The 72,089-nt window shown below is 41.9% G+C and overlaps 1 protein-coding gene and 2 long non-coding RNA genes across 4 annotated transcripts; all 3 read left to right on the plus strand.

The window, feature by feature from the left end:
* The first annotated feature begins 5,300 nt into the window (after positions 1-5,300).
* LOC115416578 (uncharacterized) lies at positions 5,301-6,397 on the plus strand. Its single transcript, XR_003935004.1, has 2 exons — positions 5,301-5,400; positions 5,602-6,397. It is a non-coding gene; the product is annotated as an uncharacterized LOC115416578 (long non-coding RNA).
* A 3,214-nt stretch (positions 6,398-9,611) lies between these two features.
* LOC115416577 (oocyte zinc finger protein XlCOF6-like) lies at positions 9,612-12,852 on the plus strand. Of its 2 annotated transcripts, XM_030130390.1 has the most exons (2): positions 9,612-9,788; positions 10,378-12,852. In XM_030130390.1, the coding sequence occupies exons 1-2, from the start codon at positions 9,688-9,690 to the stop codon at positions 11,834-11,836; spliced, it is 1,560 nt and encodes a 519-aa protein (XP_029986250.1). In that variant the 5' UTR covers positions 9,612-9,687; the 3' UTR covers positions 11,837-12,852. The 2 variants fall into 2 exon arrangements, with proteins under 2 accessions (XP_029986250.1, XP_029986249.1); XM_030130389.1 differs by having other exon boundaries at positions 9,663-12,852.
* A 19,041-nt stretch (positions 12,853-31,893) lies between these two features.
* Positions 31,894-40,768, plus strand: LOC115416576 (uncharacterized). Its single transcript, XR_003935003.1, has 3 exons — positions 31,894-31,912; positions 32,259-32,379; positions 40,414-40,768. It is a non-coding gene; the product is annotated as an uncharacterized LOC115416576 (long non-coding RNA).
* Positions 40,769-72,089: the final 31,321 nt, after the last annotated feature.

The raw sequence follows: 72,089 nt of genomic DNA on the forward strand, positions 1-72,089 counted from the left end.
AATGACAACTGACCATTTATGTCTGTGTTTTAGCGCAAAAGAACCCCATTACATTATGAAAATACTTACTTTTATAAACATTCCAAACAAAAAAGATGTGAATAACCTGAAAAAAACTCAAATTTCTTAAGAAAAATCAGTGCAATTTTAACAATATTTTTAAAAAAATAGTTAACTCTGACTTTTCTACTGATTGAACACTTGTTAAATACTGGCACCAGCATCTGTAGACTTGTTATTGAAGACAGGGTGTGAGCGTGTGTGTTATTTTTATATTTATAACCCTTTTTATTATTATTATTATTATTATTATTATTATTATTATTATTTTAATGTTTATTATACTCTATGGACTGTAACTATCTACATGTCTGATACAAATAAATAAATGAAAAATGAAATGAATCTTCTTCCTCCACTTCTCATTAGTCCATGTGCATTCTGGATCAGATCTCCAAAGACACTAAACACTGAGGAACAGGAAGAAAAGAGTTCAAACTGGACTGAATTTAATACAGACATTTCAGGTTGGACACATTTGTTCAGGTTAGTCACAGTTTATTGGTACAGGAGAGTTTGGAAATGGAAAGAGTTTCGGAATTTAATGGGGTTTTTTGCACTAAAACAAAGACAAATATTTGAAGTTGTCATTATTTATATGCATAATGTATTTTTTTTCCCATCAAACCCAGCGGTAAATCTGCAGTGGTTCTTCTGTTTGGGTTCTTCTGCTGTTCTTATTGGACTGTAGATCAGATTGGTCTGGATGTGGAACCCACACTAACATGAGTTCTACAGCCTGGACTGTGGAATTTAGACACTGGAAATTCATTCCAGGGGTCGGATTGGAACTTTTGGTGGGACGCATTTGGGCCCCGGACCTCATGTTTGACAGCCCTGATCTAATGGAACAAGAAAGAGTGGAGTCAGAACCGTAGACACAATAAACTGGAATGGACCAATCAGAGGGCTGTATACTGACGAGACTAGCCAATCAGAATGCAGCTTGTTGTCATTGTAGCCGGAAGTGCCAGCTCCGTTTGTTCCTCTGTTGCTGCCAGAGTGGGTTCCTCCTCCTTCCTTCTGTTCGTCTGTGGTTTGGACTCCCTTTCTCATCTTTGATCCTTCTGAACAGCTGCAGCTCAAATCTGCTCCAGTCTGTTTCCTCCAGGACAGGCCGGTGCTCTCCGCTACTGTTAGCCGCTACTGTTAGCCGCTACTGTTAGCCGCTACCGGAGCCGCTAAGTGTCTCGTGCGGTGAAGCGGAGACGGTCACGTGAGTTTGGCTGGCTTTTCTTTTCTGTCCTCGTGCTGCTTGAACACGCCCCTGTTGTTTTGGGAAAGTTCAAAGTTCATCCTGGTTTTGGTTCCATGTCACCTGTGAACCCTTTCCTGCACAGACTCAGAACCTGAGTCCAGGTGTGTTTATGACTGTTTTTACTCCTCTACAAACAGGAAAAAACAGTGGGATTGAACATTAGTATTCAACCTAGTTTTTATGAAGGTACATTTGTTTCTTTATCGCTCCAACCATAAAAAAATATTCAATCCAAAAAAAAAAAAAAAATTGCAATTAAAAAAACCTTTTCAATCAAAGAAAAAAAGTGCTGAATGCAAAAAAAAAAAATTAAGATTTTAAAAAATGCATTTGAACACTTTTTTCTTTAAAAAAAAATTTTTTTTTAAAATGCAAAATATTTGTTTTTGGTTTGTACTTGTAGCATAGTAAATGTACTGTGATTCATTCCACTACTAGAAAACAGTCAAAGAGAGTTTGGGTGATGTAACTGTTAAATATTCAACCAAATAATCAGAAATAGAATTAAAAGCAACAAAATAAGACCAATGCAAAAAATATTCAAGATCCAAAAAAAAAATTGCATTAGAACACTTTTTTTCTTTGAGTAAGTTTTTTTTTTTTTTTCTTTTTTTTTTTTTTTGTAAGGTTTGGATTGGATGGTTTTCACACAGTAGATCACTTTCTGATATTTGCATTCTTTGAGTCAAAAATTAAACACACAGTGTCCAGTGGAATGGACATTTTTGGAACTGCATGAAAAATTATGAAGGGAGATTTGTTTCTTTATTGCTTTAACAAAAAAAAAAAAAATACTGCTGGAACTTCTTTCCAGTTTTGTTCAATGCTGCATGATTCCAATCTGCTGTGTTTGTGTGAGGAAATGAAAGATCCAGACCCTGTGGACACATGAGTGGAAATGAGTGGAGACACAAAAAGACACAACCAGACTGTGTGTATGTGTGTTTGTGTGTGTGTGTGTGTGTGTGTGTCATCGTCATCGTTCAAACTCCAACACACTTAGGCCATAAGGTGAACGCTGTATCGTTTCATCCCATTCCGACATATGGGACACTACAATCTTTTTACTCAGTTACACAGATATATTTTTCCTGAGCTAAATGTCAAAAGTTCTCCATTTGCAATCCTGCAGTTTTTTTAAATCAGTGTTTGAAGTCGGTACTACTTAACTTCATTCACACAATGCTATTGTTATCATGCGTGCTGCGGTTTCAGTCACGTGTAACCTGCTGGTCCAATCAGAAAGCACAAAACATCCAAGATGGCTGCAACCAGGAAGTGAGCTTCCTGTAGTTCTGAGGAGGAAAACACAACGAAAAGTTTTAAAAACCCAGCAAAAATATGGAATATGCACCTCATATCTGTAAAAAAAGAAAAAATACAGGATTTTTCGGCCAAACGATGGGAAACGTTAAGAAACTGTGTTGAACGATGGCTTTATTTTAGTGGTGAGAGCAGGAGTATAACTGAAACTGATAAACACTAGCACTACTGACTCTGACAATGTTCCAGAAGATGCTGGGTTTCATGAAACATGCTTCAGATGATTCATTGATTTAAAAAAAAAAAAAAAAGCGACTGGATTCCGCGGAGAAACATACAAGAGAGAATCCAGATGTCAGTGAATCACAGGGAGGTGAGTCTGTGCAGCAGCACCGCAGGATCAACAAGTGAAACTGAGGAATAAATGACGGTCCAGGATGGGTCTGCCTACTGTTTCATCTGGTCCTGTTCTGTCCAGGATGGGTCTGCCTACTGTTTCATCTGGTCCTGTTCTGTCCAGGATGGGTCTACCTACTGTTTCATCTGGTCCTGTTCTGTCCAGGATGGGTCTGCCTACTGTTTCATCTGGTCCTGTTCTGTCCAGGATGGGTCTGCCTACTGTTTCATCTGGTCCTGTTCTGTCCAGGATGGGGTCTGCCTACTGTTTCATCTGGTCCTGTTCTGTCCAGGATGGGTCTACCTACTGTTTCATCTGGTCCTGTTCTGTCCAGGATGGGTCTACCTACTGTTTCATCTGGTCCTGTTCGGTCCAGGATGGGTCTACCTACTGTTTCATCTGGTCCTGTTCTGTCCAGGATGGGTCTGCCTACTGTTTCATCTGGTCCTGTTCTGTCCAGGATGGGTCTGCCTACTGTTTCATCTGGTCCTGTTCTGTCCAGGATGGGTCTGCCTACTGTTTCATCTGGTCCTGTTCTGTCCAGGATGGGTCTGCCTACTGTTTCATCTGGTCCTGTTCTGTCCAGGATGGGTCTACCTACTGTTTCATCTGGTCCTGTTCTGTCCAGGATGGGTCTGCCTACTGTTTCATCTGGTCCTGTTCTGTCCAGGATGGGTCTGCCTACTGTTTCATCTGGTCCTGTTCTGTCCAGGATGGGTCTGCCTACTGTTTCATCTGGTCCTGTTCTGTCCAGGATGGGTCTGCCTACTGTTTCATCTGGTCCTGTTCTGTCCAGGATGGGTCTACCTACTGTTTCATCTGGTCCTGTTCTGTCCAGGATGGGTCTACCTACTGTTTCATCTGGTCCTGTTCTGTCCAGGATGGGTCTACCTACTGTTTCATCTGGTCCTGTTCTGTCCAGGATGGGTCTGCCTACTGTTTCATCTGGTCCTGTTCTGTCCAGGATGGGTCTGCCTACTGTTTCATCTGGTCCTGTTCTGTCCAGGATGGGTCTGCCTACTGTTTCATCTGGTCCTGTTCTGTCCAGGATGGGTCTGCCTACTGTTCATCTGTCCTGTTCTGTCCAGGATGGGTCTGCCTACTGTTTCATCTGGTCCTGTTCTGTCCAGGATGGGTCTGCCTACTGTTTCATCTGGTCCTGTTCTGTCCAGGATGGGTCTGCCTACTGTTTCATCTGGTCCTGTTCTGTCCAGGATGGGTCTGCCTACTGTTTCATCTGGTCCTGTTCTGTCCAGGATGGGTCTGCCTACTGTTTCATCTGGTCCTGTTCTGTCCAGGATGGGTCTGCCTACTGTTTCATCTGGTCCTGTTCTGTCCAGGATGGGTCTGCCTACTGTTTCATCTGGTCCTGTTCTGTCCAGGATGGGTCTACCTACTGTTTCATCTGGTCCTGTTCTGTCCAGGATGGGTCTACCTACTGTTTCATCTGGTCCTGTTCTGTCCAGGATGGGTCTACCTACTGTTTCATCTGGTCCTGTTCTGTCCAGGATGGGTCTACCTACTGTTTCATCTGGTCCTGTTCTGTCCAGGATGGGTCTGCCTACTGTTTCATCTGGTCCTGTTCTGTCCAGGATGGGTCTGCCTACTGTTTCATCTGGTCCTGTTCTGTCCAGGATGGGTCTGCCTACTGTTTCATCTGGTCCTGTTCTGTCCAGGATGGGTCTGCCTACTGTTTCATCTGGTCCTGTTCTGTCCAGGATGGGTCTGCCTACTGTTTCATCTGGTCCTGTTCTGTCCAGGATGGGTCTACTACTGTTTCATCTGGTCCTGTTCTGTCCAGGATGGGTCTGCCTACTGTTTCATCTGGTCCTGTTCTGTCCAGGATGGGTCTGCCTACTGTTTCATCTGGTCCTGTTCTGTCCAGGATGGATCTGCCTACTGTTTCATCTGGTCCTGTTCTGTCCAGGATGGGTCTGCCTACTGTTTCATCTGGTCCTGTTCTGTCCAGGATGGGTCTGCCTACTGTTTCATCTGGTCCTGTTCTGTCCAGGATGGATCTGCCTACTGTTTCATCTGGTCCTGTTCTGTCCAGGATGGGTCTGCCTACTGTTTCATCTGGTCCTGTTCTGTCCAGGATGGGTCTGCCTACTGTTTCATCTGGTCCTGTTCTGTCCAGGATGGGTCTACCTACTGTTTCATCTGGTCCTGTTCTGTCCAGGATGGGTCTGCCTACTGTTTCATCTGGTCCTGTTCTGTCCAGGATGGGTCTGCCTACTGTTTCATCTGGTCCTGTTCTGTCCAGGATGGGTCTACCTACTGTTTCATCTGGTCCTGCTCAGCCTGCCTTATGCATAATATGTTAAAAAAAAAAAAAAAAAAAAAAAAAAAAGTGGATAAATACATCACGTGTCTGGCAAATGCACAAAGGATCATCTTTCACTGGCACAGACGTTATCAGCAGGTGTGTAAAAAAAATATATATATATCTGTCTCTCACACTCACACACAAACACTGTATAAGTAAGTGTGTAAGTTTATTCTATTCTCTACTACTGCTATTACATCTATTACTACTACTATTACTATTACTGATCATAACTCATTCTCTCTCACACACAGTGCTGCTTGACGTTTTGTGAAACTAGGTGTGTGTGTGTTTCAGAAATGAGCCGCCTTCAATGTCAGCTACCAGATCTTCTGTTCTGTGAGCAGATCATCAGGCAAAGAATTATTATTACTGTGAACCACCACCACCAAACATTCATACACCAGAGTGAGTGGCACTGGGTGAAGTGTCTTGCCCAAGAACACAATGGACTGACAAGGACAGAGCGGGATTCGAACCGCCGACCCTTCGGTTATTGGACGACCTGCTCTACCATCTGAGCCATGGCCACCCAGTCTTACTGACAGTGTGTCAGTATTGCTCCTTGGTAGTTTGTCCTGTCCATGCCTCCAACATGTGATGCTCTACACCAACACTGCAAAAGGACAAACTACCAAACAGCAATAATGACACACTGTCTGAAAGGTATGATGTGTGCACCCTCACCCACTGGTAGTGGATGGCACACTGAGGATGGGGAGTTAACAGTGACCTGGAGGACTAAAAATCCTGTTCCTCAAAGTGTTTTGCAGTTCGTCCACTGCACTTGGAAACAAGGCAAATGTGACACAGACAGGTGTTCTGTATGTCAGCAAGACTGTCTTTCACTGATGTGTGTAGGTGTCAGCACTGTGTGAATGTTCAGAAGGAAACAGAAGATAGAGCTACATGGGATGATGTTTCTGACAGTGATGGGGATGATTAGACATGTTATAGAACCAGGAAATATCCTCTAAAAGAGCATCCATTGAACAAAAATAAAAGTTTACAGTGTACTGTGTAAAAAACCAGACCCAGATCTATTAAAAACATGTATTGTTACGTGACAAACGCATCATTGTTAGAAGAAGAACAGAAACCCTGCCACTGTAAACACTGTAAAAGTCAAACAATGCTGTTACACTGATGTGTGTTTGTGTGTGGCTAAATTCACCATGTGTAATATGTGAAATCAGTAGAAGCTTTTTCCCACAAATTTCCAAGATTTCATGGTCTACATTCACATTGCATGGTAATAATTCATCAAGACTTGTCTAAAATGTTAATATGTATAAATATCAATTTATGAGAGATTTTGGGTTGCTAAAATGAATGTTGATAAATAAAACAAGTGAATCTAGCATCACAGAATTTTCATTTTTTAATTTTATATTCATATAGATTTATGGTTTGTGACAAAAAACTGCAGGAAATATTGTGGAGAACTTTTAACCCAAAGTCCATGAGGGTACAGTCTAAACAAAAATGCATTTAAAAAGTAGTGCCCAGACACGGGAACCAAAATCATTTTCTAGTCACTTTTCATGTTTCACCTTATGGCCTAACTGTGGAAGGACTTCAGCTCATTTATGATCCATCAGGTTTTCACACACTTTGTCAGATCAGGACAAATGGATGATTTAGTTTATATAGATACCCCAAAAAGGTAAAAAAAACAAAAAACAAAACATGTCTATGTTTGAGATACTTCTCTTACTTGCTAAATTTTTCCTTCATAAATGTCAGCTCTGGAACACAAAACCAAATATTCTGTATTTTTCTGAAAAATGTTGAACTGCATTTCAAGCTTTTATAGATAAATGTGGAAACAAAAAGGCTGTAACGTTGATAAATTACTTTAGCCCCTCCCCTCTCAAATGAAGCCCAGATCTCAGTAAAAGCAGGATTTCTGCCTTAAAGGCTTTGGATCCAAAACAGTGGTTCTGATGGTAGAAATAGTGCGTTTTATGCACACTGGGCAGACAGATGCTAGTCTGGTCATTTTCTTTTGTTTACAATGTGCACATTTGAGTTGGTGGACAGAATTTTAAAGATCATGTAAAAATGAACAACTTTTGAATTCTAACCTTATTTAAATTGTGAAAAATAATATGAAGTTTTCTAAAACAAAGTGAAAAGTGTGCATAAAAAGCACACCTGGATACCAGAGGGTTAAAGGCCAAATCCAAAGGACTGAAAAACAGACAAAATAGACTCAGACCACTAAGGGTTAATATTGGAATGTTTCTACAACAGAAAGGACATTGTGCCAATTATTTTATTTCTTTATTTTTTTAAAATTACAACTTGGTTCAATTCTTTCAGTGTGTGTATCAGTACTTTTTGAACATTTTGAGCACAATTTCAACAATACGGCGATAATAATAATGATAACGGTGATCATTTCGGTCACAGTAACAGTGATCTGAAATGTTCATGTGGTTCCGTCTCTAGTCACTGGTTTGTGCGTCGTCTTTCCCACAGACCTCATGTTTGTCGTCCTCGTGTGGGAGCGCTGCTTGTGTCTGGTTGTTTTGTGTGTCCTTTGGAGCCCAGACCTGCAGCCCGCCACCTCCTCTGAATCTGCCCTAGGACTGGGGCTGTGTCTGTGGGCACCAGCACAGGCCACACAGCCCCATCAGCTGTTCACACCTGGAAACAACGGCCTGTCTGCAGGCCTCCTTCTGTTCCAAAGAGTCCGAGAAGGAACGGGAGAACCCACGAAAAGGAACAAACTCAGTCCAGCCATGTTTCACAACAAAACAGGATAAAAAAAAAACTCAAAAAGGAAATTAAAAACTGATTAAAAAAAGAAAAAACACACAAACATGACAAGAGCTGCTGGTACTAGCCAGCCTCCTGGCAAGGCACCATCTGGAAGAAATCAGGATAGTGTGTGATATGTGTGTGATATGTGTGTGATATGTGATAGTGTGTGATATGTGTGTGATATGTGTGTGATATGTGATAGTGTGTGATATGTGTGTGATATGTGATAGTGTGTGATATGTGTGTGATATGTGATAGTGTGTGATACGTGTGTGATATGTGTGTGATATGTGTGTGATATGTGTGTGATATGTGATAGTGTGTGATATGTGTGTGATATGTGTGTGATATGTGTGTGATATGTGATAGTGTGTGATATGTGTGTGATATGTGATAGTGTGTGATATGTGTGTGATATGTGATAGTGTGTGATACGTGATAGTGTGTGATATGTGTGTGATATGTGATAGTGTGTGATATGTGTGTGATATGTAGGGCTGGGTAAAAAAATTGATTTAATTGATCTTAGATCGATTTCATGTTAATTTTGTGTAATTGATTAATAGCGGATGAGATGGATTTGTCAGAGCAGGACTGGGAATACGCGGAAGCACGACCGACTCCGTCTTGTGAACCCCTGGGGTCTCGCTCGTGACGGCTCTGTTGCGGAAAAGACGCAAAGGAAGGGTGGGGAAAACCCAGCGGAGGTCCTCCCGGCCTCAGACTCAGAACCCGCAGTGTGAAGGAACTGGACGCCTGGAGGTTCTCTGAGGTGAGTCGCTGAAGCCGGTCGTTCTTGGAATGAAAACTTGGATCCAAACTGTCAGGAAGAGGAAAGTGACAATGTCCGACCGCTCCGCTGCTCCTCGCTCTGACAAACAATCTCACGGAGCGCAACCCCACCCCCGCTCCAATCACGGAACCGCCCCCCAAGTGAGTCGCAGCCTCCAGCCATAAAACACAATTAAGATGACGGAGAAATCCGTTCTGAGCCGCTGTAGAAACATGGGAATGTTTGTGTCCTGTTCATTATTTCAGAGCAGATTCAGCTCCTTCTGCTCAAATGTCAGATTTATTTCCTTTCTAATATCAACATTGATCCCAGTACTGATGTGTTGCATGACTGCGGTAGTCAAAATAATCAGGTTACAACTCAAAATTGTACTTTGGTATCACTAAATTAATCTGAATCAGTCAATTAATACTGAATCGAATCGATATTGGATTGAATCGAATCATGATTAATTGATTCAGAACCTTATGAATCAAAATTGAATCGATTATGGAAATTGGCCACGATACCCAGGACTAGTGATATGTGTGTGATTGTGTGTGATGTGTGATAGTGTGTGATATGTGTGTGATCATGTGTGATAGTGTGGTAGTGTGTGATAGTGTGTGATGTGTGGTAGTGTGTGATAGTTTGTGATAGTGTGTGATAGGTGTGATAGTGTGTGTATGTGTATTATTGTAATGTGATGCCCTGCTAGTGTGGTTGATTACCAGGCTTTTCTGTTTCTGTGTTTTCATGTAGAAAGAAGCCAAAGGTGGATTTGAACTGAAACCTAAAAGTTCGATCTGGAGGAAGACCAAGATCCCCTGATTCCAGCGAACATGGATGGAAGACCCACCTGTGACCAGTGTGGAAAGACTTTCAGCACAATGAGTGGGCTGAAGAAGCACCAACGCATCCACACTGGAGAAAAACCATATAAGTGTGACCAGTGTGGGAAGGGTCTGGCCTCAAAGAACAGGCTGGAAGAACACCTCCGCATCCACACTGGAGAAAAACCATTTAAGTGTGACCAGTGTGGGATGGCTTTCATCGCAGCACAAGGCTTAAAAAGGCACGAGTGCCCCTACAGCACAGAAAGACCATACATCTGTGACCAGTGTGGGAATAATTTTATTAGTGCACGCGCATTAAAAAGGCACCAACGCATGCACCCTGGAGGAAATCCATATGAGTGTGACCAGTGTGGGAAGGGTTTGGCCTCAAAGATCGGGACTGGAGGAACACCTCCGCATCCACACCGGAGAAAAACCATTTAAGTGTGACCAGTGTGGGAGGGCTTTCACCATAGCACAAGGCTTGAAAAGGCACGAGTGCATCTACAACACAGAAAGACCGTACATCTGTGACCAGTGTGGGAAGGCTTTCCCTTTGGAAGTGAAATTAAAAAGGCATCAACGCATCCACACTGGAGAAAGACCGTACGACTGCAACCAGTGTGGGAAGAAGTATCCTACATCGCGTGATTTACAACTGCACCAACGCATCCACACCGGACAAAAACCATTCAGCTGTGTCCAGTGTGGGAAGGCTTTCACCCAAAGGACTGGGCTTACGTTACATCTACGCCGCCACACTGGAGAAAAACCATATGATTGTCACCTGTGTGGGAGGGGTTTCGCCAGAAGTGATGGGCTTCAAATCCATCTACGCACCCACACTGGAGAAAAACCATATAACTGCATCCAGTGCAGCAAGAGTTTCACCAGTAAGAGTGCGCTTAGAGTCCACCAACGCATCCACACCGGAAAAAGACCCTATAACTGTGACCAGTGCGTGAAGGCTTTTTCCACTCTCACTAGGCTTAAATACCACCAACGCAACCACACTGGAGAAAAACCATATGACTGTGACCAGTGCGGGAAGACTTTCACCAGTACAAGTGGGCTTAAACACCACCAACGTATCCACACTGGAGAAAAACCATATGACTGCATCCAGTGCGGGAAGAGTTTCATCTGTAAGAGTGGGCTTAGAGTCCACCAACGCAGCCACACTGGAGAAAGACCGTACAAGTGCGACCAGTGCACGAAGGCTTTTTCCACTCTGACTAGGCTTAAATACCACCAACGCATCCACGCCATAAAAAGACTGTATAACTGTGACCAGTGCGCGAAGGGATTTTCCACTCTGATTAGGCTTAAATACCACCAACACAACCACACTGGAGAAAAACCATATGTCTGCATCTGGTGTGGGAAGAGTTTCAACTGTAGAAATGGGCTTAAATACCACCAACACATCCACACTGGAGAAAAACCACATGACTGCATCCAGTGTGGGAAGAGTTTCATCTGTAAGAGTGGGCTTAGAGTCCACCAACGCAGCCACACTGGAGAAAGACCATATAGCTATGACGAGTGTGGAAAAACTTTTATCAGAGAAGAGGGCTTAAAAAATCACCAACACACCCACAGTGGGGAAAGACTGCATATCTGTGGCCAGTGTGGGAAGGCTTTCACCAGAATGAATGTGCTTAAACAACACCAACGCACCCACAGTAAAAAAAAAACATACACCTGTGACCAGTGTGGGAAGACTTTCAGATTGTGGAACAGTTTACGTTCTCACCATGCCGTCCACCAGAAGAAGGTGATGTTCCCCTGTGATAGGTGTGGGAAGATATTCTGGTCATCTTCCTCTTACAAGTGTCACCGACAGACCCGAAGGTGTCGAACATTTGCACAAAAGAAAATAACTGAGCAGTTGTCTGATAGACAAACTGTAGATAGTCAGAGTCAGAACACACCAGAACAGCTGGATAGTTTTCAGGGTCCAAACAGATCCCGGTCACCCTCTGCTCTGTCCAGTCATCAGCACAGCTGTGAACCGTCACCGTCTGGACCAAACAGAACCTCAGCATCAGATGAGAAGAAGAACCACAGTGTGTCTGAACCAGTGGCACCGACTTCTGAGCAGAACATCAGACTTCAGAACCTCCAGATCAGGCTTCACAGGATCCAGATGTGAAGACCAACCCCAGACTGACAGCTGTGTTCTGTGTTCTTCAGAGTACAGAAGTGTGTTCTAATGCACCACCTGCACACAACAGTGACATCACAGAAGCTCTGCTCACCATCAGGTGAACACTTTAACTAGTGGAGGTCAACCAGGACCTGGTTTCTATGGTGATACTACTTCTGATTGACTCTGTGGACTTTAATCAGTAACTGGTTGTTGTGATTGTGTTGCCAGTCGGGGTTCCCACAGTTGGATTTCCATCAGTTAGAAACAACATGATGAACAGAATAGAACTGAGACACAGTTGTAGGACAGATCATGTTAAATGGAAGATGAATGTGTCACTTCGAATCTTGCTTTAAAATGTCAGGTGAACATCATACATCATGAACCAAAATGGAAAAGAAGAAATGAAATATTATAAGTTGTTTTGAAAATCTAAGTTGTTATATTCTAATTTTTATTTTATGTGTATTGAGCAGTGAAAGGTCAGGGTTGTTACCGGTTCGTTTGTGCTGAACTTGGAGAAAAGGTCAGATTCTAAGAAAAAGATCTTATCCTGCAGCTTTGTGGTAGAAGCGAGCTGAGTTAATCTTGAATATGAACTTAGGGACTTTCTGTGGTCAAGAATTGCGCAAATGTTAGAACTAGACGTACTTACGGAAACTCTTTGTGGTTGAACTATGCAGTGTAAGCTAAACTGTTGGTGTAAATGTCAAACCAAGGTGTGATTAACTCAGGTGAACTTTCAATGTCTTTTTTCTTACAATTAGCTTACGTGGAGTTATTGACGTAAGCTGTGGCATGTTTTAACCCAGCAACAGCTGTCAAACCAATCATATGTGAATGTTGACTTTACGTAACCAAATATGGGGATAACTAAAAGATGGGAAGTCTTCCAAGTGACTGAAAAATATAAAATGTAGTGAAGAAGATTTTCATGGGTCAGAGACGAATACGGGAGGTCCTCGGGTTACGCGGTACTCGACCTACGCTATTTCGACTTTACGACGCCTGAGTCTCGTCCGCCATTTTGTCTCCAGCCCCATAGTGTGGAGTGTCTGTGTTTGTGCTCCGTAATTTTCTCGGTATCCTCGCCTTTTTCACCCTCCTTTTTCACATCCTGGCCCCAAAAAAGAAAGCAGGATCTTCTAGCGATGCTGGTCCAGCCAAGAGGAGAGCCATTGCGATGGAAACGAAGCTGGATATCATCAAAAGGTCGGAGAAAGGTGAGACGCCGACGAACATCGGTAAAGGCTTAGACTTCATTCGGTCGACCGTGGGGACCATTATTAAGGACAAGGGGTATTAAAGGGTTAATTCTGACTTACGCAGAAATTCGGGTTATGTCGCCAGCATAGGAACGGAACTCGTTCGTAACCCAAGGACCTCCTGTAGTGTGTTTGATGCTAGGCTAACTGATAACTGACTTCTTTCTTTTGTGAAAATGAAAATGAAAATGGTGAGGAGGTCAAGGTGGTCAGCAACTCAGGTGTTGACAACTTGACAGACCTGCATAGTGACCAGGAAGAGGCGGACACCAGATTGGTATTCCATGCGATACATGCAGCAGAGTCTCATTCTGAGGTCATCATCAGATGTGATGATACAGACATGCTGGTTTTCCTTGTGTATTATTCCAGCCAAGGAATGTTTGGATCTTCAACGGTGTTCATGCACTCTGGACACGGTCCAAGGGAGAGGTTTGTCCCAGTCTGTGCAATTGCAAAGAAGCTTGGTGCAGCATTTTGTGCGTGTCTACCTGCATGCCACGCCCTCACAGGTTGTGATACCACAAGCAGCTTGTCCAGAATTGGGAAGGTTACTGCTTTTAACAGACTGAAGACTCATCTGAGTGACTTAAAAGAGATGGAAAATTTTGGACTTTCTGAAAGCCTGGAAGAGGCTATTCCTGTGGCGAGAAAGTATGCCCTCCTCCTGTACGGCCGAAAGAAAAGGGAGGATGGCCGTCCTTGCACCACCTTGGATGAGCTGAGCTACACACTAGCATCTACGACAGATTCATCAGCTGCAAATCTACCCCCAACAGAAGATGCCTTCAGCAGCATGTATCAAGAGCCTTGTACCAGACGGCAGTGTGGCGTCACAGCCATGTGGCAAAGCCTCATCTGTAGAACCCAGCTGGTAGAGGGTGGAGGCTCAGAGAAGATGGGTCTATTGAACCGGTGATGTCTGTCAAAGCACCTGCACCTAAAGAAGTCAGAGACATCACCCACCTGTACTGGAAAGACGGAAAGTGCAATGAAAGCAGCAGATGCCAGTGTCTGTCAGCAGGCTGGACCTGCACAGTTCTGCTCCTGCCCTTTCCCTGACTGCCCAAATATGAGCCATGTTGTTTTGGACGATAATGTGGACGAGTGATACAGAGATGTTTATGTTTCCCACAGACCTACCGCCCCTCATGACCCTAGACACCTTATAGACAGACAAGACATACACACAAAGCATCTGCACACAACACACTGTACCACACACATTAGCTTTAGTGAGGTTTAGATATAGGAACATTTAATTGGAATAAAACAGTTTGTTAATTAAAGAACGATGTTTCCTTGTCTCTGTGTCTCTGGCATTTTCTTCTTTTTGGGACACCTCATACCTTTTGTGAGCTAACTCCATGAGTATACAAGCTACCAATACACAGTTGGTATTGTTGGATTCAGTAGAACCACAGCTTTCAAACAAGCCCTCATATGTGTTGTTCTGGCTTTTATTACAGTCACTAAAAAGGAAAGAGAATGTTCTACACAGATTTCCATTCTCGCCTATTGTAGGTATGTGTTAAAATGACTATATCTCCTGTTTGAATTCACATATTTACATTCTGTTTGTTCTAGAATGTGTCGGATATCCTGGCTTCCACTATGCCAAGTTATAGACCTGCTGGTGCTTCCATAGTGAATCTACATGGGTTTATATAGTTTATATAGTTTATATAGTTTATATGGTTTATAAGGTTTATATAATTTATATGGTTTATATAGTTTATATAGTTTATATGGTTTATATAGTTTATATAGTTTATATAGTTTATATGGTTTATTGGTTTATATAGTTTATATAGTTATATGGTTTATATAGTTTATATGGTTTATATAGTTTATATGGTTTATATGGTTTATATAGTTTATATGGTTTATATGGTTTATATAGTTTATATAGTTTATATGGTTTATATAGTTTATATGGTTTATATGGTTTATATAGTTTATATGGTTTATATAGTTTATATGGTTTATATAGTTTATATAGTTTATATGGTTTATATAGTTTATATAGTTTATATGGTTTATATAGTTTATATAGTTTATATGGTTATATAGTTTATATGGTTTATATGCTTCAATCACCAGACGAACAGACTTCATTTTTTGTCTGCGGGTGTACAACAATATAGATCAATTTGACCACTTTTGCATTAAAATATTTTTATACAAGAATCCATTTCATGTATGGGGGGCCTTAGAGATGAGGAAAAACTATGTTGTGTTTGGTTCTACCTCCGGGAGGGGTATCTCATGTTCCTGGGGCCGAGGTCACAGGCCTAATTTTAATGAGTATTGGAGTAAGGTGGAGGAACACCGGCAGTCGTGTGTTTCGCATGGGCACGCAGTTTAAGTCAGGGCAAAGCCAAAAGAGTACCCAGTGTATAAATGATCAAGATTTCTGACGTGGTAATCCATTAACTGAAATTAATTGTGTTTTTTGTGATTTACTGTTTCTAGCGTGCTCAGTAGAATGACTGATGAGCCGGTAGTGGTTTAGTCCCAAACTGAGGACAACAACATGAAGGAGATCACATTCCATCTGAGGAGGAAGTCTGTTTAGCACAAAGTTCAGCACCACCAAAGGAGACGGCCAATGAGCCAGTGCTCCATCTAGTGGTCCAGTCTGGGACTGGTCTGGTCCAGTGTTTCCTTTAACATCCAACTGGATTCATCATGTTTCTGCTGGTCGAACCCTGACCTGCAGACAGGTTTGACTGGACTGAAAATGTGTTGAACTGTTGATGACTGTGGTGAAGAAGAACCACTGGATCAACCAGAAAGTTCAGGACATCAGTGGAACCAACATTTAGTCTTGTTCCGTTGTTCAGTGTTCCACTTCATCACCTTGTTTTATTCTAATTCTAAAGTGGGCCTGAAACAGGAGACAAAAGTATTTACCATAATCATCCTTTAACGACATCCAGTTACTTCTGAATGTTTGACTTTTTCCACTTATTGAATTGAATTGAATGAACTGTTTATTTTGGTTTGTACATTAATCTACGGTGGTCCAGAGGTGCAACAGCCCAAAAAAATTATCCACTACAAGAAAAAAGAGAACAGCCAAAGAAATTATCCACTATAAGAAAAAAAGAGAACAGCCCAAAAAATTATCCACTATAAGAAAAAAGAACAGCCCCAAAAAATCCACTATAAGAAAAAAAGAGAACAGCCCAAAAAATTATCCACTATAAGAAAAAAAAGAACAGCCCAAAAAATTATCCACTATAAGAAAAAAAGAGAACAGCCCAAAAAATTATCCACTATAAGAAAAAAAGAGAACAGCCCAAAAAAAAAATCCACTACAAGAAAAAAAGAGAACAGCCCAAAAAATTATATCCAGTGTTTAGCCTGATCCACAGATACTCCACACGTATCCAGAGTTTAGCCTGATCCGCAGATACTCCACATGTATCCAGAGTTTAGCCTGATCTGCGGATACTCCACATATATCCAGAGTTTAGCCTGATCCGCAGATACTCCACATATATCCAGAGTTTAGCCTGATCCGCAGATACTCCACATATATCCAGAGTTTAGCCTGATCCACGGATACTCCACATATATCCAGAGTTTAGCCTGATCCACAGATACTCCACATATATCCAGAGTTTAGCCTGATCCGCAGATACTCCACATATATCCAGAGTTTAGCCTGATCCGCAGATGTGCATGTGTTCAGTAACTGAACACTTTGTTCATTGATCAGGTTTGTCTCCCTGATATAGACACCCCCCATGCGTCCACTTTCCTTCCAGGACATCAGAGCATATCCGTGCCGGCCTTCTCTGCTGAGCCCTGACCCAGACCCAGACCCTGACCCAGACCCTGACCCTGACCCAGACCCTGACCCAGACCCAGACCCTGACCCTGGGCCCCAGAGGTGTTTGAATGTGGTCCTGTGCAGGACTAGAGCTGGGCTCCAGGATGGAAGGGCGTCACACTGAACTGACATGAATTCCTTTTCACATGAATCCACTGACACTCATCACAGTGGAAGACGCTCAGTTCACATGTGCTTGTTCTTCTTTATTGTCAACAGTAAAAATACAACAGTTCAAATCTAGAACATTGTTCCAACAGTAACAGCTGTTACCAGGAACAAATCTACTGTATGTAGTAGATGTGAGTGTTTTAAAGAATGAATACTTAATAAATCACATAAAAACCAGTTAAAGGAAGGGTTTGGTTTTTCCACTTACTAGTATGAATATAAATATTTACCCAAATAATAATTAAGTTAATAATATCTGTGACATTAACTTCTAATGAATCCCATAAAATAAATCATATCACAGAAAGAAAAGGATGGAATATTTTCCATTTTTAAGGACAATAGAACCATGAATATCAGCCCAAAAGGAAATGCTGTGTGAACTATTAAAAAACAGAACAAATGATCACTGGTTTCAGCTTCAGATGAACAGAAAACACAGGGATCCACATCCAAATTAAATCTGTTCTAAAAACAACTCATTTAACAGGTTCAAACCACAACTCACACTGATGCATTGTGGGATACATGGGTCACTACTGTACAGCAGAGCCCGGGAAACGGACAAAATGGACGTCTGCGCCGTTAGTATGGCCGCTAATGCTAACGCCTAATGCTAACGCTAATGTATTGTTTCATTTAGTAGCTCGGGAAACTGAAAAAACGGACGTTAGCGCGGTTAGCTTAGCCACTAATGCTAATCTATTGTCTCATTTGGGAGCCCGGGAAATTAAAAAAATGTACAGATGCATTGTGGGATTTGTGTCTGTCTAATCACCGACGGAGACAAACAGACGGATTCACAACAGTGGAGAGAGACAGATTTGATTTTTTTTATTTCTATGGTATTTTCCTGTCCACACGTTCCAAGTATTTTTCTGAGGACAAGGTCAGTGATATTTGACTGTTCACCGCTAGTTCCGTTAGCTTATCCGCTAATGCTAATGTGTAGTTAGCTGCCGTCTGGGTAACATTTGGAGCTTTGGATCGTTCAATCAGTTGAAGCCTTTGTGTTTTTTCACAGCTTTCTCCAATGAAACGGACAGAAAAGCCAACACAGTGGAGCTGTCATTCATTGGGTCTGTTTTCTTGGAGGGGGGAGTCGGCTGACAGAGCCAGCTGAGGAGGCAGAGGGGCCGGTGGACCCGGACCTGGAGCGGAGCCGACCAGTGAAGGTAAGGTGTCCTCTAGTCTGTGTCCAGTCCACTCAGGCCCATTTCCAGATGGACTGTGTGAAGGCTAACCGCTGCAGGCTGTTGACAGAAAAGCCACCTGGAGCTGCAGTGTGAGCTGCTTTAAAGCTGTGTGTATACAGCACTGTTGAGCCCAAATGTGGAAACAGGCCAATGGACGGAGGACTGGACTGTGTGTCAGCCTCAGCTGCACACACACAAACCCAGAGAAAGGACACAGGGAAGAGCTGACTGGTATGTGTGGAACTGTTCATCTAGACTACAGCAGGATCAGCTGGAATGGTTCATACAATAGGATCGAGAAGCTCTGGAATCCAATTACTATGTTTTAATGGAAAGGACAATTATTGTTATTGTAACCATCAACTTCAAATGAATTATTATTATTTTTAACGTAATGGAATGGAATAGTTTCCACCAACAGTTCATAGGTAAATCCACCAAACTGACTGTTCATAGAATCACCTCAGTCCAACATATAGTTATGGCTGAATTTAACCCTTTCACTACAGTGGACAGTTATTCTCCAGCTGTTGTCTTTTATATTCATGGGTTTGTTGTTTTAGTTCCATATCAGCCAACACAATGGATGCTCTGCATCGTCCCATACACTGCAGTTCATACCATTACTGTAACTTTCCTGTTCTTAATAAACCTGATCTGCAGTAACGTATTTGAGTGTACATCAATTGCTATTGTTAGTAAACTGTAATTAACAGTTTTTTTTGTTTGTTAACAAAAAGTTGTTTTTTTTGTTGCATATTATCTGAGTGAGTAGTAAAAGTATTATAGTATGTTAAAATGTGAGAAAACATCAAGATTAGGCAGCATTAAAAATATTTTTATTTCATAGTTTTTACACAGTATGTCAGTATATGCATGTTTCTTTGCTTCAAAAATAAAATTCTTAATCTGTTCTGTCTTTGTATATACAACCTGTTCTGCTACTCATTCTGTTTGTGTGCTGCCTCTTGGCCAGGTTGTTATTGTAAATGAGAATCAGTTCTCAACTAACTTACCTGGTTAAATACAGGTCAAATAAATAAATGAAACGCATGGTGTCCAGCTGAGTGGACATTTTTAACTCCATGAAAAGTAGGTTCATAAAAAAATTCAATCACATTGTTTTTTTTTGTCATACATAAAGAAGATTAAAAACAGGGGAAAAAAAATCTTGATTACAGTTCTCATAATTCATGCATGAAAGGGTTAACCAATGAGTCCATGTCATAATGGACTTGACTTTCCAAACATTGCATTGATTCTTAATCCAGTTGGTTATTTGATGCCGTAGATCAGATTCTACAGTAAATTTCACTCCGTTTGGGTTCAGGAGACAGTTGGCCCACCACTTGAAGTTGAGTTGGTGTTTAACGGTGGGTTCTACTCCACCCACTGGTTTAACTTGGACTTCAGATTGAGGTCAGTTTAAGCCTGGACTGAGTTTACAACTCAACTGTTCTAAATGTTTGGGATTTTCAGCTCATATAGAATATGTTTGTGTGAGTTGGTACATTAATATCTGCTAACAGTATGGATTATTGATCAGACTCTGCGTTAAACGTCACTCCTTGGTTTCCCCTCCGTTATCTGGAGCTGCTGCGGTCTGTTGTAGTCTGGGTGTTTGTTAAGGTTAAAGGTGAACTCACTTTATTGTTCCTGTAGTTCTCCCCTAGCATTAGCATTAGCATTTAGCACAGTAGGAGCAGTGTTGTTGTGTTGTAAAGTCCATGATATCAGCCAGCTCATATTTCTACTTCATATTCAGCTTCATTCATCACTTCCATGGCGTGTATTTGTGCTGTTTCAGTATTTTCCAGTTCAACAGGGCAGACAATCTAAACTGAACCCCATAAACATGTCCATGAATGTTAGGAGGTCCAGATGTTGATGTAGATCCACATGACAGACGCAGAAACATGTGATGTGGATTGTGTGTTGTGGACATGTTGTTGAGTTGTGTGTGTTGAACGTCTGCTGAATGAGGTGTTTGTGTTTGTACAGGACCCATGGATGGACAGACAACTACCACTGGACCACTGGGGACCCTGAAGAACACTAGACCACCACTGGGACCCTGAAGAACACTGGACCACCACTGGACCACCGGGACCCTGAAGAACACTGGACCACCACTGGACCACCGGGACCCTGAAGAACACTAGACCACCACTGGGACCCTGAAGAACACTGGACCACCCTGGGGACCCTGAAGAACACTGGACCACCACTGGACCACCGGGACCCCTGAAGATCACTGGACCTGGACCATTGTCAGGCAGGTTCTTCTATCTGGGACTTTCCACTGATTTGTGTCCGTTTAATGGTGATGACCATCAGACACACTGATCCCTTCAGTCCGAGTCAATCCCACTGAATCCAAACATGGCTTTAGTTCAGGACTGGATGGATTTGTCAGGGACCAAACACAAGAACATGAATGTGACAGGAGAACAGATATTCATTTCCATGTGCAGTGGCTGAGCAGGTGGACACAACAGGAAAAGTCCGATCCAGTTTCAGTCTAGACATGCACAGGGAACACTTTACAATAAGGGTCCCTTAATTAACCTCAGTTAGCGCATTATTAAGCATTAATTAATGCTTTAATCATACATTAACAATCCACTGATTCTTGAGATTTTGGAAAAAACATGTCCCACTCACAAAAGTGCTAATTCCATTGAAAATGAATAATATTTTACTATTAAAATTGTTAGAGTTGATTTTTTTTAAGGGTCTTTTGCACAAATGTAGCTGTTTTTTCATAATTAGTTTTTAATTTAATGACTTTTATAATAATATGTTAGCCCATGACCCACAAAATGATTTGTCCACAGACAAGAGATAATCATTTCAATTTGATAACAAACAGTCAAAACTCTTTTTAAATGAATAAAATACCTATCAAATGAAAAAAAACAGAATGAAGGTAAAGATGAAGTTGCATGATGCTGTTGCACAATTAAGGAGAACGAGAGAACTAGTAAAAAAATGAACAAACTGAATATTCAACATTTAACAGCATATATGTGTACATATGGTGTCAGACCCAATTATTTAAAGGTTGAAAATTCATACTTGACTAAATAAATAGGAATAATTAGCTTTTTGTTGTGTCTGACGGTGTTGACAAAAACAAAGTAATGATAGGAAAAACACCTATTTTATGAACAAATTACAAAACGGGAGGTGGCATCACTGTAACACTTGGTAGCCAAGAAATGGTTCTATGACCATAAGACCAAAGATTTTTTAAAAATTAAAACTTTTTTTTTTTTTTTTTCTCACAAAACAAATCCTGTTTATCCAAAATCTCAAGAATCAGTGAATCATTATTATGCATTACTTAGCATTAGGTAACATATTACTGAATATGTTAATAAGTAGTTAATTAATGTTTACTGCCGAAAGTTGGTTATTAAATTATTTAGCGTTAATAAAAGTTTAATAATATAATTAGTTAACATTGTGTACATACTGTTCAGCATAAATTAACACATTGTTTATATATTAGTTAGTCACTGATAATGTCTGTAGTAGTCATTAACTAATGGGGTTTATTTGGAGTGAATAATCATTAAGTAACAGCGAACTAAAGCATGAATCATTCACTATATGGTGTCCATGGAACCTGGATGGACAGAAACACTTTATAAATGCTGAACTGCCTCATTAGCATTACTGAACCATAGGGAACCATTAGGAAATGGGATTTGGAGCCTTAGTGTAAAGTGGAAACATATCCCATATGAAATGCATAAGAGTGGAAAATAAGCATTATTGAACCGTTATTAGTGTAAATGTAGTTGAAACAATCACATCCAACACAGTTGACATATTTTATTTACAACACATTAAAACATATTTAAAGAACATTTAAACGAGCACAGAGGAAATTTAAAGCAAACATGAACATCTGATCTGTTATTGAGTAAAAAAACACGGAACAAAACAACAATACACTGGAAGAGCAGGAACATATTTAAAAGTACCATATGTAGTACATGTGAGTATTTAAAAGTACCATATGTAGTAGATGTTAGTATTTTACAGTACCATCTGTACCATATGGGTTAGTGTTAGTGTCTCCAACACTGGTCCAACAAACAGCACAACATTTCCAACCAGGCTCCAGCTCCACTAATCCAACACACATTTAGCTCCAACCCACTGGATTTCCACTCAAACCACAGTTACTGAGACCACAACAGTACTGTGGCAACAACCACAACTCACACTGATGCATTGTGGGATACATGGGGTCACTACTGTACAGCGGAGCCTGGAAACTGAACAAATGGACGTTAGCGCCGTTAGCTTAGCAGCTAATGCAAACGCTAATCTCTTGTCTCATTTAGGAGCCCGGGTAACTGACAACATGGATGTTAGCGCTGTTAGCTTTGCAGCTAATGCTAATCTGTTGTCTCATTGGGAGCCTGGGAAATTCTAAAAAATGTACAGATGCATTGTGGATTTGTACCTTTCTGAATCACTGACGGAGACAAAAGACAGATTCACAACAGTGGAGAGAGGACAGATTTGATTTTATTTCTATTGTATTTTTACTGTCCACACACAACACAAACTACACACACACACACACACACACACAACACAACTACACACACACACAGCACAACTTCACACACACACACACACACACACAACTACACACACACACAACTACACACACAACACAACTACACACACACACAACTACACACACAACACAACTACACACACAACTACACACACAACACAACTACACAACACACAACACAACTACTCACAACACAACTACACACACAACACAACTACACAAACACACAACACAACTACGCACAACACAATTACACACACACAACACAACTACACACACAACACAACTACACAAACACACAACACAACTACACGAACACAAAACACAACTACACACACACAACACCACTATACAAACACACAACAGAACTACACACACACAACATAACTACACAAACACACAACACAACTACACACACAACACAACTACACAATCACACACACAACTACACACACACGACACAAGTACACAAACACACAACAGAACTACACAAATGCACACACAACTACACACACACGACACAAGTACACAAACACACAACAGAACTACACAAATGCACAACACAACTACACACACAACACAACTACACAAACACACAGCACAACTACACAACACACACAACTACACACCACGCAGACACACTGTGGATCCTATGTCGTTCAGTATAAATCCTCCAAACAGTGGTTCAGTGAATGTGGTTTTGAAGGTGTGCAGGTGGATCAGTTTGTCAGAGCAGACTGTGTAGAAGGACACAGATCCAGCAGGACTAGTCCACATACACTGAGACTGTACCAGAGTAGGAGGAGGAGGAGGAGGAGGAGGAGGACCGAGGGAGGGCTGTTCTTCTAGCTTTATGCCAGAAATTGTATTCACCTTTTCTACACTGCAGACTCCAGGACTGTTTATTCCATCCAAACTGAGACTCCATAGCGCCTCCTTTCCTTCTGATTCCATTGTAAGTCACTGATATTTCAACCTCTCCCCTCCACTGGACCTCCCAGTAACAGCGACCAGTCAGACCAGTTGAACACATCACCTGGTCCCTGCTCTCAAATCTGTCCTGATGATCAGGATATGACTGAACCTCCAACACTAGTTCCACCTTCTTGTTGTTTTCAGACAGTTTCAGTTTTTTGTTCGCTGTGTTTGGATCCAGGGTGAGTTCACAGAAATCTGATGGACAGAAGAAAACACAAAACAGTTGCAGTTATTGATCAGTGATCAGCTGATTGACTGACAGTCTGATCACATCACTGGGTTCAGTTCAACTGTTATTGATGGATGGATCATGTGTGAGTCTGACTCTGATCAATACTGATCAATAACAGATCAATCCAGTGTTTTCTAGACGGATCTGTTGTTTCTGAGCACATTTTCACCGACGGAGAATACAAGTGTGAAACAGATCAACTCTGACTCTGTGACTCAGATCTAATCAGTAGAACCAGTTCACCTTTAGGATCATATATTGATCCTTAACATTCAACATTCAAAGTCTGTTTCATTTTGGATCCAAACTGATTTAAGTCTAAAAACACAATCCAATTCCCATCAGTCATTTCTCAGTTCTTCTAGGCTCTTAGGGCCTGATTTGCTAAAGGTTTGCACGTTGTAAAACGTGCGCAAACTTGACTGCTCACGCAAAACAGGTTGAAGCTTAATCTACTACAGGGCGCACCAAGGTTTGCCTCTCAAAATGTTTGCCCTGATAAATATGCAATATGGCCGTTTCTGCCAGAAAAATTATTGGGAGGAGTAAATGTAAATATTTATTTAGCGAGTGCAATGTGATTTACCAAACCTGAAACTGATTGCGGTGGCTGACTTTGCGTCTATATTTAGCGCGTCTGAAAGGCAGGTTTTTAACTTCGCGCAAAAATGGCTGCAGTAGTTGTGGTGAGGAGGCGCATAGGCACAACACAGAACCAATCTGATCTGATCACATCAACATTTTTGAATGACGGAAGAAAAATAATTATAATTTGAGACATATGACCCCCACTTTATGGGCCTGCCCCCACGCCCGGTTTCCACCAGTGGTACATCACGTTAGGTCAGGACCGACTACTGAGAGACTACTCTTTCTCTCTCTCTCTCTTTTTTCTCTCTCTCTCTTGCTCGCGCTGCACAACACACACAGAAATAAATGTGCATTTAAGATGATGTTTAGTCATTTTGTGTTTTATCCTGAGTTAACAGTCAGTTAACCTCTCCATAGGATGGCAACGTACGCACATCTACACGTCTCCTCTTGTCAGTAAATGACACGAGGGATTTACATGCAGTTCTATCAGGCTGCCCTCAAATCCAACGCAGAAGGGGTACCCCCTGCGTCAAATAGTGGCGCTATGGGGCTCTGACCATGCGTCGATTTCTGACTTGGGATGAGACCATGTTGTGCGCACACACACACAAGCACGCACACACGCACACACACACGCACACACACACACACACACACACACACAGCGCTGTCCACGGGTGCTGTGACTGGGCTCTTGAACTGCCTGTATAGGCACTGATGTGGAGGGTTTTCTCTCATGCCCACAGACATACAAGTTTTCATTCATCATACATTCTCCATGCAGAGTGACATAAAGACAGAAGGTATTTATTTCACTAATCACACACTTCACCACTGATAAACAACAGCAGACAAATACCTATTCACCCCTCTGTGTGGAAAAAGAACAACTTCATATTTATGAGTGCTGGCATATCCCAGAGCAGTTTTACAGTGTACTGTCTCCATGATGACAACCAGTAGCGCAGGCAAAATCCTCCTTTAATTAGGGCAGTCTCCAAGACTTGTTCCGCCTGTTGTCATTTGCGCAGGCAATCTTAGTTGATCACCCCTGACACGCAAATCAATAGCACGCGCATATTTTAGTGGGAGCACTTTTGCGCCCGTTATTGCAATCTTAGTAAATCAGGCCCTATGTGTTTTTGCTGTTTGTTCAGGTTGATGTTTCGTGGTGCTAATGAATCTAATGTTGGATTGTAGAGTCCAGTCTTCTCCACAGTGACTTTGACTGTTTACTAATTGGATCTAAACTGGGTATCATGGCCAGTTTCCATAATCAATTCGACTTCGATTCATAAGGTTCTGAATCAATTAATCATGATTCGATTTGATTCAGTATCAATTCGATTCAGTATTAATTGATTGATCAGAGTAATTTAGAGATACAAAGTACAATTTTTGAGTTGTAACCAGAATATCTGAGTACTGCAGTCATGCAACACATCAACACTGGATCAGTATTGATATTAGAAAGGAAATATGACATTTCTGCAGTAAATTTGCTGAATGTGCTCTTAAATAATGAACAGGACAGAAATATGTCCATGTTTTTACAGTGGGGTCATTCCATGTCAAATCACCCAAAAAATGACATTTTAAACCCCACCTCCTCCAAATTCAATGAAAATTGGTTTTTAGGTAAATCCTAGCCAGAAAGCCAAATTTTCAAATTTTAGCAAAATCGGACCAACGGTTTGTGAGATATCGCCATTTCTTTTTTCACTTTTTCGCGAAAAAGGGCGTGGCCGCCAAATTTCAAAGTGCTGTATCTCAGCAACCAGTGGTCCCATTTTCAAAAATAAAGTATATTTGTGAAGGGGAGATCATAAGGAATCTAAGTACATCATTACTTTTATCTTTTAAGTGATATATCTCATCATGACCTTTTGACCTATATTTTGACCTTGAAATTGACAATTTGGGACAAATGACCCTGCGACGACTTTTCCTGAAAATTGTAGCCCAACATGTTGCCTACAACATATAAAGAAACTGGAGAGGTTGTAGTTTGCATTTTGAAGCAGTATCAATTAGAATGAGGCATACTTGCCACTAAAATGATCATCCCTGTATTCTGTGTACATAAACCATGTATTATCCATGTACATCACATATTCACAAAGTCAAGAGAAGATATATGCCAATTATCGGTCTTAATATGGAAAATCCAGTGTCTTTAGTCTTTTTAATGTAATGACATGTCTATTCAGTGTCAAGAATCCATTTGTTGCATTCACTTGAATCCTGAAAAGGTCATCTGAAGAGAGGCAATAGTTTCTAGTAGAGGAGGAGGTTAGGTACGGAGCAGTTATCACACATAGAATATCCGACTCTGGAATCCAACATTGGTCATCCCTTGATGGCCAATGGAAGGTTTTAGCAGGTCCAGATGGATGCATAAATTTGATGTGGTAGTCACCGAATTCCTCAGAAATTTCGTGTCATGATATCTGATGAAAAATTATACTTACATTTTGGAATGTCGAGGAAATGGAGAAAAGCATAAAAACGTATATCATGAAAATTCTTTGTCATGGCTAGGATGTGCACAGTATGAACTGCAACTTAGCAATGCTGTGAACTGTCTGTGCACAAGGTCTATCTTTGTCAAAAAAGCTGTTGCCAAGTAAACTCCTATTATGTAACATCCTGCTGAGGAATAAACAAATATGTGATACAGGAATTTTATTTGAGTGTAGTATAAACAAAGATTAATTGGATCATGAATTACTAAGGAAATGATGCAGCTTAACAACTTCCTGCATCAAAGAAATACAGACATGAAAGACAGTGTACAAGATTCACATTCTTGTGTATGATGTAATTTAGGCCAGACTGAGGTCTGCAGTTAACAGACATCAAAGGCTGAGGGAAATTTTAGTGGCAGACATATGGTCTGCAGTTTAAGTGGTTAGGTCATGTGACCCCTGACTTGTATTCTAGATATTTTTGAATAAAGTTTCAGTTGAGAATAGCATGCACTACTGCAAGCAAGTGGTTTTGAGTTGTCTTGTTAGTAGTGTAGAGACAGAGAACATGTTCACCATGTGGTAAGCATATAATGTGGTGAATGTGTTGAATGTGTGTACGGATGTAATAGAATGTACAGGAGTAGGACTTTTAGCTGTGGTAATGCACATTTCAACTGATGCTGCTTCAAATGAAAAATATTACCTCTCCAGTTTCTTCATATGTTGTAGGGCAACATGTTGGGCTACAATTTTCAGGAAAAGTTGTCGCGGGGTCATTTGTCCCAAATTGTCAATTTCAAGGTCAAAATATAGGTCAAAAGGTCCATGATGAGATATATCACTTAAAAGATAAAACTAATGATGTATTTAGATTCCTTATGATCTCCCCTTCACAAATATACTTTATTTTTGAAAATCGGACCATGGTTGCCGAGATACAGCACTTTAAAATTTGGCGGCCACGCCCTTTTTCGCGAAAGTGAAACAAAGAAATGGCGATATCTCAAAAACCGTTGGTCCGATTTTGCTAAAATTTGAAAATTGGCTTTTCTGGCTAGGATTTACCTAAAAACCAATTTTCATTGAATTTGGAGGAGGTAGGGTTTAACTCACTGGGTGATCTGACATGGAATGACCCAGTGGTTAAGAACGGACTTCGTCATCTTTATCTGTTTTATGGCTGGAGGCTTCTACTCATTGGGTTGGGGTGGGGGGTGCGCTCCATGATTGTTGGTCGGAGTGGAGCAGGGCTGGGGGGTGCACGCTCACTGTGAATGTTGGTCGGGGGGTAGCGTAGCAGTCGGACATTGTCGCTTTACTCTTCTTCTAACTCCATACTCAGCCATAGGTGATAGTATGGATCCAAGTTATTATTCCAAGAACGACCGGCTTCCGCGACTCGCCGGGCGGCCACTTCCTTCACACTGCGGGTTCAAGTTTGAGGCCGGAGGACCTCCAGCGGAGGGGGTTTCCCCACCTCGTCTTTTCTACGTCTTCCGTGAGCAAGACCAAGTCTTCCTCAGGGGTTTGCAAGACGGAGCCGCACCCGGTTCTGCGTACTCCTGGTCCTGCTCTGAAAAATGGATCTCATCCACTATTAATCAATTATGCAAAATGAATATGAGATCGATCTAAGATCGATTAAATCGATTTTTTTTACCCAGCCCTAATCTAAACTCAGTTCTTTTGCTCATTGAATGCGAATCTTTATCTGATGGATAATAATAGTTTGTAGAAGTGTTTTGGTGGTTTCATCTGAGTTTGTTCCTCAGACAAACTTCTCATCCTGATGAACTCTATTGTGTTTTGGATCTTCTTGGTTGTATTTGTATTGTTTGTCCCACAGTGACAGTACAGACTGTAAATGTGCATAAGGACACTAGAGCTCTGATATGCACTCAATAGTCTGGGACTGGACCTGAGGACTCACTGCTCAGGGTATGTGGGTCTATCTGGTACCAGTCCTGACCAGTCAGCTATCAGCTCATCCTTCCACTAAACTGACTGTCTTCATGAACACTTTAGATGTTTAGAATGTGGAACCAGGAACCAGGTCCCAGTTTGGTTCAGGTTGGTTTGAATCAATCTAATCAAATCACACTTACGTCTGCATGGACCTGGTGTCAACCATCGGACTCCAGCAGGATCCAACCTGAAAGGAGGAGGAGGGTCAGAGGTCAGCTGGAAACATGGACCTTCCATTACTGTGATCCACTGAAGCTTTTCTGTTCACATCCACTAAATGGTTCCTTCTGAATCACTGAGTGTGTTTGTCTGTGAACATGGGCTGGACCTTCATACAGGATGGATCCCAGCTCTGACAGATGGTTCCTGTCAGCTCTACCTGTTCTATCTGCCATTATCTGTGGATGCATCGGCTCAGTCCATACCTGACAGTGTCCAGTCTCCAGTGTGGATCCTCCACTAGAGCACACAGCTCCTGTCCTGAGGCTCCTGGATGGTTGTAGCTCAGGTCTAGCAGTCTGAGATGGGACGGATTGGACTGTAGGGCTGAGACCAGAGAAGAACATCCTTCGTCTGTGATCAGACATTGTGACAATCTGCAACACAAAACATCACATCCATCAACTTAGGATGGAGATGAGTGGAGTTGGAGTCATTGAACAGAGTCTGTGAATGCATGGGACTTCACCAACAGGACTTCAATGTGTAAAGTCCATGAGTTCCAGACTCTGAACACAGTTGAAGATCAGTAGAACTGGTCTGGAGTTCCACACAAACAACCACTGACAAGTTCAACCCATCCAACAACTGCAGACAAACATTGAAATGATGTGTTGTGTTCTTTGTTGAACCCTGACCTGAGTGTGTCCAGTCTGCATCCTGGACTCTTCAGTCCATCTGACAGGATCTTCACTCCTGAATCCTTCAGGTGATTGTTGCTTAGATCCAGATGTATCAGACTACAGGACTGGGATCTGAGAACTGAGGACAGAGCTTCACAGCTTCTGTCTGACAGGTTACAGCCACTGAGTCTGGAGAAGACAGATGAGATTAGTGTTGAAATGAATGAAGATGAGTTTGGATTATAGTACAGTCACAGTGAGCACACATCTGATTGTTTACAACAGACACAGCCAAGTATTACTGTCAAATGTTTCATCTACAAACTAATCCAGTTATTTATTTATTTCAAACATGCAAAGAAACAAAATAAAACAAAACAAGCCAAATAAGAAAAAAAAAGACAATTCAAATGAGCTGAATCTTTCTTCAAGTTCGTGTCTGATTTTTGCATATGGTCCAAAGAGAGTAGGAAGAAGTATAAACTTATTTAATCCAACCCCTCAGTGCTTTTCCACCTTTATCACTAACTTAATCCGTGAATCAAACAATACATTTGTCTTAATTTGAACATTTAACCCACAGCTAATCCATACTGCAGTCACTGAATTGTGTCCCACAGAATGATCCTAGCTCTTCTGGGGGCCCCCCAGAAGAGCTGGAGGAGGTGTCTGGGGAGAGGGAAGTCTGGGCGTCCCTGCTTAGACTGTTACCCCCGTGACCCGCCCCGGATAAAGCGATGGATAATGAAATGAAATGAGAATGATCCTAGTAGTGCAGTCACACAAACACACATCAACAGTTCAACAGTTTTCTCAATAATTCCAGCAGATTTATCACTTCAACATTATCCAGAAACAAACAGCCCTCATTGTCTTTATAAATACTGGACCTGACAACAATCAATTCTTATGTTTTGAAACTGAATTGTGTTAGATCTTTGTTTCTCTGCACACACACTTTTCCTCCACAGATGGTCACAGACACTTTTGAACCTAGTGTGCACTTTATGAATCTGGATATTGAACTTTCCCCTTAAACTATCACCTCCCTCTCTTTCACTGAACATTTCTGGAATATTGTCTGGCAGTCAGTTATTCTTTGCTTTATACATGATTTGAATAGTTTTGAACTCCACAAGGTCAATGAGTTTGACAGTTTTAGATTGTAAAAATAGTGGATTGGTGTGTTCACCAAAACCAACAGGATGAACAATTCTGAAAGCATTAGACCATCATCTAATGGAAGGTTTATGTCACAGCCGCCCTAAATTAACAGCATTAGTAATTAGCTCAGTATCACTGATGTGTCTGGAGTGGTTTATACACCAGGATGGAGAAGCTCTGGAACTGAAATTATATATTTAATGTGAAACAAAATAATTCATATTGTTTCTCATGATTTTTTCAAATGGACTGTTTTACACAAAAATGGATCAAATATAAAGTCCATTATTTGTGGATGAATTGTAAAACTACAGTTTTCCTTTTCTTCCTGAACACAAACATGAGTTGTAGTGGTTGAATGTGATGTTTGTTGAATTTGTTGTTGTCACAGAAGCCCAGTGAGGGACTGAAATGTGGGAATAAAAAGGGGAATTCACTGTGAAATTCTTTCTTCCTTGTTACATGTCAGACAGCAGAGGGCGGTGTTTCTTCCTGTTTTCCCTTCTCCCTTTTTTCTGCAGGTCATTTTCACATTGGTTTCCACCTGGGCAGGCCGAGCCACCTGTGATTGGATCCTGCCGACTCCAGCCAGCCAATCAGCTGTCAGAAGACAGGTGAAAAGCTTCCCCCTGAAGACACCCCCCCCCTTCTCTTCTTCTTCTCCCTGACTGCTGTTTGATGAGGCCCTGCTGCCATGCCAGTCTTTTGGAGCCTTTTTCTGTTTGTTCGAAGGCCGTTTGGTGGCAGGTTCAGGACAGAGGTGAGTTTGGGGCTTCCTGTACATTTTTGCGTTCACGCAGCTTTCATCTGTCGTTTAACACACTGGGTTTATTGGTTTGTGCCACTTGTGTATGTTTTTGTGACAGCAGTTTGGAGATAAGTTAGGTATTCATTTAGTTTTTGTTTCTTTCATCTAGATGCTCAGTTAGGCCCTGTTTTGTTCTATTAATTTCATTAATTTGACACAACCTATACTGTCCCGGCCTCCGCCACATTTTTCTGGCTTTGTGTTTTTGTTCGCGGCCCGCATTTGAATTATTAAGGGAATAAATGAAACTAATTGTATGTGACTTTTGTTGACTGATTCTTTGTTGTTGTTCTTTCAGGTTACTGTCCAGCATTCTGATGTAACATTCCTGTTGAAAAGGATCAAACATGGAGATAAGACTGAAAATGAAAGAGTGTCATTCAAACACTTGCTGATGTTGGATGGACTCTGACACAGAGGTAAAGGTGGACCAATACATTTGGTATCAGCTAGAACTGGAATAAAAGAATGAGGATTTAGGAAAACTGGAACTGTTTTAACAAACACACAAAACACAAAGTATTTGAGCATAAAAAGAAACGTGGAAGTGTATTAAAAGAATGAAAACATATAAATCCACTGTGTTTGACCTGAGAGTGTCCAGTCTGCATCCTGGACTCTTCAGTCCATCTGACAGGATCTTCACTCCTGAATGCTTCAGGTCATTTTTGCTCAGATCCACATGTGTCAGACTACAGGACTGGGATCTGAGAACTGAGGACAGAGCTTCACAGCTTCTGTCTGACAGGTTACAGCCACTGAGTCTGGACAAAACAAAAGGCATGAGTATAAAGTTATTGATCTGGTTGAAATGATAGATCCATATTTGAGATGTTTGATCCAACTGTTTGTTCTCACAGAGCTTTGTTGGAGGCTTTGACCACTGGCAGCAGCCTCAGAAGAACCTCCTCTGAACCAGAGTATTCCTTCAGGTCAAACACATCCAGGTCTTTTCTGATGACAGTAAGATGAAGGCCAGAGCTGACCACTGAGCAGGAGACAGTTGTTCTGTGGACAGACGTCCTGATCTCAAGTACTGTTGGATCTGATCCACCAGAGATCCATCCTCCAGTTCATTCAGACAGTGGAACAGGTGATGCTTCTCTCTGCAGACACATTCTTACTGATCTTCTTCTTGATGTACTCTACAGTTTTCTGGTTGGTCTTTGAGCTGCTTCCTGTTTGTTTCATCAGACCATGTAGGAGACTCTGATTGGTCTGCAGTGATAGACCCAGGAGGAAGAGCAGGAACAGGTCCAGGTGTCCATTTGGACTCTGTAAGGCCTGGTCCACAGCGGTCTGGTAGAACTGGACTGGTTTGACCTTTGATAGTTTAGACCAAACAGATGTTTGTTCTGACAGCAGATTGACTCCAGTGTTGATGAAGGTCTGATGGACATGAAGAGCAGCCAGAAACTCCTGGACACTCAGATGGATGAAGCAGAACCTCTGGTCCTGGTACCCTCCTCTCTCCTCTTTGAAGACCCCTGTGAACACTCCTGAGTACACTGAGGCTGATCTGATATCGATGCCACACTCTGTCAGGTCGGATTCATAGAAGATCGGGTTTCCTTTCTTCAGCTGCTCAAAGGCCAGTTTTCCCAGAGACTCAATCATCTTCCTGGTCTTTGGACTCCAGGGTGAATCTGTCCCAGGTCTTCCATCGTACTTGATGTCTTCAGTTTGGCCTCAACCACCGGAAGTGGATGTACATCTCAGTCAGGGTCTTGGGCAGTTGTCTTCTGTCTGTGGTCTCCAACACGTCCTCCAGAACTCTAGCAGTGATCAAGCAGAAGACTGGGATTGTGACACATGATGTGGACGCTTCGGGACCTCTTGATGTGGGAGATGATTGTGTTGGTCTGTCTTTTATCTGTGAACCTCTTCCTGAAGTACTCCTCCTTCTGTGGGTCAGTGAACCCTCTGACCTCTGTCACCATGCCACGACACTCTTCAGGGATCTGATTGGCTGCTGCAGGTCGTGTGGTTATCCAGAGGCGAGCAGAGGGAAGCAGGTTCCCCCTGATGAGGTCATCAGCAGCACATCCACTGAGCTGGACTCTGTCACATCAGTCAGGATCTGAGTGTTGTGAAGTCCAGAGGAGGTCGACACTCATCCAGACCGTCTAAGATGAACACCACCTGGAGGTCTTCAAGATCCAGATTCCTGCTTCTGGGTTTCTTGAAGAAGTGCTGAACCAGTTCCACCAAGCTGAACTTCTTCTGTTTCAGCACATTCAGCTCTCTGAAGGTGAATGGAAATATGAAGTGGATGTCCTGGTTGGCTTTGTCTTCAGCCCAGTCCAGACTGAACTTCTGTGTGGACACTGTTTTCCCGATGCCGGCCACGCCCTTTGTCAGCACTGTTCTGATTGGCTGATGTCTGTCAGGTGGTTTTTTAAAGATGTCTTCACATGTGATGGTTGTTGGTGGTCTGTGTGGGTTCCTGGATGCTGTTTCAATCTGTCTGACCTCATGGTCCTGGTTGACCTCTGTAGCCCCTCCCTCTGTGATGTAGAGCTCTGTGTAGATCTGGTTCAGGAGGGTTTTGGGGAGTCCTTCTTTAATGATGCCCTCAAACACACACTCAAACTTCTCCTTCAGCTTAACCTTCAGTTTTCGCCGACACTGGTCAATGCTCTCTGAGTGAAGACAAAGAAGACAATTCAGAGGATGTTCCAAACACAAATGGAAGGGGAATGTTTCCCATTTCTTCTAGTATCATATCATTATGTTCCAGATTCTGTGTGTATTCAGATACAGTCATTCATTTCCTCTCATTAGATCAGTTTATTGTTCATGTGTCTTCTCTCATATCTATGACCTTCAGCTGGAGGACAGTAGAGTTCAACTGTTCAAATATGTTCATCATGTGTATTTGTACATGAAGAACCCTTCAATGTCTTCAATAATCGATTAGTCAAACAAACCAAATCCACCTTATTAACAACACTTGTCTTCTTTGTAGTTTTCTATCATCTTTGTTCCTTTGGAATGTCCTTTAAACCCTTTTATCTACAAACAAACACAGCTGTAAAATATTCACAGTCATGTCGGCAGTAGTTTCATCAGTTTCATCCATTTGACTTCAGTCACTGTTTTTCCTCTGATTCAAACTCTACACATGGACGTCATCCATCAGGTTCATTCATGTCCATTTAGTCAAATACCACTAGGTAGTTCAATGATGTAGTCATCTGTATTTAATAGGAATGACTCAGTTATTCTCACATGTCCATATTTGGACACTACAGTGTTATGACTGAGACCAAACATGTGTTCAGGTCCCGGTTTTGTAGAAGGAAACTGTGGAGCTGAAAATGACTGGAAAAACGGTCCAATCCCACAGTGAAAGAATAACAGCTGATCTACTGGATGTTTCCAGGGACTGAATGAGGACCTGCTTGGACTAGAAGACTGTGGTGAAAAGTGTCCTCCTTCCACTTGGTGTGTTCACCTGTGTGTGTTTTCAGAGTCTCTTGTGTCTTTGACTGTAGTTGAACCTTTCAAACAGACTGACAGCTGCTTCACTTTGATTTTACATCCACAGGAAAAGGTCCGTCTGTCGGCAACAGTTACCTTTAAAAGACCAAATCTAAGGAAGGCTTTGACAGACTTCAGTCAAATCTGGACCAAACGGTCACTTGGACTGAAGGATGAAGTAACTGCATGGAGGTGGACAAAGGTCAAAGGTCACTGAGACCTCACAAATCACATTAGTGAGAATGACTGTGAGTAACTGAGAAAACTACATGAGTGGATTCTGATAGAACAGCTGATTATGTTTTAGTTTATATTAGCTGTCCATTTGATCCAATAATAATAATAATAATAATAATAATATAATAAAGAGCTTAATGTTTGTGTAATACAGTTCTGCGTCATCCTCAGTTTGAATTGACTGTTTTTGGTTTTTTTTAGTTTGACTAAACTCTGTGTTGAGTTCATCTTAGATTTTTGACTTCTCCAAACCCAGATGACGACTGCCTTCATAGACTGAACTGATCTGTAAACTGATGCTCTGAGGAGTTTGAATGTTACCAGGACAGAATCTGAATATTCACAGAACTCTACTGGGTCTGAACAGATGGAAACAACATGACCACCGTCCTTCTGTTTAATGTGTCACAGGGGAATGAAATATGGAACCTCTTACTTTACTAATTACTTATTAATGACTGACCTTCACATAGTAGGATGCCTCCTGGAAGTTTCTTCACCAGATCAGTCCTGTCTATCTTCTCCAGAACCCTTACAGTGACTTCCTGAGTATTTGGATAGAAGGTCTGGACCATCAGATGCATCGTATCTATCCGGTCTGCATCCTCCAGTTTATACAATGGGATTCGTGGTTTTTCATTTCTCAAGAGGCTCTTGAACTTCCTAAACTCATTATCGACCAATCCTCCAGAATTTTCAACAGACTTTCTTAAGTGCCGCCATCTGTGTTTCCTGTAAAGATCCAAAAGAACATGTTCACCTTCACAACCAGGTCTGTATGTGAGTGATCATGAACCTGTTCATCAACGTAATCCTCAGGTTTAATGAACCTTCTGTCCAAATGTTTGACACATTACATCAACATCATTCATTTTATATCAAAGACAAAACCTCCTGAACAGTTCCACATGATAAGCTGGACTGCATCAGCGTTGGACATTATTGATTGGACAGAACAGATGGACCAGTAGATGTTGGACCAGTACACACCTCACATGTGGAGTCCGGCTGAGTCGGACGCCGTGGATCACTGGGAACCTCTGAGCTCTGCCGCTCCGCTCTGTGGACCAATCATCAACAATGAGCTCACATTATGTCTGTCCACACAGACTCCATCATGAGTCACATGACCCCCTGTAGTGGGACAGGTGTCCTGGTCCTGCTGGTCCCACTGACAGTCAACATGTGAGTGTGTTTGGAGCTTCACACTCACTGGGTTTAGTTGATCTCATCCACATTTGGATGAACCAACAGCTCTGTCCTAACAATGTGTCCTCACCATCTGCACTCACAACATATGATCCAAAGGTGTTCAATGGACCAGGAACCAACCCTGGACTCTGATCCAGGATCATCCAGGACCAGGTCCCACTACAACAACAGGTTTTCATTGATCAGGTTTAGTGTGATTCTCCTGCTAGTGTCTGAACCAGAGACTGAAGAAAAAGACCATGTGACACCGACGGTGCAACAGGACTAACTTTAGGTCGGACCTAGAACGCCAAGTTAGGACTGACTGAGCTGAAAACCCTGTTGGATCTGGACCAGATCTGAGGTTCACTTACTGAGTCTGTGGAACACCCATGGAGTCATTCTTCCTCATGGACACACAGCTGGGTCCAGGTCCTGGTCCAGGTCGTGGTCTAGGTCTGTGAATAGTGATGTCAGTGGTTTTAGCTCTGACATGGACAACAGTGGTGGACAGGTAAACATGGTGGTTTCACCTCTGAACTGTGAGCTGGTTCTCATGTTTCACACAGAGAGAGATTTTAAAATATATCATCTAATGAAATTCAATGGTTTAAGTCGGTAAAACTTACTGTTGTTGATCAGACTCTTTGAAATAAAGAGGAGGTGAAACAGACCGATGACTCCTCATGAACAAATACTTAGGATCAGGATGGCTCCTGTTAGAAACACATTCAGCACATGTGAAAAAAAATCCTTCAAGAATCAGTAAAACTGAAAACATGTCAAATGTTTCATGGTGATAAAAGAAATGTGGAAGATTAAGAGTCACCTCTGACCCGTAGACCGACACCCATCTGTGGACCCCAACCTTCGAATGCTGACACGAGTTCCTTAACAGGCCTTCGAATGGGTCCCCCCTGTCTGTCCTCACTCTGATCCATTCTGCTGAATCCACATCAGAACACAAACCATCAGTCCAGACCTGAATCCACACTGATTCATCCTTTACATTAGGGGTCTCAAATGCGGCCCGGGGGCCAAATGTGGCCCCCCAGAGGTTCCAGTCCGGCCCGGGATGAATTTGCAAAGTGCAAAAATTCCACAGTCCAGGCTGTGGAACTCATTTTAGTTCAGGTTCCACAACAGACCAGTATGATCTACAGTCAGATAAGAACAGCAGAAGAACCGACAAAAAAGAATGACTGCAGATTTTCTTCTTGGTTTGATGTGAAAAAAATAATACATTATGCCTAAATCACCACCTCCTGGAGGATTCTGTTGGGTTCTGTAAATTTGATCTGATTTTGATTGGATTGATAAAGCACTTTGTGACTCTGTCTGTGAAAGTGCTCTATAAATAAAATTTACTTACTTACTAATTACTTACTGATCAGATTCCACTGGATCAATTAATCACCAAAGTGTCAATGAGTCCACAGGTCAACAGTTATCTGGAGGATTATCAACATGGAAAACTTTTTATTAGGAAACACCGAGGGTTAAACAACTGTAACGTCCAACAACTGCTTTAAACCACATGAATGATTAACTTTTATGAGACGAAATATAAGACGTGGACGATCAACGTCCAAACCCAGAAACAGTCCAAACCTAAACAATGGAGAATCTGATCAAACAGCAGCACTTTAGAGTTTTATGGATGTTTTCTAGGTCTGAGCAGGTCTACAACCCCAGTTCCAAAAGGGTCCGGACTCTGACTGTAAAATGTCAATCAAATCACAATCAAATGATTTGAAAACTTCATAAACCCATATTTTATTGACAGTAGAACATAGAAAACACATCAAATTAGAATTAAAATGAACTGTTTTAAGCCAAAGGTCTAAAGGTCATTTTAAAAGGAACGTCTACAACACGCCTGTAAAATGTGCATCAGACCAGAACAGGACCACATTCCTCTAAAGTCCGTCATCTGGTCTCCTCAGGTCTGGACCAAGGTTATTATCATTAATGAAAACTAACGAAATGAGGAAAACTAGAATTGTAAAAACATTTTTGTTAACTGAAATAAATCAAAATTACAATTAAAAGAAAAAAACAACTAACTGAAACTGTATTTGTGTTACAAAACTAACTAAAACATATAAAAATTATGGATAAAATTCCCTTTGTTTTCGTCTTTGTCAATGTCGGATTGATATGAAATCGATTTATTTCACTTAAGCAATTTTAGCTAGTGGCACCGTACGACACTTTTTGGTCCGTCACTTGTGTTCACTTGTGGTTTCCAGTCATTCTTCTGGTCCCCACTCTACCTGGAAACATGGAGACTAAAGTTGGGAGAAACAGCAGCAGAGTCCTGTCTGGGATTTATTTGAATACGACGACAGAGAGAAGAGAAAAGAGACCACTGAACTACAACTAAACTAAAGCTAAGCATTTAGAAGAAAACGAAAACTAATAAAACTATCAAACCTGCTCTAAAAACTAATTAAAATGAACTGAATTAGAGAAAAAAAAAGTCAAAACTAAATAAAACTAAACTAGAATGAAAAATCCAAAACTATTAGAACTTTGACCTAAACCTAGAGAAAGAGAAAAAAGGTAAAAAAAAAAAAAGTAAAATGGTAAATGGACTGAACTTGTATAGCGCATTTTCTAAGTAGGAAAAAAAAGGAAATAAAGAAACTAATAAAAACTATCAAACCTGCTGTAAAAACTAATTAAAACTAACTGAATTAGAGGAAAAAAAAAAAAAAAAAAGGCAAACCTAAACTATAATTAAAATCCAAACTATTAGAACCTTGACCTGGACCTAGAGAAAAAAGGGGAGAAAATTAGGGAAAAAAAAAAAGGGAAATAAAGAAAACTAATAAAAAAACTATCAAACCTGCTCTAAAAATGAATGAAAACGAACTGAATTAGAGGAAAAAAAAGTCCAAACTAACTAAACTATAATGAAAAATCCACAACTATTAGAACCTTGACCTAAACCTAGAAAAAAAAAGGGTAAATAAAGTAAAATGGTAAACAGACTGAACTTATAGAGCGCATTTTCTAAGTAGGAAAAAAAAGGGAAATAAAAGAAAATAACGAAAACTGATAAAAACTATCAAACCTGCTGTAAAAACGAATTAAATTGAACTGAATTAGAGAAAAAAAGTCCAAACTAACTAAACTAAACTATAATGAAAAATCCAAAACTATTGGAACCTTGGTCTGGACGTTTGCAGACAGATGTTACAGAAGAGGAGATGATCCACAGTAGAAACATGGACCTGGAAACAGTTTCTGGAGACCAGTTCAGACATTCCATCCAACAGACCTTGGATTAGATGAAACATTTGATGGGTTTGATGTTTTATGGTGGACAAATATGGGTTTGTTGTGTATTCTGTTCATTTCACACAGTTGATACTGTTGTGGACCTGGGCTTCTCCAAATCCAGTGACTAGTTCCTCATGCACATGTTGGTGATGCCAAAGGGCTCCCATGTGAATGGATGAGTTCATGTAGAACAGAACCTTCACTGTGTTTGTGTCTTTTCTCTGTGGACAGTGTCTTCTTTTGTCTGATTTCAGGACATCGTGGCTCAGTAAAGTGTCGCATAAATGTGAGTTCATCTGCACCGGTGGTAAAGACGACTTAACGGAGCGTCTCTACGTCTACAGACTCCACTCACTGGACACTTTACACTCACATTCTGAACGCTGTTTCTGATTGGTCCACTCATCTGAATGAGCGCCGCCTCTATCTGCCAATCAAATCAGTGCGGTCTGTGATCGACAGGAGTCTGACATGACTGATGACGACCACAGCCAGAACGCCTTTCATTCATTCATTCATGATCTGAACCTGCTTTATCCTCACTAGGGTCAAAGGGGCGGAGCCTATCCCAGCTACTTAATGGCGAAGGCGGGGTTCACCCTGGACATGTGACCAGTTCATCTGAGGGCTGAACATATAGAGACAAACAACCACTGTCACATTCACACCTATGGGTGATTTAGGTTCAGCCATTAACCTATCAGAGCATGTGTTTGGATGGTGGGAGGAGCCAGAGGACCAGAGAGAACCCACGCAGACATGAGGAGAACATGTAAACTGTACACGAAAGGACCCACCCCTATGGACTAAAGGACCCACCCCCATGGACTAAAGGACCCACCCTATGGACTAAAGGACCCACCCCCATGGACTAAAGGACCCACCCCTATGGACCAAAGGACCCACCCTATGGACTAAAGGACCCACCCCTATGGACTAAAGGACCCACCCCTATGGACTAAAGGACCCACCCCATGAACTAAAGGACCCCCCCCCCCCCCCCCCATGGACTGAAGGACACACCCTCATGGACTAAAGGACACACCCCCATGGACTAAAGGACCCACCCCATGGACTAAAGGACACACCCCCCCCATGGACTAAAGGACCCCCCCCTGGACTAAAGGACACACCCTCATGGACTAAAGGACCACCCCCATGGACTAAAGGACCCACCCCCATGGACTAAAGGACACACCCCCCCATGGACTAAAGGACCCCCCCCTGGACTAAAGGACACACCCTCATGGACTAAAGGACCCACCCCTATGGACTAAAGGACCCACCCCTATGGACTAAAGGACCCACCCCTATGGACCAAAGGACCCACCCCTATGGACTAAAGGACCCACCCTATGGACTAAAGGACCCACCCCCATGAACTAAAGGACCCCCCCCCCCCCCCCCCCGGACTAAAGGACACACCCTCATGGACTAAAGGACACACCCCATGGACTAAAGGACCACCCCCATGGACTAAAGGACACACCCCATGGACTAAAGGACACACCCCCCATGGACTAAAGGACCCCCCCCTGGACTAAAGGACACACCCTCATGGACTAAAGGACCACCCCCATGGACTAAAGGACAACACACCCCCCCCATGGACTGAAGGACACCCCCCCCCATGGACTAAAGGACCCCCCCCTGGACTAAAGGACCCCCCCCCCCCGGACTAAAGGTCCCACCCCCATGGACTAAAGGACCCACCCCATGGACTAAAGGACCCACCACCATGGACCAAAGGACACACCCCCATGGACTAAAGGACCCACCCCCATGGACTAAAGGCTCCACCCCCATGAACTAAAGGACCCACCCCCATGGACTAAAGGCTCCACCCCCATGGACCAAAGCCACCCCCCCTGGACTGGTGTTGGAATGGAGAAGTCCTTCAATAAACTTTAAACACTTTTCACCAGTGAGTTACAAACTTTCACACAATCACTGTAATGAACTGAAGGAGGGAGGAAAGAACTACATATATATACACACAGATACACACGTATACATACAAAAAATAAATAAAAAAAAAATACTGTGTGTGTGTGTGTGTATATATATATATATATATGTATATATATGTAATTTCTTAAAATTTTTATAAAATATTTTAATTATTATTTTACAGGTTATACGGGTGTATGTATATGTATATATTTTAAACATTATTTTTATTTTTATATGTATATTTGTGTATATGTTATTCAACATTTTTCTTGTGAAACTAATTACACAAGATATTTGTCAATGAACAAACAAGTCTGGTTAAACTGACAGAACAAATACTTCTTACAGTAATTGTCAGTAATTTTATCATTTTTATTTTATTTTTACAGTATTAAACTTTAAATTAACAGTTAATCTCATAAATACAAAAGAAATATTTGCAAAATTATAACACATTTGCAAATGTATTTTAACAATTTTTCTGTGGGGAAAAAAAAAAATCCTTTAAAAGGAAGTTTTATAGTTATAGTCTATTTTTGTCATTTCATTGATATTTTCCTGTATCTTAAAATACAGGAAAAATCTGTCAAATAAAACGGTTAAACTTGTGTTAAATTCAGATTTTTTTACAGTGTATAACCCTGTTCTAAAGGTCCTTGGGTCTTTGTGTGTTCTTCTCACAGTTGGGTGGTTCCGTCCAGATCTACTTGTGCTCATTCTCAGTAATTCCTCGTTCCTTCCCCCTGCAGTGGCTCCACCTAGCCTAAATGTGTTCCATAGTGACCCCTAAACACCTCCTAAAACCAGCTCCACAGGGAGGAGCTCATCAGTACTCACCGGTCTGAGACCAAAACCGGCAGAGTCCGGTCTGGTCCCGTTTGTGTCGATCGATAGCCGCGTCCGGACGTGTTGACGAAGCTCCACTTCCTGTGGCTGAACGCCGTCTGAAGGCGTCTGTTTGGAGACAAAGCTGTGTGTTGGTCTGCACACACCAGTCCGTCCTGACGCTTAAAGCCTCTGCTCCTCCTCCTGTTTCTGTCTCACGTGTCTGAGACCGAACCAGGACCAGCAAAACCAGAAACCAGTCCCACCCCGCAGGACCGGGTCAAAGATCAGCTGATGCAGCTGGATCTGACTTTGTGATAACAGGTGTTTATTGGACCATAAACGGCCCTATCAGCTCTGTCCTGTACACTGGAAAAATAACAAATCTGTAATTTAACAGAATTTCACTGCTTATTTGACAGATTTTTCCTGTATTTTAAGATACAGGAAAATATCAATGAAAATGACAAAAATAGACTGTGATTTTACATGTCAATGGAAAATAACACGAAAAAAACTAAACTGTGAATAACCATAAAAGATTTTTTTTTCACAGAAAATTACAGTAAAATACATTTACAAATGTATCATAATTTCACAAATATTTATTTTCTATTATGAGATTAAACTGTTAATTTAAAGTTTAATACTGTAAAAAAAAAATTATAAAATGAGATAAAAAATAGATTATTTTTTTAATTTCCTCAGAACTATGATCAAAATTCCAAATTGTTTTTATGATAATATTGTGATCTTAGATCATGTACCATGCTGTTTGATGTACATGGATCAAAAATTGACAAAAGACCTGCCTGGATGGCATTTTTCAGCATAAATGGTTACAAGATGAAGAATTAGTAAAATACATAGGAAAACAGATAGACGAGTTTTTTGAAATTAATACTATACAAACATCTGCAGGAACAAATCAAAATCAAAGAAGGCTGGTGAGGAATGATAACAGCTGGAACAGAAAATAAGGATTCTCCAAGAAAAAGTTAATGAGAAAAGTCCCCACAGTTGGAAAATGATTTACTACTTTTATGAGCTGAATATGACAAAGTTTCTGCCTCCAGGGCAGCTTCTAGTCTTTTAAGACTGAGGCAAACATTTTATGAGCAAGGCGATAAATCAGGTGAAGTATTAGCGTGGCCGATTAAACAATTACAAACCAAAACATCAATCACAACCATTTCATCCAATGGCCAAGTTATTGTGGATCCTCAAGAAATTACTGATGCTTTCAGAGATTATTATGATTATATTCTACCAATAATGAAACAGACTTATCAAACCTGAATAGATTTTTAGATGAACTAACTATACCCAATATCCCAAATGAAATAAAAAAAGATCTAGAGCTACAAATGACCAAAGACGAAACAGGACATGCTATCGATAATATGAAGTCAGGGAAAAGGGCTGGACCAGATGGTCTCCCAGTAGATCTGTATAAAAATGTAAAATAAATTGCTGACACCGCTTTTGGAAATGTTTTTAGAGGCATTTTACAATGGCAGTCTCCCAACTTCTATCAATAGTGCCTGAATTATTTTACTTCCTAAACCAGGTAAACCCTCAAACAAATGTGAAAACATGAGAGCCATTAGTTTGTTCAGTTCTGATCTTAAGATAATATGTAAGCTCTTAGCGAAACGCTTACAAAAGCTATTGCCAAGTATTATTGATAGAGACCAGAATGGTTTTATAATGGGAAGACAAGGTTTTCACAATAGGAGAAGGATGTTGAATATTATTCATGCAAATTAAGAAATGCCGACACTTCTATCATTAGACGCTGAAAAGGCCTTCGGTAGGGTTAAATGACCTGATCTTTTCAGGGTTTTAGAAAAATTTGCATGTGGGAATAACTTCATAGAATGGGTTCAGGTGATATATAAACACTCTACAGCTGAAATTAGAACAAAAAGAAATGTTTCAAAACCAATAAAAATTAGTAAAGGATGCCGGTGTCCTGTGGAGCCGCCCTACCTGTGGAGTTGAGCTACCTAGCACTACTGAGCATGTGCATGACCCTCAGCGTTTGCACAGTTTCAATGCACATCGATTTGTGCTCCCCCGGCAGAATGGAGTCATATTTTGTACGTATATTTCTTTTGTTGTGCCTTTGAGCAGTAAGCATGGAAGCAATTATGTGCATGAAAGACAGACGTAGAATACTGACGATAGATGATAATAGTGTAGGAAGTTCTCATTGTGTGATATAGTGTTAAGTGTGTGGGTCAGGTGGGTGTTCATGGGGTTTAGATTATTTAAGTTAGTTCAACAGACACCAATAAAGGTAGCCTACCATTTAACTGACTACATCTGTTAACAGTTCCTGTAAGCAATTACATGTGCACGAAGGATAGACGTAGAATACTGAAGTGAGATGATAATAAGGTAAATTATGGTGTTTCTATAGTAGGAGTTTATTTAATAGAAGTTATAAGGCTGTGGAAATGAGCTTCCTCTGCCCATATTCAGATGAAGAAGGAAATACTGGTGTTTTTCTGCAGTCGAAGCATTATTTCATTTTCAAATAGACGTGTCGAAATGTAAGGTAGCATGTTTTGACGGGGGGTAGCGTCATTCGATAGGTGTCGCTGTCGGTATGAGCTACTGGTAGTTTATACCGACAGCAGCTCAACCCGACAGAACACCGGCTCAACATGATGCAGTAACTACAGCGAGACCAGGAAAACTGTGGAATATAAGATGAAATGAAAAACAGTTGGACTGGACATGGATCCATACAAGCTACCAAAACAGCAAGTGGTCGACCAACATGACATATATGTAATTCTGTGAAAAAAGAAAAAAATTCTTTCAAAAACTGAAATTTTTTGGTTCTTCATAGTTAGTTTTTTCCTGTTCTTTTCCATTTGACGTGTAAAATCACAGTCTGTTTTTGTCATTTCATTGATATTTTCTTGTATCTTAAAAATACAGAAAAAATCTGTCAAATAAACAGTGAAAATTCTATTAAATGACAGATTTTTTTTACAGTGGGATGAAGTTGATGAATGGCCATAAGTGGTGCAGTGCTGCCTCCTAGTGCTCCACCTCTACAGTCCATGAGGTTCACCTGCATGTGTGAAATCTGCTTCACCTCCATCACCCCAGACCAAAAAAAACACACTAAACTGGTCACATGACCTCAGCTCAAGGTCCGCCGTTTGGAATTTAAAGGGTTTTGTTTTTTTTTCATTGATTTACTTTCATTGTGTTTTAACCAGATTTCAACCGGTTTGTCTGTTCGTGTGTCCTGGTCCATTGGATGTTTGTGCTTTGTTAACCGTGTTCTTTGAAATAAAGTTCTACAAAAAAAAAAGCCAGGCTTTTAATCTGTGTGGAACCAGCAGAGCACAATGACCAGGCACATTTCAACACTGTATTCAGCATTTAGAGGTGGGCTGGGTCAAACCATGTTTAGGTAAGGGGGGGGGGTATTTTTCTGGTTCAAACATTTGGTTCCATCCACGTACTGTTCATGGATTTGACATTTTTACAGCCTGTCAAAAATGAACATGAAGTTCAAAAACATGTCTAGAGTTTTGGGAGCGCTTCACCCCCCCACCCCCTAAAAAAAGAAATGGAACACAACCCAACTGGTGGAAACAATTAGTTCAATTACAAAAAATGACAAAGGGCATCTTTTTTTTTTTTTTTTTTCTTGAAAAGAGCAGAAGTCCAAAGAAAAATCCTCTCTCTCTCTCTCTCTCTCTCTCTCTCTCCCTCTCCTTTAGTGGAACACTTTTTTTTTTTAACTTTATTTAAATATTAATTTACAACACTGTCAAACAATTTACATAAAATACAATACACACAACAGAAGAATACAGATATAAAAATAAAATACAATCATAAAATCAGTACATGCACAGAATACATTTTCAACAATCCATGTATGTATATATATGTATATATATATAAACACATAAATAATCTCTTATCTAAAATTTTATCCAATGTCAGAAGAAACATTAAATAAGTTGTCATAGCTATCCAGAAATGTCCTATTTATTATTATTATTATTATTATTATTATTATTATTATTATTATTATTATTATTATTATTAAGCATTATTATTATTATTAAGCGTTATTGAGTTATAAAGTGAGTTGAATTAAATCAAAAAATGGGGAAAAGTTGGTTTGGAGGCTGAAATTCTTGTTTATGAATGAGATATTTTCCAAATAAAATAAACAAATTAACTAAACACTGCAGACATTTGCCCTTTTCTCCAATTATTTAGACAATTTGAGGAACATCATAAATTCTAAAGCAAATTAAAAAAAACAACAACTGTCAAGTGTATAATCTTATTTAATTTGTATAATTTCTATTTATACTTAGAGCATTTTTGTTTGTACTTACATGTGTTTCTGTAAATTTGAAATGTAAAATATTTGGTGAATTGTGAAATTATCCTTTTTTCGATGTATACTATTATGTATACATACTGTTCAATTGTTCATTGTTAAACAAAACTTTAGTGGAACGCCTTCAGGTGCGTGTGCATCCTGGTGACGTCACTCACACAGGTGACGCTAATCACCATCATCATTTAATTGGTTGGGGGAGGGGCCAAGATGGCGGTGTGATAAGACGGACTTTGTCGAGCTGTCAGCACAACATTTGAAATACAAGGTGTTTTGCAGCGTTTACGACAGAAAGTAAAGTTGAGAAGTAATTCAGAATCGAGTGTTTTTTCCTCTCTTTACCTTAACAGGGTCTGGAACACTGCACCTTTGGACATGTCTACATCTGCTCGGAGAGACTCCAGCAAAGGAAGGGACAGTAGCATTAGCATGTTTGCTAGTGAGCAGGACTACAGCACCAGGATGGAATGTTCCGGCATTACAGTAACTGATGAAGAATTCCCACCACTCCCTGTTCCTCCATAAGGCTCCTCCTGTCAAAAGGCCTACTCTTCCTTCAGATGATGCTGTCCGCACGTTATCCAACTTGATCAACTCAAGAAGTGACGGGCTCGAGGAAAAGATGGACGCTTTGGTACAGATATGAAAGTGTTGAATGAAAAGATGATCCTCCTTTGAAAACCCAGTGGAGAACTATGAGGTGACTACCCATGGAGCTGATATGGAATCCTACAGGAGAAGATGGAACCTGAGACTACAAGGGCTACCAGAAGTGGAACGGGAAAATGTATGTGAAGAGGTCATCGGTATCTGCCGACAGGTGCTCCCATCTGAAAGAGAGAACTTCCCGACATCATAGACGTGGCTCATTGGCTTGGGAAAAAACGACAAGATGACCCGACGCCTCGATGCATCATCTTCAGGTTCATCTGCCGCTGATACAGGGAGGAGCTGCCAAGAACAACGGCTTTTTACAATCGAAGGGTCTGCGCTTCACCGAGGATTTGGCCAAAGAGGACAGAGAAACAGGAGAAGTCTGGCCCAAGATTAAAAAAGCACGAGAAGATGGGAGGACGGCTGAGGACTGATGAACAGTACTGAAATACATGTGTAGATGCAAGATGTACCTGTTCTATGAAGAACCACCGGTTTCATGTTTGTAAGTTCACCTGAAGTTTGGATCTCCTATGGGAACATTCACCATTTGGAGGTGATGTTTCCTTTGATCCACGGTTATGTCCTTATATTTGAAAAAGGACCAAAGAGGCTTTTGTTTGAATATTGTTCTATTTAGGTCAACTTGAATGTTTGGTCTTTAATCTTCAGTCTTTTCTAACGGTGCTGATGTCGACAGTGGATGTTCATTCTTTAGGTTTAACAGGAGCATTTCTATTACCTACCATTGTTATTAGTTCTTACTGTTAGCTTTCTTCTATCTTTAAATCTGTATACTCTTTCTCTTCTGTCTCTTAATGCTCGGGGTTTATGCAACAATCTTAAAGGAAAAGTCTTATTTCTTTTTGCCAAACAGTTTAGGACAGACTTCAGATGACACTAAACTCTGTACGGCTGTCTCCTGGCACAGAGCAGGGGTCACTGCCCTAAAAACAGCTTTAATGGGAATGTTTTATGTCCAGAGTATGACCCAGCGGGTCATTTTGTCTGCCAAGCCGTACAATATAACCTTAAAATGTATATAACAAGTAATGTGTATGGCTACAATGCCAAACAGGAAGATGATCGTCTTATTGTGTCTGTAGAAAATAGATCATTCAGCTGGTTGTCTAAATTCCCAAATGCCACATTAGTGCTAGGGGGCGACCTTCTTATGATTCTTGATAGTACTATGGATAACTGACCTCCTGCTTCATCAAACAGAAATAATACTAGTTTTGCAGCATTTATGGATAAGTTTACCTTAGAGGATACCTGGAGGGTAAAATACCCTGATATTAGACTATTTACTTGGAGGAATAAAACAGGGTCAAGTCAGTCGAGAATAGATTTTTGGTTGATTTCTACGAGTTTTAACAAAGATAATATTGAAGTGGACATTTCTCCCACTCCTTTAAATGATCATAAAGCTAGAGTTATTAAGATTAATTTGTCAGCCCCTCAAATAATCCTTACCCGTTCCATTTATTGGAAACTGAACAGCTCTTTTCTGTCAAATGAGATTGGTAAAAACAAGGTGGTGAGTCTAATTTCTTTCTTTTGGTTTTAAAGCCCAAAAAGAAAAGCAGTTTTGTTCTAATTGGGAACTTCTAAAATTGAGTTTGGTAAATTCTTTAGAAATTCAGTAGTGATTTAACCAAATCCAGAAAAGTTAAAGAGTTCGATGTAATTTCAAAAATCAGCTGTTTATCTGGTAAAACTCCAGATACATGATCTGAGGAAGAGAAACTACAACTCTCAAACTTGCAAACTAATTTAAATGAAATCTACAATCAAAAAGCCAAAGGTGCATTTATTAGGTCCTGAGCTAGGTGGCGGAGAAGAAGGAGAGCAGAATTCTGACTGTTTTTTTAGTTTAGAAGAACACCACTCTGATGTTAACAGTGTAAATAAGCTAAATGTTGATGGGGTTCTCACTGAGGATCATAACATCATATCTAACTATTGTAGTCGTTTCTACACCAAATGATACAGTTCAGATTTTGTCAGGCGGAGGCTGATGCTTTTTTAAACCTCTTAACGGTTCAGACTATTTCAGATGATGAGATGATGGGGTGTGACAGACCTGTTACACTTGTTACAATCTATTCAAGAATAACAACTCACCTGGTACTGATGGGCTGATTTCTGAGTTTTACAAACTCTTCACAACTGAATTAGCTCCGTTTCTATTTGAAGTTTTCTTAGAAAGTTTAGTGAAAGAACAACTTCCCACGACTGTGACTCAGGGTTTGACGACTTTAATCCCCAAAACCAATAAAGACATTTCTGTTTTTGATAACTGGTGTCCAATATCTTTACTTAATAATGATTATAAGATATTCGCTTTGATTTTCACTAGAAGGCTGAAGATGGTATTAGTTACAATCATTGAAGAAACTCAGTCAGGTTTAGGACCAAAAACATGTAACAAACAGTATTAGACTGGTTTTGGATATTTAGGACAACTCAGAAATCTGAAATGATAGTGGCTTTATTTTATTCCTAGATTTTTAGAGGGCCTTCGATACTGTGGAGCACAAGTTTATGGGTCATTTCCAGAATTGGAGGACATTTGACGTCCCACCCATCAAATTTTAAATAATCCATGTACAAAATACTAAAACATGGAGTTTCTGTGTAAATTTACTCGTCCTGAGACCAAATCTAAAAAAACTGGGAGAAAAGAATGTTTGTAAATAGTTTTAAAAATACCAAATAAGTCTGGAGTACCCCCTAAAATGACATTTTTCACTTGTCCCACCCCCCGATGACCAAATTGAATCTCAAATAAAACAGTTAAAATGAAATTTAAATCTCTTTTTTTTTTGGTATGACTAGTTTCATTGCTGTCTCTTGTAATTGCAGGAACATTTTTTTAATAAACATAATATTTTAAATAATAATTATTATACATGGAACCTGTGTCCCACAACATGCACTCAACCCTGTTACCCATAACCTTTTAGCATGGTAGAAGAAGAAGGAAAGCAGTGAATCACATGATATGCTGGAACTGACATCATCAAACAGTCTTCCAAAAGAATGGGTAGAGCAAAGGTATGTCCTCTCTTCTATTTTTCATATTTTCATAAGATTGTGAGCCTTGATTGAATGTCTCACTCTACCTCACTCAACCCTGTTACCCATATTAATAGGATAAGACAAATTCTTTTTGATTTTTTCTTTACTTATTTACATAAGTCAGTGTGTCCTCTTGGTCAGCAGTAACAGCTAGCTAAGTAGTAGCTTCTTTTGCTTGAGAAAAAGCTAACATTAGTCTGGATTTACAACCCTGTTACTCACAACCCTGTTACTGTGATTAGAGTAACAGGGTTGTACTACATTAATGGGGTTGCATCTCCTCCAGTTTACTCAGACTTTACAAACTATTATTTATGGTTCAAGTCAATAATTTACATTATCTGAGACAGAATTTAGTTAATTTCATATTGTAAACACATTCCTGAAATTTTCCAGACTGTATTGTTTCCTTTTATTTCCTAATGGTAGCCCAAATGGCTTATGGTTGCAGCAGCTACCCTGATGGGATTATTAACTTGACATAAATCAAACTATATATAAACAGTGAGTTACAATTCATAATAGGGGACACTAAATTAAGTTAGATAATTTTTTTTCTTACAGTGTGGCCCACCATTGAGTGCTACTGAAAAGCAGAATGCCACCGTGCCAAGTGTGATGCTGATGTACAGAGGAGACAACAGTGTTTACTAAAAGAAGACAGAAAATGGAGAAAGATGGAGAAACAGGAAAGAAGTTTCCTTCAAAAAGACCGCAGTGAGAGAGGACAGTGTGCCCAACGAAAAAAGTGGAGAGAGGCTCATAAGAGGAGTAAAGCCAGGAGAACGTTACTGAAGGGTTAATAATATAATATTAATATAATATAATATTAATAATAATAAAGGCTTAATATCAAATACCATATTAGCCCTGATTTTCTGATGCAACAAGATGTTCTAAGCACTCCTGTGGAATTTTTTTTTTAAATTTTCATCCAAACCCCCCCTACCCTGAAAATTACTTTTTTAACTCTGAAAATTACCACTTTCCCAGCTTCTTCACTCTTTTGTCCGGTGCAGTGTATAAATTGTTCATGATGGGACAGTTCATGATCTTATAAGTGCCAGATTGTATCGTAAGAGTACTTGTATAGTGAACAGTCTAATGTCAAGGTCATGTTGTAGGTTTAAAAGTCACCAAATGCCTAGTTTTTTCAAAAATTCATACCATTCTGACATTTATCAAATCTGTCCTCAGTTCTGTTCCCTCTGGTTTCCCTGGTGGGACCCCCCCAGGCCTTTGGCCCTTTAAAGACACATACAGACTAAAGATTAAAACATGTACTTTACATTTGAATTTGCTGCCATTAGTGTGGAGGGAAACACTAGCACACATTAGGAGGGAATCACCAACACTTCATTCATTCATTCATTTTCTGAACCCACTTTCTCCTCACTAGGGTCACAGGGGCGGAGCCTATCCCAGCTACTTATGGTGAAGCGGGGTTCACCCTGGACATGTGACCAGTTCATCACAGACTGAACATATAGAGACAAACAACCACTGTCACATTCACACCTATGGGGGATTTAGATTAACCAGTTAACCTATCAGAGCATGTGTTTGGATGGTGGGAGGAGCCAGAGTACCTGGAGAGAACATGCAAACTTCACACAGAAAGGTCCCACCCCATGGACTGGTGTTAGAATGGAACCCAGGACCTTCTGTCTGTGGGGCACCAGGTCTATCCACTGCACCACCCACAACGGGACATATACATGTAATGTCAAGTCATGTGAAACTACTGTTTGTTCTTTTTGACATGTCTGTGTGGAGGAATACATGAGTAAATAGTTCTGTTTCATGTGTCTTATTGAATGTCAGTTGTTTGTGGTCAGTAGATGTGTTCTGAGGAGAGAACCTGAGCCCAACATTTGGAAGAACCCACATTAACAGCTTCATTCATCTAATATGCATTTGGACCATTTGGGTGACCTTTTGACCTATAATTTGACCCTTGACACTACATCTTTTTTAGTGCAAAGCACTCTGAAGACATGACATGTCTCACAAAAAAACATTTAGGGCCCAGCATGAGCAGATGTTACATTGTACTTCATCAAAAGTGAAGAGGGTTTGAAAGTTTCCAAAAACCCCATGTTTTCAGGGCTGAAAAAGTAATTTTTGGGGTAGGGGGGTAGTTTTGGATGAAAATTTAAAAAAAATAATAATAACACACAGGAGTGCTTAGAACATCTTGTTGCATCAGAAATCAGGGCTAAAGTTGAATCTGAAAAATTTCTTGACATAAGCCCCCCCATTATTATTATATTATTGTTTTGTTTTTGTTTTTTTGGTTTGGTTTTTTTTTGGGGGGGGGTTGTTATTTGAGAAACAGTGCTGACAGAAGTATTAAAAGTTATTCAAAGAATACTTTGGTGTCTTGAGCATTTGTCACTTTTATATAATGATCTATAATCAGAAATAATGTAGCTGTTACTTCATACAACCCTGTTACCCTAATTTCAACCCTGTTACCATATCTTTTTAATTGAAAATAATCATAAATTACTTTCTCAGCTCAAAAGTGTTCAACCCATTGCCCGTTAAGAGTTTATGTAATTATATGCACCATGTGTCAGAGTAAATATTGTAAAATAAATACTGAAATTGTTTAAAGTGAAACATGCCACTATTGAAAAGTTGGCCGAGACAGATTTTGAAAGTTGCTAAAATTAATTTAAATCAAGTCACATGTGAAACCAAATGGTTATTCAGAGAGAATGTTACTTTCTTTACTTAATGGAAAAGGAATTACATTTAAGATATTAATTAATGCACTTTTTTCAGGTTCCTTAGTGTTGGTAACAGGGTTGCACCAAGTATTACAAACACCAAATAAATCATGTAATAAAAATTGTACCATTCATGTGTAAGCTGAGCCAATCAAGCCTTTGATAGTTATTACCTATTATTGATGAATATATAATGGAAAATTAGAAAAGTGAAGGTTTAGTTTTCAAGAATTTTGAAGCCCAAATGTCCTCCAATTCTGGAATGACCCTTATTCTACAATCATTAAATAAATCTGGCTTTGGTAACTCTTTTTCCTCTGCTATGAAAAGCCTTTATATGAACAGCAGTAGCTCTATTAAAGTGCCAGGTGGTACATCACCAGATTTCATCCATCCCACAGTATAAGACCAGACTGTCCAAACTCCCTGTATCTCTTCCTAATTGTTGCACAACTCCGGGCATATCATATTGAAACCAATAAAGTAGAAGGGATTTCTCTGCTTGGCAGGGAACTAATTATAACACAACGAGCTGATGACACCACATTATTCTTAAAAAATGAAAACCAAATTCCTGTTGCCATTCAAGCAGTTGAAGAGTTCTCTGGAGCCTCAGGTTTGTGCTTGAATATTAAAAATGTGAGCTCATAGCTATCAAAGATTGTCTTAAATCTCTTTAACACACCAATAAAAAGTGAAGTACAACATTTAGGTATTTTAATTACGAAAGATCAAAACAAAAGAAGTTCCTTAAATTTGAACCCAATTGAACCCAAATTTGAACCCAATACAAAAAACAAACATAAATTAAACCAGTGGCTGATGCGTGATTTGTCCTTGAGAGGCAGAATTCTACGAACTAAAGCAGAAGGTATTTCCTGTTTAACATACGCAGCTTTGGCTCTGCATCGTGATGACAAGAACCTAAAAGAGACTGACCAAATACTTTTGGACTTTGTATGGAAAAACAGAGTTCGTTACCTAAAAAAAACTGTGGTTATGAACCCCTGTGATAAAGGTGGTCTTCATTTTCTGGATTTTCAGACTCTAAATAATACATTTAAGGTTAAGTGGATAAAACAGCTTTTTAAAAAACCCTCTTCAGTATGGAATATTATTCCTTTTCATATTCTCTCCAACTTCGGAGGCATGAACTTTTTTCTTGTTTGCAATTCTAACATTGATAAAATCCTTCCTAAAATGTCTGCTTGTCGTGGCCAGGCCTTTCTTTCATGCTCTCTCATCTACAAACACAACTTCTCACCACATAACTACTGAATTTGGAACAACAAAGACATTTTATATAACACAGATCTCTCTTTATGGAATACTGGTTTCAAAATAACATCAAACGGGTAGATCAGTTGTTTCATGAAGAGGGACTCTTACTTACATACGAAGAGTTTCTTGTCAAATATAACGTTCCTGTGACTCCTGGAGACTCTGTGAAGCTTTTTGGAGCCGTCCCTTCTGCTGTGTGTATGCTTTTAAAGCCAACAGAGGCTCCTTATTAACAATCGGACTCCTTTAACTGTACATGAAATACCAGCAGGAAAGGTTTGTCTCTAGTTATCCTGTCAGTAACAACACATTTATACCAGTGTTATTCCCAAACATAGTCCAACATTAGCCTGTGTTAGATCTCAGTGGAAAAGGTTGGTAGATGATATACTGTGGAAAAAGGTCTGGCTTCTCCCTACCAAATATCTGATTACCATTAAAGTTAAAGAAATATCCTTTAAACTTATACATAAATTCTGTCCAGCTAATCTTATATTAAAAACAGATTTAAGAAAGATATTGATATAAAATGTAGCTTTTTGTCCTGAAACTGTTGTTCATTTATTTTGGCACTGCCCCACCGTTAAAACTTTTTGGCAAAAACTGTGATTTATTCATAATAACATTGAAAGACATTTTGATGTTGTATTGGAGGCAATGTATTGTTTGGTGCATTTGAAAATAGCTCGCTCAAAAGTGAACCATTATACCTGATAAATCTTTTAATTTTACTATTGAAATTCCAGATTCACTGTTGTAAATAAAAAAACATGCTTTACTGCATTTTATAATAACTTTCAACAACACATTCTGTCTGTTAAACACTGTAAAAAGCCAAAAGGCAATGAGGACTGTTGGAGTCTGTGCTTCCCTCAGTGTATTCATCTGAACTTTGAACTTTAACAGCACCTGGTATGAGTTGGCATGCTCTTCTTTTTTTTTTTTTTCTATCTTTCCTGTCCTCTTTTTCTTCTCTCCTTTCTTTCTATACATGATTATAAGTAAGCACTTCTAAAATATTGTTTGTTGCTAATATTTTTCATATGTACATCTGATACTTTATTTATTTTTCCTTTATTTAACCAGGAAAACCTCACTGAGATTAAGAATCTCTTTTTCAACAGTGTCCTGGTCCAGACGGGCAGCAGTGCATGAAATAGTTCCAGACATAAAACCAATACACACACACACACACAGGGTGGGGAAGCAAAATGTACACTATTCTGAGGCAGGGATTGAAAGACAGTGTATGACCAATTAGTTTAGTGAAAGTCATGAGAATTTATTTGCCACAAGAAAATGTCCATAATAGAAAATGTTTTTATTCTATGTGTCCTCCTTCTTTCTCAATAACTGCCTTCACATGCTTCCTGAAACTTGTGCAAGTGTTCCTCAAATATTGGGGTGACAACTTCTCCCATTCTTCTTTAATAGTATCTTCCAGACTTTCTGGTAATAGTTTTGCTCATAGTCATTCTCTTCTTTCCATTATAAACAGTCTTTATGGACACTCCAACTATTTTTGAAATCTCCTTTGGTGTGACGAGGTGCATTCAGCAAATCACACACTCTTTGACGTTTTGCTTTCCTGATTACTCATATGGGCAAAAGTTTGTGCAAAGGTATGGATAATAGTGTTAGGTATGATATGACATCAGTATATGTTGGGTTCAAAACAACTGACGTAGTGTCTGCTGAGAAAAAAAACAACTACATGTTCAGTGTAAATTTTGCTTCCCCACCCTGTACACAAGTCAAACCTTCCAAAGTCAACTCCAAAGTGTTCATTGAAACGTAGACAAAAGTGCATCAGGTCAAACATCTGCAGGACACATGTCTCCCTCTCTAAGTCACACAGTATCCTCTTAAAAGAATAAGCGATTTTTGTAACAAATGTACTGTTCTAAAAAAATAAAATAATTAAAAAAAAAAACTATTTAATTGGTTGGAACCAGCTGTGCGTGGGAAAGCAGGTGGATTTGGAGGCTTTCTGTCCGTTTGGACGCACATTTGTTGACTTTAATAAGAGTTCATCTGCCGGGAAAACAACCAGAAGAAAAGAACCAAACGGTACTGTCCGAAAAGGCCCGAGTTCCACCGAACAAACCCGAACTGTGGCCGTTTGGAAACCTGCGCGAGGAGCCAGAGGACGGAGACGAGCCGGCGGAAGGATACAGGTACTAACTGACGCAGTTTAACGTGTTTACAGCGGAATGTGTGGATGAAGTGGTTCTGTTTGGACCAGGACACCAGGAGGAGGTCTGTGCTCCAAACACCTGTGGAGCCCACAGTCTGAGCTGCTCTGGGTTCATTTAAGCTGCTGGTTCTGCTGGTTCTGCTGGTCCTGGTGGTTCTGCTGGTTCTGCTGGTTCTGCTGGTTCTGCTGGTCCTGGTGGTCCTGGTGGTTCTGCTGGTTCTGCTGGTCCTGGTGGTTCTGCTGGTTCTGCTGGTCCTGGTGGTTCTGCTGGTTCTGCTGGTCCTGGTGGTCCTGGTGGTTCTGCTGGTTCTGCTGGTCCTGGTGGTTCTGCTGGTCCTGGTGGTCCTGGTGGTTCTGATGGTTCTGATGGAGCTGCTGGTCCTGGTGGTTCTGCTGGTCCTGGTGGTTCTGATGGTTCTGCTGGTCCTGGTGGTCCTGGTGGTTCTGCTGGTCCTGGTGGTTCTGCTGGTCCTGGTGGTTCTGCTGGTTCTGCTGGTCCTGGTGGTCCTGGTGGTTCTGCTGGTCCTGCTGGTTCTGCTGGTTCTGCTGGTCCTGGTGGTTCTGCTGGTTCTGCTGGTCCTGGTGGTCCTGCTGGTTCTGCTGGTTCTGCTGGTCCTGGTGGTTCTGCTGGTTCTGCTGGTTCTGGTGGTTCTGCTGGTTCTGCTGGTCCTGCTGGTTCTGCTGGTTCTGCTGGTTCTGGTGGTCCTGGTGGTTCTGCTGGTTCTGCTGGTTCTGCTGGTCCTGGTGGTCCTGGGGTGGCTGTCCTGGTGGTTGCTGGTTCTGCTGGTCCTGCTGGTTCTGCTGGTCCTGGTGGTTCTGCTGGTTCTGCTGGTTCTGGTGGTCCTGCTGGTTCTGCTGGTCCTGGTGGTTCTGCTGGTTCTGCTGGTTCTGGTGGTTCTGCTGGTTCTGCTGGTTCTGGTGGTTCTGCTGGTTCTGCTGGTTCTGCTGGTTCTTCTGGTTCTGCTGGTTCTGCTGGTTCTGCTGGTTCTGGTGGTTCTGCTGGTTCTGGTGGTTCTGCTGGTCCTGGTTATTCTGGTGGTTCTGCTGGTTCTGCTGGTCCTGGTGGTTCTGCTGGTTCTGCTGGTTCTGCTGGTTCTGGTGGTTCTGCTGGTCCTGGTGGTTCTGGTGGTTCTGCTGGTTCTGCTGGTCCTGGTGGTTCTGGTGGTTCTGCTGGTTCTGCTGGTCCTGGTGGTCCTGGTGGTTCTGCTGGTTCTGCTGGTTCTGCTGGTCCTGGTGGTCCTGGTGGTTCTGCTGGTCCTGGTGGTTCTGCTGGTTCTGCTGGTCCTGGTGGTTCTGGTGGTTCTGCTGGTCCTGGTGGTTCTGCTGGTCCTGGTGGTCCTGGTGGTTCTGCTGGTCCTGCTGGTTCTGCTGGTTCTGCTGGTTCTGCTGGTCCTGGTGGTTCTGCTGGTTCTGCTGGTCCTGGTGGTCCTGCTGGTTCTGCTGGTTCTGCTGTTCCTGGTGGTTCTGCTGGTTCTGCTGGTTGGTGGTCCTGCTGGGTCTGCTGGTTCTGCTGGTTCTGGTGGTTCTGGTGGTTCTGCTGGTTCTGGTGGTTCTGCTGGTTCTGCTGGTTCTGCTGGTTCTGCTGGTCCTGCTGGTTCTGCTGGTCCTGGTGGTTCTGCTGGTTCTGCTGGTTCTGGTGGTCCTGCTGGTTCTGCTGGTCCTGGTGGTTCTGCTGGTTCTGGTCCTGGTGGTTCTGGTGGTTCTGCTGGTTCTGCTGGTTCTGCTGGTCCTGGTGGTTCTGGTGGTTCTGGTGGTTCTGCTGGTTCTGGTGGTTCTGCTGGTCCTGGTGGTTCTGGTGGTTCTGCTGGTTCTGGTGGTTCTGCTGGTCCTGGTGGTTCTGGTGGTTCTGCTGGTTCTGCTGGTCCTGGTGGTTCTGGTGGTTCTGCTGGTTCTGGTGGTTCTGCTGGTTCTGCTGGTTCTGGTGGTTCTGCTGGTTCTGCTGGTCCTGGTGGTTCTGCTGGTTCTGCTGGTTCTGCTGGTCCTGGTGGTCCTGGTGGTTCTGCTGGTTCTGCTGGTCCTGGTGGTTCTGCTGTCCTGGTGGTTCTGCTGGTTCTGCTGGTCCTGGTGGTCCTGGTGGTTCTGCTGGTCCTGCTGGTTCTGCTGGTTCTGCTGGTTCTGCTGGTCCTGGTGGTTCTGCTGGTTCTGCTGGTCCTGTGGTCCTGCTGGTTCTGCTGGTTCTGTTTCCTGGTGGTTCTGCTGGTTCTGCTGGTTCTGGTGGTCCTGCTGGTTCTGCTGGTCCTGCTGGTTCTGTGGTTCTGCTGGTTCTGGTGGTCCTGGTGGTTCTGCTGGTTCTGCTGGTTCTGCTGGTCCTGGTGGTCCTGGTGGTTCTGCTGGTCCTGGTGGTTCTGCTGGTTCTGCTGGTTCTGCTGGTTCTGCTGGTCCTGGTGGTTCTGCTGGTTCTGCTGGTTCTGGTGGTCCTGCTGGTTCTGCTGGTCCTGGTGGTTCTGCTGGTTCTGCTGGTCCTGGTGGTTCTGGTGGTTCTGCTGGTTCTGCTGGTTCTGCTGGTCCTGGTGGTTCTGGTGGTTCTGCTGGTTCTGGTGGTTCTGCTGGTCCTGGTGGCTCTGGTGGTTCTGCTGGTTCTGGTGGTTCTGCTGGTCCTGGTGGTTCTGGTGGTTCTGCTGGTTCTGGTGGTTCTGCTGGTTCTGCTGGTTCTGCTGGTCCTGGTGGTTCTGCTGGTTCTGCTGGTTCTGCTGGTCCTGGTGGTTCTGGTGGTTCTGCTGGTTCTGGTGGTTCTGGTGGTTCTGCTGGTCCTGGTGGTTCTGGTGGTTCTGCTGGTTCTGGTGGTTCTGGTGGTTCTGCTGGTTCTGCTGGTCCTGGTGGTTCTGGTGGTTCTGCTGGTTCTGGTGGTTCTGCTGGTCCTGGTGGTTCTGCTGGTCCTGGTGGTTCTGGTGGTTCTGGTGGTTCTGCTGGTTCTGGTGGTTCTGGTGGTTCTGGTGGTTCTGCTGGTCCTGGTGGTTCTGGTGGTTCTGCTGGTTCTGCTGGTCCTGGTGGTTCTGGTGGTTCTGCTGGTTCTGGTGGTTCTGCTGGTTCTGCTGGTTCTGGTGGTTCTGCTGGTTCTGCTGGTCCTGTGGTTCTGCTGGTTCTGCTGGTTCTGCTGGTCCTGGTGGTCCTGGTGGTTCTGCTGGTCCTGGTGGTTCTGCTGGTCCTGGTGGTTCTGCTGGTTCTGCTGGTCCTGGTGGTCCTGGTGGTTCTGCTGGTCCTGCTGGTTCTGCTGGTTCTGCTGGTTCTGCTGGTCCTGGTGGTTCTGCTGGTTCTGCTGGTCCTGGTGGTCCTGCTGGTTCTGCTGGTTCTGCTGTTCCTGGTGGTTCTGCTGGTTCTGCTGGTTCTGGTGGTCCTGCTGGTTCTGCTGGTCCTGCTGGTTCTGCTGGTTCTGCTGGTTCTGGTGGTCCTGGTGGTTCTGCTGGTTCTGCTGGTTCTGCTGGTCCTGGTGGTCCTGGTGGTTCTGCTGGTCCTGGTGGTTCTGCTGGTTCTGCTGGTCCTGCTGGTTCTGCTGGTCCTGGTGGTTCTGCTGGTTCTGCTGGTTCTGGTGGTCCTGCTGGTTCTGCTGGTCCTGGTGGTTCTGCTGGTTCTGCTGGTCCTGGTGGTTCTGGTGGTTCTGCTGGTTCTGCTGGTTCTGCTGGTCCTGGTGGTTCTGGTGGTTCTGCTGGTTCTGCTGGTTCTGGTGGTTCTGCTGGTCCCTGGTGGCTCTGGTGGTTCTGCTGGTTCTGGTGGTTGCTGCTGGTCCTGGTGTTCTGGTGGTTCTGCTGGTTCTGGTGGTTCTGCTGGTCCTGGTGGTTCTGCTGTTCTGCTGGTTCTGCTGGTCCTGGTGGTTCTGCTGGTTCTGCTGGTTCTGGTGGTTCTGGTGGTTCTGGTCTCGGTGGTTCTGGTGGTTCTGCTGGTTCTGGTGTCCTGGTGGTTCTGGTGGTTCTGCTGGTTCTGGTGGTTCTGCTGGTCCTGGTGGTTCTGCTGGTCCTGGTGTTCTGCTGGTTCTGGTGGTTCTGGTGGTTCTGGTCTCAGTGGTTCTGTTGGTTCTGGTCTGGGCTCATGCTCGGGTCCCCAACACCGTGCCTGTGCGCATGCGTGTTTGTAATGCTGGTTTCAGTGAGTCCAGCTTTGGTAAAACACTGGTTTATAGTGGTGGGTTGTTTGTGGGTGTGTTTGTGGGTGTGTTTGTGGGTGTGTTTGTGGGTGTGTTTGTGGGTGTGTTTGTTGTTGTTGTTTTCAGGCCAGTGTTTGTTTGTTAAAGTGTGAAAGTGTTCCGTTTGTTTCGTGCACTTTGAACACAACACAGGTGTTTGTGTTGGAGCTGGTGGAGGTACGGCTCCAACATGTGGAGTTGTCCTTCTACTGTAGTTTAGACTTTTGGTATTTTTTCCCTCTAGGTTCAGTTTGTTTTCCATTAGGTTTTTAGAGCAGGTTTGCTATTTTTATTAGTTTTGATTTTTTTTTTTTCTAAATGCTCAGTTTTAGTTTAAAAAAATAAATAAAGAAAATTAAAAAAAAGAAAATAAATGAAAGTAAATAAAAATAAATATATAAGTAAATAAATAACTTCAATTGAGAAAACACACAAAAAAACAAAAAAAACAAAAATGAAGACGATTTCTCTGGGTACCAACCAGAGTTCTAATAGTTTTGGATTTTCATTCTAGTTTAGTTTTATTTGGTTTGTGAGTAGGTGTTAGTTTTTCTTCTGTTGGACTTTCTGTGCGTAAAGTGCACATGACGCCCTTCAAATAAGAGCGCAGACGCTGGTGTTTCAGTGACTTTTTCCTCAGTTGGACCTGCTCTGATTTGTGTCCCACATTATTGTGTGTGTGTTGTTTTTCCATGTGTCCACCAGACGTTACATTCAAGGACAAAGAGGGAGGAGCCACGATGATGATTCAAAGACCACAGACGGTGAACGCATCCACAGGCCTGACTTTTCCCACAGACGGTGAACGCGTCCACAGGCCTGACTTTTCCCACAGACGGTGAACGCATCCACAGGCCTGACTTTTCCCACAGACGGTGAACGCGTCCACAGGCCTGACTTTTCCCACAGACGTGAACGCGTCCACAGCCTGACTTTTCCCACAGACGTGAACGCGTCCACAGGCCTGACTTTTCCCACAGACGGTGAACGCGTCCACAGGCCTGACTTTTCCCACAGACGGTGAACACGTCCACAGGCCTGACTTTTCCCACAGACGGTGAACGTATCCACAGGCCTGACTTTTCCCACAGACGGTGAACACGTCCACAGGCCTGACATTTTCCCACAGACGGTGAACGTATCCACAGGCCTGACTTTCCCACAGACGGTGAACGCGTCCACAGGCCTGACTTTTCCCACAGACGGTGAACGCGTCCACAGGCCTGACTTTTCCCACAGACGGTGAAACGCATCCACAGGCCTGACTTTTCCACAGACGGTGAACGCATCCACAGGCCTGACTTTTCCCACAGACGTGAACGTATCCACAGGCCTGACTTTTCCCACAGACGGTGAACGCGTCCACAGGCCTGACTTTCCCACAGACGGTGAACGCGTCCACAGGCCTGACTTTTCCCACAGACGGTGAACGCATCCACAGGCCTGACTTTTCCCACAGACGGTGAACGTATCCACAGGCCTGACTTTCCCACAGACGGTGAACGCATCCACAGGCGTTTGCTTCTGGAGGACTGTGTAAAGTGCATTTGGCTGTTTGTGCCTCTGTCTGTGGAAACGTGCTCTACAAATACAAGGATTTACTGTTGTTGCACAATGAAGGATAATACTCACAGTTTGTTGTAAATACTTTTTATACTTTTCAGAGTTCATATTTAACATTCAAATCTTGTGTCCATGTGTAATTTCAGTGTTTTTCTGCTAAAACTAAAAAAAATGAATTCTGTTTTTGTAGTTTTCATTTGAACCCTTTCATGCATGAATTATGGGAACCTTAGGCAACATTTTTTTCTAGTGAATTTTTTTTTCCTCTTTTAGGCAGGAAAAACTATGCAATTGAATTTTTTTCCTACAAAATTACAAAAATGTCCACTCAGTTGGACACCATGTGTTTGATTTTTGAAGCAAAGAAACCCGTATTTAAAAACATCATCAGAAAGTGATAAACTGTGAAAAATATGAAATAAAAACATTTGTAATGCCACCGATGCCTTTATCTCACATTTTAACATACTCTAATACTAGTTGTTACTCATTTCATGGAGATAATATGTGAAAAAAAAAAAAAAAATTTTTTCAAGAAAGCTGTTAATTACAGTCTGTTAACAGCTGATAATTAGTTTCCACTCACAGCTGTCAGTGCAGCTCAGGTTCATCTAGACCAGTAAAGGTGCAGTAATGCTCTGGTTCAGTGTCCACTGTCAGCTGATCTGGAACTGACAGAATACAACCATGAATATACAAGAGGACGGCTGAGAAGAACTGACCACTGGACTGACCACTGGACTGACCACTACCCATGAAAGGGTTCAGCTGTTCTGACAGTGTTAAAGCAGGAGCTGCTGCCAGTGAGGTTCAGGTGTTGTGCGAAACGGACTAAGGACTCGGTCTGTTTTGAATGTTCAGAACCAGTACATGCAGCAGCTGAGCCTCAGGAGTCCCAGGACTAGAACCCAGTCTTCACATCCTCCTCCTCAGGTTTACAGCGGTCCACACTCTGCCTTCATCCCCTGGGCCCAACAACCTGGACCAAAAGACCTGAAAGCCCACAAACACCTGGAATTTTCCTGATCCGACAAATAATGAAAGTGTTTGTGGTCATCGTAGAGGACAGAGGACATGTCAGACCGGACAGTCCAGTCCAGTCTGAGTCCAGTCCAGTCTGACTCCAGTCCAGTCCAGTCTGAGTCCAGTCCAGTCTGACTCCAGTTCAGTCCAGTCCAGTCCAGTCTGAGTCCAGTCCAGTCCAGTCTGAGTCCAGTCCAGTCTGAGTCCAGTCCAGTCCAGTCTGAGTCCATGTCCAGTCCAGTCTGAGTCCAGTCCAGTCTGAGTCCAGTCCACTCTGAGTCCAGTCCAGTCTGAGTCCAGTCCAGTCCAGTCCAGTCTGAGTCCAGGTCCAGTCCAGTCCACTCTGAGTCCAGATCCAGTCCAGTCTGAGTCCAGTCCAGTCTGAGTCCAGTCCACTCTGAGTCCAGTCCAGTCTGAGTCCAGTCCAGTCCAGTCCAGTCTGAGTCCAGTCCAGTCTGAGTCTCAGTCCAGTCCAGTCCACTCTGAGTCCAGTCCAGTCCAGTCTGAGTCCAGTCCAGTCCAGTCCACTCTGAGTCCGTCCAGTCCAGTCTGAGTCCAGTCCAGTCCAGTCTGAGGTCCAGTCCAGTCCACTCTGAGTCCAGTCCAGTCTGGTCCAGTTCCAGTCCAGTCTGGAGTCCAGTCCAGTCCAGTCCAGTCCAGTCTGAGTCCACGTCCAGTCCAGTCCAGTCCACTCTGAGTCCAGTCCAGTCTGAGTCCAGTCCAGTCCAGTCTGACCAGAACTGGACCACACTGTGTTCTGTCCAGACCCCAAGCAAGAGAAAGCACACGACTGTATTAACACTAAACGAGTTTTAATGCAAAAAGGTTTAGTTTTTTCATGTCCCTTCCTGGGCTCCGTCAGAAAACACTACTTCTGTGGTGTACCTCCTCCTCCCTCTCTCCTCCCCCTCTCTCCTCCCTCCTCCTCCTCCTCCTCCTCTCTCCTCCTCCTCCTCTCCTCCTCCTCCTCTGTCCTCTCCTCCTCTCATCCTCCTCTTCCTCCGCCTCTGTCCCTCCTCCTCTCATCCCTCCTGGCCTCTCTCCTCCTCTTCCTCCTCTCTCCTCCTCTTCCTCCTCCTCCTCCTCTCGTCCTCCTCCTCTCTCCCTCTCTCCTCCTCTCCTCCTTCCTCCGCCTCCTCCTCCTCCTCCTCTCTTCCTCCTCCTCTCTCCTCTCTCCTCCTCTTCCTCCTCCTCTGTCCGCCTCCCCTCTCCCCCTCTGTCCTCTCATCCTCCTCGTCTCCCTCCTCCTCCTCCTCCTCCTCCTCTCTTCCTCCTCCTCTGTCCGCTCTCCTCCTCTGCTCCTCTCTCCTCCTCTTCCTCCTCCTCCTCCTCCTCCGCTCTCCTCCTCTCTCCTCCTCCTCCTCCTCTTCCTCTTCCTCCTCTCTCCCTCCTCTCTCCTCCTCCTCCTCCTCCTCTGTCCTCTCTCCTCCTCTTCCTCCTCCTCTCTCTTCCTCCTCCTCCTCCTCCTCTCTCCTCCTCCTCCTCTCTCCTCCTCTGTCCTCTCTCCTCCTCTCTCCTCCTCCTCCTCCTCTTCCTCTTCCTCCTCTCTCTCCTCTCTCTCCTCCTCCTCCTCCTCTCTCCTCTCTCCTCCTTTTTTCCTCCTCCTCTCTCCTCCTCCTCCTCCTCCTCCTCTCTCCTCCTCTGTCCTCTCTCCTCCTCGTCCTCCTCGCTCCTCCTCTCCTCCTCCTCTCGCCTCCTCCTCCTCCTCTGTCCTCTCCTCTCCTCTTCCTCCTCCTCTCATCTTCCTCCTCCTCTCTCCTCCTCTGTCCCTCTCTCCTCCTCTTCCTCCTCTCTCCTCCTCTTCCTCCTCTCTCCTCCTCCTCCTCCTCTGTCCTCTCTCCTCCTCTTCCTCCTCCTCTCTCTTCCTCCTCCTCTCTCCTCCTCTGTCCTCTCTCCTCCTCTTCCTCCTCCCTCCTCTCTCCTCCTCTCTCCTCCTCCTCCTCCTCCTCCTCCTCCTCCTCCTCTCTCCTCCTCTGTCCTCTCTCCTCCTCTTCCTCCTCCTCTCTCTTCCTCCTCCTCCTCCTCCTCTCTCCTCCTCTGTCCTCTCTCCTCCTCTTCCTCCTCTCTCCTCCTCCTCCTCCTCTTCCTCTCCTCCTCCTCTCTCCTCCTCCTCCTCCTCCCTCCTACTTCTACACTTTCATTCAGCAGATGGTTCTTTCTTCTTCTCTCCAGCTGAACTCATTCTCGTACATAAACTTATTTTCGTGTCCTTTTGACCGTGTTACACGCAGATTTTTGAATAAATAAAATAATATAAAACAGGTTTTATCTGGAAAAATAGTTCCTCTTTTATGTCGGTGTTTATTTTTCAAACAGACCTAAACTTGCTTCAGAACATTCGTCTACATGTGGTTTGAATGTTTAGTCCTCACTTCCTGTTTCATAGCGCTACATGCTAACGGGTTAGCGTCGATATCACGCAGCAGAAAAACTAAAGTAAGAAGTGGACGCAGTAGTTTATATTTGAGACGCTTCACTGACCTCAGCTCTAACAGGAAACACTGAGTCCACGTCCTGTCAGGAGTCTGCGCTGAAAAGGAGGTTAATGCAAGTTAGCCTGAGGCCCAGGGTCTGGAGGAGCATGAAAGAGGACGAAGACAGAGGACGGGACGGACACGCCCACACATGGACGGACACGCCCACTGCACTGGAGCTGCAAACTAGAACACAGGGCACCAAATATGAACACTTCACACACTGCAAAAAACCCCAAAAAACAGGTATTATTCCGGCAGCAGGGGCTAAAAAAATACAGTAAAATAAGTGAAAATAACATCTGATAAAAACCTGTTCATGTTCCGTCATTAACCCTTTCATGCACAGAGTAACCACATGAACCACATGAACCACATGAACCACATGGTCAGTTATGTGACCGGAATGATCACTGTTCTCAGTATTAGCGCTGTGTTGTGGAAATGTGGCCAAAATGTTCAAAAAGTACTAATACACACACTCAAAGAATAATAAAAAATAAAATAAAATAAAATAAAAATCAGCACAATGTACTTTCTGTGGCAGAAACATTCAAATATTAACATGTGAACATCAAACATACAAATGTGCATTAAAGATGTGTATTTATGTGTATTTTAGCACATCTTTTTTCTACTTTAGCATGTTTTTAGTGTATTTTTGTATATTTTTAGTATACTTTAGTATGTTTTAAGTGTATTTTTGTATATTTTTTTATATACTTTAGTGTATTTAGGGACCGAGCTGAAAGGTAAGGCCCTCTCACACAGTGAGAGGCCTTGCCTGCAAGCAAGGCCCTATTGTTTTTTCGTTCGTTTTTATATTATATTATTCACACACCACTTTGACCTGGATTTTGACCCCCTGAACATGCACGAAAACTCACCAAATTTGGCACACATGTCAGGCCTGGCGAAAAATTTGATAAAATGAAAAAATTAACCCCATAGGTGCCAAAATGGGCTCTCTAGCGCCACCTATGTGAAAAAAAACGGCAACTGCCCTAGTGGCCAGTAGGAATGTCGTACAGACATGAAACCAGTGCCAAAATTTTTGTTGGATCATGCTCTACAAATCATCTACTGACACTCATGACCTATCTGCAACAGGAACTTCGCAATATGCCTTTCAAAATAAAATTTCTAAAACTAACTCCGATGACACCGTTTGTGGTATTGACTTCTAAATAGCGCCAAAAGATAGAGTGAACCCTCCTTAATACAACGATTTCACACCTTTTCCATAACTGTCTTAGTTTCTTTTTTACAAGCCTGCAAAGTTGCGATGTTTGGAACTCATTTTTCACTTTGCAGTTTTTCCTGACATGTGACATATCTACGCGTTCACGGGACTCAGCACAACTCTCACATCCAAAAATTTTTGAGATAGGATGTACGGTTATTGATTTATAACAATTTGTTTCATTTCATACTTTTTCCTCTTTAGACTGCCATTTGACCCCCTTAACATGCTCCAAAACTCACCAAATTTGCCATGTATGTCATGGCTGGTGAACACTTTCATACAATATCAAAATTAACCCCTTGCATGCTAAAATGGACTCTGTAGCGCCACCTATGTACTAAAAAACACACAAAATCGGCCCTAGCGGCCAGTAGGAATGTCACAGAAACATGAAACAAATGCCAAAATGTTGGTCTGATTGAGCCGACAAATCCTACACTGACACTCATGAGCTAACTCCAACAGGAAGTTGGCAATCTGCCTTTGAAAGTTACTCTACGTTTCTGCAATTAGTACTCAGTCATTCTAGACTTTTGAATAAAAAGTTATACCTCACTCAATTCCCACAAGTCTGCAGAATCCAAAAGTGAAAGAATTTTTCAGATACGACCTACGGTTATGGAATAATGGCGATTTTTTGAAGACTATGTTTACTTTCACTTTTAACAATGACAAATTCCCTATAAAATTCTTCTTGGTGGGCAGCTGTCTATGGCTGTCCTTAGTGCAGTGGTTCATGTAGCTGCCTATGGAACAAGAGGACCTGGGTTCAAGTCCCAGACAATCCAAACTTTTTTTTTTTTTTTTTTCTCCATCTTTAAACAGGTTTTACTGCATTGTATTTTGGATACTGGAAATTTTGCACACATTCAAAAGTACACGGAGTACATTTTTTCAAAATAAAACCCCAAATACCAATAATACAAAATTTCTATTACATAACTTCTTTTCATTTTTATGATCAAACGCTCAACTCTTTGTACAATGTTTCTTCATTCAAAAGTACTCTTTCTCACAGACACACATGCTCACACAATAGGGTTTTTCCAAAATAAAAGCCTTAAATGTGAGACATCATCACTTTTATGCTCAATTATTCATACAATTTCAATTCATTTTTCAAACTGATTCTTTCTCTCACATACAAAACAAATGCACACACACACAGTAGGGTTTCCAAAATAAAAGTCTCATTTTAAAGGTGATGGGGGTTTCAGCAGAGGGTCACTGGTGTTCTGTACAGATGTAAGGAGGACGGACACTAAAGGGTGGGAACTGGTATGGGGACGGAGAGGTGTGAGTGGAGCTGAGGTGTGGACAGTCACGGGAGGCGGATCGCGGGGGAGGCGGAACGCTCGGTGCGAGGTCCTGCCCAATGCTGCTTGCAGCTTTAATTAGGGACCGAGCCGAAAGGTAAGGCCCTCTCACATAGTGAGAGGCCTTGCCTGCAAGCAAGGCCCTATTGTTATTCGTTCGTTTTTTATTATTATTATACTATCGTCACTTTAAACTGGATTTTGCCCCCCTAAACATGCTCCAAAACTCACCAAATTTGGCACACATGTCAGGCCTGGTGAAAAATTTGATAAAATGAAAAAAGAAACCCCATAGGTTCCAAAATGGGCTCTCTAGCGCCACCTATGTGAAAAAAAAACGGTAACTGCCCTAGTGGCCAGTAGGAATGTCGTAGAGACATGGAACCAGTGCCAAAATATTTGTTGGATGAAGCACTAAAATGATATGCTGACAGTGATGACCTAACTCAAACAGGAAGTTCGCAATATGCCTTTCAAAATAAAATTTTCAAAACTAACTCTGATGACACCGTTTGTCCTATTGACTTCTAAATAGCACCAAAAGATAGAGTGATCCCTCTGCACAAAAGTGGTCTCGTAGCTTAGTCTTAACTGTCTTAGTTTTTTTTTTACAAGCCTGCAAAGTTGCGATGTTTGGAAGTCATTTTTCACTTTGCAGTTTTTCCCTACATGTGACATATATACGCGTTCATGGGACTCACCACAATGTTCACATGCAAAAATTTTTGAGATAGGATTTACGGTTATTGATTTATAACAATTTGTTTCTTTTCATACTTTTTCCTCTTTAGACTGCCATTTGACTCCCTTAACATGCTCCAAAACTCACCAAATTTGCCATGTATGTCATGGCTGGTGAACACTTTCATTCAATATCAAAATTAACCCCTTGGGTACCAAAATTGACTCTGTAGCGCCACCTATGTACTAAAAAACTCACAAAATCTGCCCTAGCGGCCAGTAGGAATGTCACAGAAACATGAAACAAATGCCAAAATGTTGGTCTGATTGAGCCGACAAATCATACACTGACACTCATGAGCTAACTCCAACAGGAAGTTGGCAATCTGCCTTTGAAAGTTACTCTACGTTTCTGCAATTACTGCTTATTCATTTCACACTTTTAAAAAAAAAAGTTATACCTCATTAAATTCCCACAAGTCTGCAGAATCCAAAAGTGAAAGAATTTTTAAGATACGACCTACGGTTATGGAATTATGGCGATTTTTTAAAGACTAAGTTTAGTTTCACTTTTCATAATGGCAAAATCCCTATAACTTTTTTGCAGGTGCATTTTTACCATGTCTCTCTGTAGTGCAGTGGTTCATGTAGCTGCCTGTGGAGCAGAAGGACCCTAGTTCAAGTCCCAGGCAATCCAAAATTTTTTTTTTTTTTTTTTTTTTAAAACAGGTTTTATTGCATTGTATTGTGGATATTGGAAATTTTGCACACATTCAAAAGTACACGGAGTACATTTTTTCTAAATAAAACCAAAATTAAGAATAATACAAAATGTCTATTACATAACTTCTTTTCATTTTTATGACCAAACACTCAACTGTTTGTACAATGTTTCTTCATTCAAAAGTACTCTTTCTCACAGACACACATCCTCACACAATAGGGTTTTTCCAAAATAAAAGCCTTAAATGTGGTAAATCATCACTTTTATACTCACTTATTCATACAATTTCAATTCATTTTTCAAACTGATTCTTTCTCTCACATTAAAAACAAATGCACACACACACAGTAGGGTTTCCAAATTAAAAGTCTCATTTTAAAGGTGATGGTGGTTTCAGCAGAGGGTCACTGGTGTTCTGTACAGATGTAAGGAGGACAGACACTAAAGGGTGGGAACTGGTATGGGGACGGAGAGGTGTGAGTGGAGCTGAGGTGTGGACGGTCACGGGAGGCGGATCGCGGGGGAGGCGGATCGCCCGGTGCGAGGTCCCGCCCAATGCTGCTTGCAGCTTTAATTAGGGACCGAGCCGAAAGGTAAGGCCCTCTCACACAGTGAGAGGCCTTGCCTGCAAGCAAGGCCCTATTGTTTTTCGTTCGTTTTCATATTATTATTATTATTATTATTATTATTTTTCCGTGACGCTTTAAACTGGAATTTGCCCCCCTAAACATGCTCAAAAACTCACCAAATTTGGCACACATGTCAGGCCTGGTGAAAAATTTGATAAAATGTAAAACTTAACCCCATAGGTGCCAAAATGGCCTCTCTAGTGCCACCTATGTGAAAAAAATGGGAAAAGCCCTAGTGGCCACTAGGAATGTCGTACAGACATGAAACCAGTGCCAAAATTCTTGTTGGATGAAGCACTACAAATCATCCACTGACACTTATGACCTAACTCCAACAGGAAGTTCGCAATATGCCTTTCAAAATAAAATTTCTAAAACTAACTCCGATGACACCGTTTGTCATATTGACTTCTAAATAGCATCAAAAGATAGAGTGAAACCTCCTCAAAAAAGTGATCTCTCACTTTTTCCAGAACTGTCTTAGTTTTTTTTTTACAAGCCTGCAAAGTTGTGATGTTTGGAACTCATTTTTCACTTTGCAGTTTTTCCTGACATGTGACATATCTACACGTTCATGGGACTCAGCACAATGCTCACATGCAAAAATTTTTGAGATAGGATGTACGGTTGTTGATTTATAACAATTCTTTTATTTTCATACTTTTTCCACTTTAGACTGCCATTTGACCCCCTTAACATGCTCCAAAACTCACCAAATTTGCCATGTATGTCATGGCTGGTGAACACTTTCATACAATATCAAAAATTAACCCCTTGGGTGCCAAAATGGACTCTGTAGCGCCACCTATGTACTAAAAAACACACAAAATCTGCCCTAGCGGCCAGTAGGAATGTCACAGAAACATGAAACAAATGCCAAAATGTTGGTCTGATTGAGCCGACAAATCCTACACTGACACTCATGAGCTAACTCCAACAGGAAGTTGGCAATCTGCCTTTGAAAGTTACTCTACGTTTCTGCAATTACTGCTTATTCATTTCAGAGTTTTGACATAAAAGTTAGACCTCATTGAATTCCCA

This window comes from Sphaeramia orbicularis, unplaced genomic scaffold, assembly GCF_902148855.1.
Source record: "Sphaeramia orbicularis unplaced genomic scaffold, fSphaOr1.1, whole genome shotgun sequence".
Taxonomy (NCBI): domain Eukaryota; kingdom Metazoa; phylum Chordata; class Actinopteri; order Kurtiformes; family Apogonidae; genus Sphaeramia; species Sphaeramia orbicularis.

Bases quoted from the DNA above. Each gene is read 5' to 3' on its own strand.
- LOC115416577 (XM_030130389.1), top strand. From the start codon at position 10,037: ATGAGTGTGACCAGTGTGGGAAGGGTTTGGCCTCAAAGATCGGGACTG.